At 39.2% G+C, this 72,089-nt stretch overlaps 1 protein-coding gene across 1 annotated transcript; it reads right to left on the bottom strand.

Annotated features, from left to right (window-relative positions):
- Positions 1-13,912: 13,912 nt before the first annotated feature.
- On the bottom strand, positions 13,913-57,677 carry LOC579218 (serine/threonine-protein kinase rio2). The gene is made up of 10 exons (XM_030976547.1): positions 57,550-57,677; positions 37,642-37,780; positions 34,484-34,597; positions 31,133-31,187; positions 30,689-30,809; positions 25,124-25,212; positions 22,990-23,181; positions 16,043-16,135; positions 15,563-15,635; positions 13,913-15,100 (listed from the first exon to the last, which is right to left on the bottom strand). The coding sequence occupies exons 1-10, from the start codon at positions 57,613-57,615 to the stop codon at positions 14,495-14,497; spliced, it is 1,548 nt and encodes a 515-aa protein (XP_030832407.1). The 5' UTR covers positions 57,616-57,677; the 3' UTR covers positions 13,913-14,494.
- Positions 57,678-72,089: the final 14,412 nt, after the last annotated feature.

Raw genomic sequence — 72,089 nt, forward strand, 5'->3', positions numbered from 1 at the left:
ACATGGTGTTATGCCACCTCGCCAACTGTTATACTGCCATCTGTTGTTGGATAATAAAGACTGTCTTCAATATGGCCGATATCAGAGTGTAGCTGCCTTGTCATTTCGTGTCTCAATACACCACATATTTTGGCGACGAGGATGGGATTCATTGGAGTCCGACGTCGGGATCGGAAGGACAGCTAATTGCGGTTCTCGTGGGTAGTAGAAACCTACATTTCATTCGATTACGACTCAACGATTGTGGTGAGACTAATTCCTGATCGAAAGTTGACATTTGTAATTTACTGCACGTGTTCTGTATGACTGAGTGAATGATCTGCAGTGCGGCATGGCGAGGCCGGGATTCATTGGCCAGATTGGGGAATATTTTCCCAAAAGAGAAGAGTATGGGAACTATGTAAGAAGATTCCAGATATGGAAAAAAGCCAATAAGATACCAGAAGGGGACGAAGTAATAGTCTTCTTAGCCATAGTTGGGCCTGAGGCGTTCGAAACGGTGTCCAACCACTTTTGTCCAGACGACCCTAGCACCAAAACTTTCAAAGAATTGAATGAGGTATTAGATACCTATTATGGTTCCAGTAAGAACCAGATTGCACTCCGTTTGGCGTTCCGACAATGTCGTCAAGGGGCAAAGGACTCAATAACAGAGTACATCCTTGAACTGAAAAAGCTGGCAAGGCATTGTGGGTATGGGGAACATCTAGATACCAACCTTCGAGACACTTTCGTAGCAGGTCTGCGAAGTAACAAGGTGCAGGCGAAGCTCCTGGCCAAAGGAAATGAGCTAACCTGGAAAGCTGCAGTTGACGCAGCAATTGCGATGGAGCTGGCAGATGCAGATAGTTTAAAACTACAGCAAGGGTCAAGCAGCAGTCAGCGTTCAGCAGAAGTGCATCGTCTAGAAAGATCTCAACCTAGGGCCCCCCAGCAGGAGAGCAAATGTTACCGATGTTTAGGTTTCCATCAACCAGCTACTTGTCCCCACCGGCAGACGACCTGTTATAGTTGCGGGAAAGTAGGGCATCTGAAGAGGGCATGCAGAAATGCAACATCAAGCTCCAGTTACAGCAAAGGACGCGGGAAACCATGGAACGCAAGTCGCGGACAGTCCAACGAACCATCGCAAGGACGCGGTAGAGGTCCAGGTCCAGGCCGTGGTCGTGGGTATAGTCAGCAAAGTACAAGTCAAGGAAAAAAGGACAGTAGATCGAACACACATCTGATCGACACAGAAGTCCAGGATGACAATCCTAAATTGTTCGCAGTTGATGAACAAGATACTAGTATGGACTCAGACTCAGTTCCTATTGTTGAATTTGATATTTCTGATCATGTTGTGCCATTTGTTGTAGATACAGCAGCAGCTGTTTCAGTAATTTCAGAGAAAGAGTACAACAATTCTCTAGGTCACATTCCACTGCAAAGGTCAAGTATGAAACTAACTTGCTATGGTAGAATACAAATACCAGTTTTAGGTAGGATACAAGTGAGAGTACAGTACAGAAATTCTGCATATTACTTACCATTGGTAGTTGTATCAGGTGACAATGTCGCCCTGATGGGTAGGAATTGGTTGAGAAGAATCAGGATAGATTGGGGAGAGTTGTTTGAGATAGGGCTTACTTCAAAAACCCCAGATCTTCAAGAAGTGTTGAAACATCATGAAGATGTGTTCAGACCAAGTGGTCCAGGTGATAAGATTAGGGATTTCAAGGCAGAGGTAAAAGTGAAAGAGGAGGTGCAACCTACCTTTTGTAAAGCTAGACCAGTTCCTTATGCCCAGTTAGAAGTAGTCGAGAAGGAGTTGGATAGGCTAGGAAAAGCAGGGGTGATAAAGAAAGTGAAGAACAGTAGATGGGCGGCCCCAATAGTTACTGTTCCAAAGTCTGATGGGTCAGTCAGATTATGTGGTGACTATAAGCAAACAATTAACAAGGTATTAGAGGAAGATGTTTACCCATTACCTACCTGTGAAGATCTGTTTGCTAATCTAGCTGGTGGCAAGGTATTCAGTAAGATTGATTTGTCAAATGCTTACTTGCAGTTAGAATTGACCGACAAGAGTAAGGAGTTACTTACAATTCATACACACAAAGGGCTGTATCAGTATGAAAGATTGCCATTTGGGGTATCGACTGCTCCGGCAGTGTTTCAAAGTGTTATGGATCGAATCTTAGGTGGTATGAAGGGAGTGTGCTGCTACCTAGATGACATATTGATTAGTAGCGAAAATGAGGAAGATCATATCAAAACACTGAATGAGGTGTTAGGGAGGCTCCAAGAGTATGGTGTCAAGGCGAAGAAGGAAAAGTGTTCCTTTATGGTTTCTAGAGTAATATACCTAGGGCATGAAATTGATGGTAAGGGTGTTCATCCTACAAAGGAGAAGGTAGAAGGGATCTGTGATGCAAAGAGACCAGAGAACAAAGATGAGTTGAGAACTTTCATAGGCATTGTGGTGTATTATGCTAAGTTTGTGCCAAATTTAGCTAGTACATTTGCATCATTGTACCAATTGCTCAGAGATGATGTCGAGTGGAATTGGACCACTGAGTGTCAAACTGCTTTTGAGAAGGTAAAAGAAGTGTTGTCAAGTGATGTAGTATTGACGCATTATGATCCGAAGAAACCGTTGGTTTTGGCTTGTGATGCATCCCCGTATGGGTTAGGAGTAGTGTTGTCTCATCTCATGGAAGATGGAGAAGAAAGACCGGTAGCTTATGCATCACGTACCCTTACCAAATCAGAGCAAAACTATTCACAGATTGAAAAGGAGTCTTTGGCTATCATCTATGGGGTTACCAAGTTTCACAAGTATTTGTACGGTAGGAAGTTTACGTTGTTAACTGATCACCAAGCCCTGACTATCATCTTTGGATCTAAGAAAGGGATTCCATCCCTGGCAGCTGCAAGGCTGCAGAGGTGGGCATTGATTTTGATGGCTCACCAGTATGAAATCAAGTATCGGAAGTCCACAGAACATGCAAACGCAGATGTTTTGTCTAGATTTCCTGTCAAAAAGGAGTCACGTTTGGCTAGTGAATTACCAGTGAACTACTTCACATACACGAATGCTATGCCTTTATCGGCAAAGGATATCAGTGAAGAAACTAGGAAGGACTTGGTGCTCAGTAAGGTGTTGTATCATGTGATGAATGGGTGGCTAAGTCATTGTGGTGAGGACAAGTTACAAGAGTATTTCAATAGGAGAAATGAACTATCAGTAGACCAAGGTTGCTTACTATGGGGAATGAGAGTGATAATACCCCCAAAGTTCCGGGAACGATTGTTAGAAGAATTACATCAGGAACACACAGGTATAGTGAGAATGAAAGCTGTTGCAAGGAGTTACTTTTGGTATCCTAAGTTAGATGCAGACATAGAGAAACTATCACAAAGTTGTGAAGCATGTCTCAGGATGAGAAATGACCCCCCAAAAGTACCATTTGTGCCGTGGTCAAATGCACGTAAACCATGGGAACGTGTACATGTAGATTTCTTTGAATTGGAAGGAAAGGACTATTTGGTGCTAGTAGACACATATAGTAAATGGGTAAATGTAGAGTTGATGACGAGCACTACTAGTGCAAAGACGATAGAGACTTTGAGAAGTTGGTTCGCCGTTTTTGGCTTACCTGAAACCCTAGTGTCCGATAATGGTCCTCAATTTACTTCAGAAGAAATGGAAGTTTTCTTGAGTAAAAATGGGGTAAAACATGTGTTGGTTCCACCGTATCACCCAGCCTCGAATGGGGCAGCAGAGAGAACTGTTCAAATAGTGAAAAGAACATTGCAGAAGTATTTTCTGAGTGATAAGTTGGGAAGAAACCCCCATGTGTCAATTCGACACAGGTTAGATAATTTCTTGTTCTCATATAGAACAACCCCTCAAACTGTTACGGGAGTTTCTCCGTACGAATTAGTGTTCAAATTCGCTCCAAGGACAAGGTTTAGTTTGCTTAAGCCAGATTTGAATACCAGGGTGACACAAAAACAAGAAAAAACGAGACAGTATCATGATACTCCAGGCATGAAACTGAGACAATTTGAATCAGGTGAACAAGTCATGGTAAAAAACCATAGAGGTGGGAAGGAACGTTATGTTCTTGGAGTGATTGTGAAAAGGCTAGGTTTTTATTCATACCTTGTTAGGATTGGAGGAAGACTACGTCAGTGCCACGTTGATCATTTGTTGGAAAGAGGTCCAGAAAGGTTAGAGAAGGAGGAAAGGGTCTCTGTTAACCAAGACCACTTAAATTCGGGCACAAAATTGTCTGGATTGCCAAGGTCTGTTGTACCAAATGAGTCTGTGTCTGGAAGTGAGACTAGCAAGTCACCAGTAGAGCCTAGTACATTGAGTGGTACTAGTGGTGGTCAAGGTCAGAGTCGAGGTCAAGATGACCTTCAGGAAGAGAGGGTAGAGGTAAACGAACGACATGATGAAGAAAGCAATGTTAGAAGGTACCCAGACAGAAAGAGAAAGAAACCAGATCGTTTGGTAGAAAATATGTAAGAAGGAATGTAAGTCCATTCCATATATTATGTTTATATTTTATGTACCAGTTTGGTATATTATGGTTCTGCCACATTCTCCAAAGTTTTGAGAAAGGTGAACAGTGAACATTAATTGTTTCTTGTATTAAGATACTGTATGCGGTATGCATATAACATTTGCATGATGATTGTAGAAGTTAAAACAAACAACACAATTGAATAAGGGTAACTCAGTTTATTGCTGGTCTTACATGTCAGCCTAAAACCATTAGTTTTGTTACATGAATGTTCAGTAATGAAGAAGGATTAGAATCATAGAAAACGGTTTGCAAATGCACTTGTTACTAGAATAGGGTCACACTCACAGCAAAGTGTTTTGTTTCTACTTTATGGAACATCAAATTCTTTTTGGAAATTACTCAACATATATTTTGATAGCAAAATTTAACGTCGTCAGTTATTTGGCATAAGGTGGGCTGATTTGCTGATTTTGTTATTTTATGGAAATTTTGTGATATTAAAAAAGAGGTTGCTTCACATATGTATGTTTTAATGGAAGTACAGTTAACCTCTTATTTTTTTTTTAGTGGGGGAGGAGTGTAGTGTACATGGTGTTATGCCACCTCGCCAACTGTTATACTGCCATCTGTTGTTGGATAATAAAGACTGTCTTCAATATGGCCGATATCAGAGTGTAGCTGCTTTGTCATTTCGTGTCTCAATACACCACAGTTGGCAAGAAATGTTATCATGATGCATGGACAAGAGCGTACTATAAGCCATGAACATTTCTTTCCAAAAAAGGTTCTTTGTTTTACCTGCCAGTTCCCGAAAATAATTGTTTCCCATATATAATTTTAAATCTTGCCGTTCAGGCAAGAAAGATTGCAAAAGACGGAGGATATTGCTATCTATTGAGCCAATTACTAATCTCTTAATCCAGGAAATTTTTAATGATTGCCAATGTGTGTATATATCTATCATTTTAACCCCTCCGTCTGAGTAACTTTGTGACATTTGATTTCTACTTATTTTATCAGGTTTCTCCCCCCATATAAATCTATAAAAGTGAGCATTTATATCTTTCAAAAGATTTTCACCAGGATTAGGGAGGGACAAAAAAAGGTAGTTTAATTTGGATACCAACAATGACTTGACGACAGTGATTCTTCCAAGAACAGTTAAGTATCGTCTCAACCACGATGTCATTTGACTTTTTTTTTTTTTTTAATTTTTCATTATAATTGTGAATTATCAATTTGGGCAAATCCGTACAAAAGTCTATACCTAAATATCTGAAATAATCATCAAACACCCAATTTAGATTTCTATTCAAAAGAACACCATCTTTCTTGTTTTTAAATCCTCCAATCCAAATCGCATGTGTCTTCTGTATATTAACTTTTAAACCAGACATTGCATTATATTTATCTAAAATGTTTAATGCACTGTTTAATTCCATTACTGACCCGTTCAATGTTAGAAGAGTATCATCTGCAATTCTGCATATTGAATTATTTTAAGTTGTCTACCAGGTAAGCTCAAACCAACAATGGAATCAGAATTTCTAAACAAGAGACCTAATATTTCGGCGCATAATAGAAAGATAAGAGCTGACATTTGGGTAATGACCGGTCATTAGCAATCATGTTTTGCGATCGCAATCATTGAGATTTATCGTTTTACTTTTACTTACGAAAATGGCTGCCGCGCAATTTAAAACGCATAATATCTAAGTTAGACCTAGGCATAGATCAGTCATAGATGTAGACCTAGAATTAGTAATGTACAGACTTTGACTGAGATGAGGGTGATTTATCAAATAACAAGGTCCCACGTCATAATTTTGTTCGAGCATTAGTAAAATTTAAAATTTTAGACTGAAGCTATCAGTCTAAAATTATGCAAGCTTCTGCAAGCATGCATGTGCGTAATACCATAAAGCATACGCTAAGTTTGCATAATTTTAGACTGATAGCTTCAGTTTGAGGTGCAGAGCTATAGCGCGGAGACGGTACTGAGCGACGACGTCGACATCGAAGCCCTAAACGGAGGCTTCCCGATACCTTGGAAATATACCTTGGAAGTAGGCATTTAAAGTTAAAAACTTATTTGCCTCTCGTTGACATTCAGATGAAGAATCCATATTTTGGCACATGTTTAGTGGCGCTATACAGCAATTGACGAACATGGACAAGCAAAGGACTCCTCTGGGTCAAATTGATCTTTTCTTGTTGACCAAAACTTCAACAAATTGGATTTAAATCTGTTTAGTGACTTGCTCTCCACAACTACAGAGGAGAGGTTGTTCCATTCATTGATACTTCTCTGTGAAAATGATCCATGTCTAAGCTTCGAGTAGACTTTCTTCTTAACGATCTTGTATCGATGGCCACGGGTTCTATTATCAGTTGGATGGTCAAAGAAGTGTGCTAGATCTAGTTCATCTAGGCCATGCATTATTTTGTATATCTGTATCATGTCTGCTCTATGGCGTCTGTAGGCAAGAGATGGTAAGTTGAGATGTTTTAGTCTCTTCTCGTAGCTCAAGTGTCGTAGCATGTGTATTTGGCGTGTTGCTCTACGCTGTACCTTTTCTATTTTCGTGCTGTCTTTTTTCAATACAGGATGCCACACCGTTGAGCAATACTCGAGTCTTGGTCTAATAATTGATTTGTATAGATGTATAAAGCCTGTTTTGTCCAAATTAGAAAATGTCCTCTTGATAATCCCTAGCTTGCGATTTGCAGCAGCACATACTCCATCCACATGACGTGAAAACCTCAATTGCTGGTCAAAGGTTACCCCAAGGTCTGTTTCTACTTCAACGGCAGGAATAGGTATATCTTCGTCTGACATGAAATAATCATAACAAGGATTTCTTCGACCATAGTGGATTACCTTGCACTTCTCTTGATTAAATGGTAGTTGCCACTGATGGGACCATTTTGTGAGCTTTGTTAGATCTGCTTGTAGATTTTTGCCATCCAATGAAGAGTGAATTGGTGAGAAGATTTTGGTGTCATCTGCAAATAGTTTGACTTCTGATTCAGTGTTACATATAATATCTGGAATGTCATTAACATACAACAAGAACAGTGTCGGCCCCAGCACGCTTCCTTGAGCTACGCCGCTGACAACTTTTGATGCACTCGATGGGGTACCGTTTATAACTACCCGCTGAGTTCTTCCAGTCAGGAAAGACTTGATCCATCTATGCAGATTACCTGTTATACCGTAGGCCTCTACTTTTTTCAGAAGTCTAGCGTGTGGGACACTGTCAAAGGCCTTGCTGTAATCCAAGTAGATACAGTCGATACTTCCCTTGTTGTCTAATTCCTTTGTCCAGGTTTCAGAAACATTTAGCAACTGTGTAGCACAAGATCTACTTCTTCTAAATCCGTACTGTTCCTCCGTGAACAGAGAGTTCTCATTCATATATTTGACAATTTCATCACGTACAATGGTCTCCATTAGTTTGGAAAGAGAACTGGTTAGACTGACTGGACGATAATTTCCTGTTTTCTTTTTATCTCCTTTCTTAAAAATAGGAGTCACATTGGCTTCTTTCCATGAGTCACATACCACGCCACTCGACATAGATTTGTTAAAAAGATGGGCAAGTGGCCGGGAAATGTCGTCCGCTAATTCCTTCAGGATGCGATTGTGAATGTTATCTGGTCCAGGAGATTTTGATTGGTCCAATCTCATGATAGCTTTTTTGACATTTTCATAATTAAAACAGACCGTATCCAGTTGCTTGTCACGAATTCTCAGATCAAGGGCTGGTACAAGAGATAAATCCTCCTTAGTAAAGACTGATGCAAAGAATAAGTTCAGTGTTTCTGCTTTATCTGCATCATCGCTTGCAATGGTTCCATCAGGCTTTTCCAAGTCACCAATACCCTGTTTAAATTTGTTTTTACTTTGAACATATCTCCAAAAACTTTTAGGATTGGATTTTATTTCTAAGGTCAGCTTACGTTCAAATGACTTCTTTGCTATGTTTACTTTATCGGTTGCCTCATTTCTTGCTATATTGTAGGATACTCTGTCGGACTCACTTCTAGATTTTTGGAAACGGTTCCAAGCTTTATGTTTACATTTGATTGCTTGACGTACATCGTTGTTCATCCATAGTGGCTGCTGATTATTCCTGGCTTTGACCTTTGGTATAAACTTGGCTGTTAACTCTTCCAAGCAATGTACAAGAATGTCATTATCCGTATTAACATCGCTGTCCTGCACCATTGCTGAAACAAACATATCTTTTACTTTCCCATGCTTCCTCATACTCTCATAATCTCCTTTGAAGAATGCAAAGCGTTCTGTTACAGGTACACTTGTAACCCCACCAGGCAGAAAAAGTCTGAAATCTAGCACCATGTGGTCACTTTTACCAATCGGTGGTGATATCCCTAAACAGTCGACCATGTCTACTTGGTTTGTAATGACGAGGTCTAGAACGTTGGACTTCTGCCCGTCTCTCATCCTAGTGGGCTCTTCCACAAGTTGTGAAAGATACAGATTTTGTAGAACTTCCACAAAGTCTCTGGCAAATTTATTTCCAGTTCCCGATACAGACAGAATATCCCAATCTATCTTTGGTAAGTTAAAGTCTCCAACAATGAATATATTTGTGTGAGGAGAATTTTCTATCTCATAAAAGAGTTTCAAGAGAGCCTCATTATTTGGGTCCGAACTATTTGGGCTTCTGTAGACACATCCAAAGAGAAAATACTCTGATCCTGATGAAATTGCACACCATACACTTTCCATGAAGTCACTGTCTTTGAAAACTACTTGCTTTGATTGTAAGTTCTTTTTGCAGTAAATTATAACTCCTCTCTGACTTTCTGCTGGCAAAAACATATTGTATCCACCAATCTGAAGTTCACAATCATCAACTGGATGAAAACAGTTCTTTGGAAATATTTCCACTAAGGCTATGATGTCTGGGTTCCTCACAGAGATTCTTGCTTCTAGTTCTGATTTCTTGTTGAGTAAAGAATCTACATTGCTGTACATACAAGTTAAATGTCTATTATTAATAATACTATTTACATCTGAAAAGTTACCTGGGTTGACTGCTGTGTTAGGCATCCTGAAAAGGCTGTGGGCCTTTTTGTTTACCTTTGTTGATTGGCTGAGATGAGGGATCCTTTCTCTTCACAAGTTTTTCACCCCGAATCATCCAGTTGTTGTCACCCTCACTCTTCCTCCTTTTCATTTCCTTGACGAGTTCGTTCCTTGCTGCACGTTCTGTTTTTGTGAGATCTGCTTGGATATATAACTCTTTAAAGTCTTTTGGTCCAAAGCGAAGCTTACTAGCTTTCCTCTTTGCTTCCGCACTGGAGTCTGCATTTGAGAATTCCACAAGCACCGGTCTTGGTCTCGAGCTAGTTTCGCTTGCATCCAGTTGCCTTCTTCCCAATCTAATCACACGTTTCACCTCTCCTTCGATTTCCAGGTAATCGAGCATCCCTCGGGTAGAGGCTGTATCATAGTACTGCCTCTCTTTGCTGTCCTCAGAATCATTTTCTGCCAGTCCATAGACAACTATGTTATGTTTTCTTTTATCTTTTTCACTTTCTTCCTTAACACAATCTTGGAAGATTGACTGGACAGATGATGCCAGGACATCTTGAGCTATGTCACTTGGTTCCATTCTCTGCTTATCTGTAAGGGAGCTCTTGATTTCTTTGACGTCAGATTCAAGCCGCTTGCATAACTCTTCCACCTTAGACCAACCGTTGCTCATTTGTTCAAGTTTTTCAAGTCTTTTCTGTGTTTCTCCGAGAAATTTCTTGCACCGTTCCTCAACAATCTGGTCCATTTTGACAGCTTCCAAGGCCTTAAATTCACATGGAGGACAGAACCAGTGAGCTGCATTCACCTTGGTGAATAATCCAAACTCTTCCGACGACAAGGCACTGCATTTCAAGCAGAACCATTTTTCACATCGCTCACATTCGATGCTGTCCTTTCCACTAATGAGTTGTGATTTACAGGCTCCACCACACATTCGGCCGGGACTTCCGCCTGTTCTAGGCTTATCATTCTCTGTGTGAGATCCCTGACCCCTAGACCTAGTAGTAGCCGACGTCTCCTTTAAGTTAGCAGGTTTTTCCAGGATTTTAGGTTGGGTCTCTGTATTAACGGCGCTACTTGATGAGGATCTAGTGTGAGGTTTACTTCGCAGATCATCCATAGCTGATGATGTATTTAAACAACCAATATAGATCTATAACTCAAACTTGAATTTGAAAAAACTTGATTTGGATTTCCTTGATCAAGTACAAATAAGGCTAAGTCAATCTTCCAAACATCCACTCAAAAACCCCAAAATAGATATGCATTTATAATGATGTGCATAAGTATTGTTAAGGTTCTGGCAATAACAAGGTTGGTCACAATGTTAAGTCATCCCCAAGACATATCATTCTAGGCAGATGAAGCCTGATCCTTCTCACACCAAAATGAATGAATGGGATAGTGCTAAGAGCAGCATAGCCAAGTATACATACAGATTGCTGAATAATATCCATTAAAATCAAGCTGAAGAACTGGCCATCCTGCTTCAATCTTCCTAAATCCTGATTGTCCAGATACTCAGAACCCTTGAATATCCACTATTATGTTCCAGTCTTCCCACAAATGGTGAAATTTTGACCCTAAAAACATCTCAGTCTAGAGCCCTAATATTAAACATGTTCCTTGCTGCATAGCGCCCTCAGATGTCGGATGTAATCCAAATTCAGGTGGAAAATGCAATATATGATTATGATTAAAATTAGTAAAAAATTGGGCTAAAATTCCTTTGCTAAGAATAGATATTAAACTGTTTAAAAAAAATGCTAAAAAAAATGGATACGGAACTACACTAGCGCCAGATTTTTTAATGACTCTTTTGTTTGGATATCAGTACAGATAATTGAACTACATCAGGATTTAAAACGGGAAGATATAAACTGGGAAAAATAACTTTGCCTGTGAGACAAAGGAGGCACTTGATCATATATGGACAAGCCCAAGCCATTTTGTCCCATATGTTTAATAGCTACCTCACATAAGATCTGATGATTGTCTTTACAGTCATGACATTGCTGTAGTGATAGCTACATGTAGTTTAACAGAGTCTGCAAATACAGACTAGCATGTATAACTAAATATAGAATGACCAGCAACCCATGACTCATGCCAGGTCATGTTATGAAACAATGAGTACTTGTACAAGAGATACTACAAAGATGTCTGACTGACATAGAGCCTCAATAAAGCTATACAACTTATTAGTTCAATCAAAGCTCTCCAACTGGTCTTTTATAAGAACATAATAATTGCTACCACTGCTGTAATGCATTTTCAATTCTCGCGTTTCACAATCCTTGCGCCCTCATTCGGTTCAGTTGCGACAGTCACTCTAGCGCGGTAATTTTGATCTAGTTGACATTGTCATCATGGTCTTCTATTGTGAAGCTGCAGAATGTTATTCTCATACTAATATGGACAATTTTGTCGACCCGCGGGTGCCTCTTATGGTACGAACGTTGGTGGAGCATGTATTGTGAAACGCGAGAATTGCATCAACTTTTGGTGAAGGCGTACATAGAGCGATTTCCAGTTCCTGTACTTGAGCATCATCATTGCACGTCATCAGTTGGTGATGCATTGTGGGACATGGATGCCAACACATTGGACCATTGAAAGCAGCAGATGGCAGTATACGTCAATCTGAAGTAGTCTCAGTAGAATATCCTGCCTTCAATATGCAAAAGGATACCATTGATGTCACATTCTCATTCCAAACAAACAAGAACGCAATTACACAATACATGTACACGTATATGGTAACATATGACCGCAGAGATGTCAACCTCTTTACACAAAAGAACAGACTGAATATCCTACAAAATAAGATTTTCACAAAAACTCGACTTTACCACTGGGCCAGTAAAATGTCAGAAAAATGTTCTGTGTATTTCCCACCCAACGTTTTTGTCAGGGTTTCTATTCGATTCAGCGGTTTATATCTTTATTTTTTTAGAAAGATGAAAAATCGTATTATCGTATTTCACTTGTTTTTTTCGTACTGGTTCGCATCTCTGAAATGGGGCACTCAATGCCCAAATGCCTTGGACTTGTCTTTTATACCAACAGATAACAAACAAACTGATGTGAAATTAATAATATACAGCATGTACAAAACAACATGTTCTCACCAATTTCATACAATGACTGCTGTATACATATTACAATTATTATTATTTGGACCGAGTATATCAAGTTGAAATTTTATTCTGAACTTCACACTGAGCTTTGTGTTCCCCCAAAACAGCATATACAGAAGGTTCAATTTTTATTTGTAATTTGTTTGTGTTTCTAGCATTTAGAGTAAATTACTCTGCCTGACCTTTGCTCCACCAAATCTTGCTCAAGCCTTTATTTTGTTCCAAACGTATGGGTAGCATAGAGTTGCATTTGGGTTTTAAGGTTAAGTTTAGGGTTAGGTATACAGAGTGAGTCAAAAAAAAGTTAACACCTAGAAAATTGCTAATTATTCAAAAAATCATAGATGAACATTAAACTGTTATATGTCTTATGAAAGAGTGTTTTATCCCAAATCATTTGGTACCATTTTTGTGTGGTATGTCTTCACACTTGGATGAACAGGAGACATTGTTTGCGAGAGTGCAAAAATCGAATTGCGCCAAAGTTGCCTATGTGATGTTTGAATAAAACAATTGGGATTTGGGTATTAATTCGGTCTTTTCATATCCAAATAATACCCCAAACAAAATTAATCATGTCACACATTTCAAATATCGAATATCAAATATCAACGAAAATTTGTGCGCGTGTGTGTGGGTGTGTGTGCCTTTGCCCTTTGCAAAAAACGTATGCAATGCATTTCATTTGATACATTCAATCCATTCTCTCACTCCGCTAATCCCAACATAATTCATACTGAAGGCATCACTTTGGCGCAAGTTGATTTTTGCACTCTCGCAAACAATACCACCTGTTCATCCAAGCGTGAACACATACCACACAATAATGGTACCAAATGAGTTGGGATAAAACACTCATAAAATGTATAATAATTTACTGTTCATAGATGATTTTTAAAATAATTAGCCATTTTCTAGGTGTAAACTTTTTTTTGACTCACACGGTAGTGTTGGCTCCATGGTTTAAGTTAGGAATTTGGTTTGTGTTGGGAAATATTGTGGAGCAATTGTCACATGGGCAAGGGTCATAGAACCAAATTATTTAATGATAAGTATAAGAATATCTTTCACAAAGCAAAGATTTGTATCAATTTTACAGAGATGCTGGAATGGATTTTCCAAAATAAAAAAATTGAAGAAAAACAGAAAAATCTCAGTCTTTTCCTCTCTCTCTTTCTCCATGTGCATACATGCAGGGCCCTGTGTATTACTGTACAGATCAGTGCTGTGTATGTGCTATATTATGATGGCAATGGTCCTGCCTGCACTATAAAAATCCTTTTTTTTGTGCACATTCTGTTGGTATGGTGTGACAAGTAGAGCTGCAGAGCTGTGCTTTGAAACTCCCTCGGAATGCCGGGGAAGCTCTGCTATGAAGTTTCATAACTCTCAGCGGCATCTCTGAATAAAGATACACTGTATTGTTTTGTTATGATAATTTTTCATCACAGATTACTGAATATACATTTACTACATTTAAGTGATAATGATAATAATTTTTTTCGCTATAAATAAGGCTCATTGGTAACAAATTCACTAAACACTTTTCAGATATAACGGTACATCAGTCATTGAATCATGATGTTTCTACTCTCGTGTGAGGTGTTTTATTCCTAAATATTTTCACCATGAAGGTCTATGTATCAACAATTCAATCAAAATTTTTAAGGATTCTTCCTAGGTTCTCTTATGTTTATAACCTACAAGTATTATTTTGTTTCTCCATCAAACATATCTGTATCTATGACTATAAACATCTTTCTTTATGACCAGATTGAACCAAGACTCTGATTAACAGTGTCTCTATTTTCCCTCCTCTTTGCAGTTGTTTGTGATGCTTCCCCTTTCCTTGCTAACCTGTGCCTTACAGCTGCCTTCTGCTTCTTCTTCAAGTTGCCCCTGACCTTTGACCTTACAAGGGCAGGGTTCATTGTCGAGGAAGTAGATGTGTAGGAGCTGATGCTATCGCTATTTCTTGACCGGGCATTCAGTGAGTGAGCATTGGCCTTTGACATGCTAGCCTCACTCCTATGCGGTCTGTACTGCTTGTTAGATGCACCAATGTCTTCAAGATCGTCGTCATCATCGCTGTGATTTTCTTTTTCTTTTCCACTCTGTTCTTGCTCATTCCCATCCATTACCATAATGCAATGCTCTTGATCATCATTGTCTTGTCCTACACCTGACATACCACCTGTATCATCTTCCCTGATAGATTGAACTTCTTCACTATTTTTGTCTTCACTACCACTGTCTTGGAGTCCATCATGAGGGTTCTTCATCTCTTCTACAACTCCCTCCTCTTCCTCATCCTCTTCATCTGTTTCATCATCTTCACAATCCCCATCCATCTTCAATGCATCAGTGCCCTTTGCAGGAGAAAAAAAAAACCATTCATCACAATATTCATACAATTTGCTCATATGTTATGTATCATGAATACAAAACTAATCAGCAAATAAAGACCATCGCTTTTTGATATGTACCTAAAAACATATGTACAAAATTTGTATAGAAAAAAAATATTAGAAAAATGAATACAGATTGGGTAAAAGAATTAACTTTACAGCAGATATTGGAAAAGTTTCCACAACAGTAACTTAAGATATTAAAAAGTACAACCTTATGATGAGAAAGCATAACAAAGTATCCCAAAGCATATTCTTTTTCTTCCAACTGCATGAAACAGCACAAACCATTACCCTAAACTTTGTTGTAAATATTATTGGTATGCATCAATAGACATACATGTATCAACTCTATAAATTCCATTTCAGGATTTACAACAGGTTCACATCTTTTCACAACAAATTTGTTACAATTTTTCTCACCTCTTCTAGTGATTGTTCCATCTCTTTTGAGAAACCACTTGCAGCTACATCCACATCTAAAGTTTTTTCACATCTGAGCAAAAATAAATCAATGCATTAAAATCATTAATAAGAATGGTTAGCTCTCTAATCCTATACTTTGTCATTCTGTATTCCAGGGTTGTAAAATTTACTACGACAATGGGAACAAGAGCCTTAGGGTAAACAGGTAATGGTTTAAAACATATCTCATATAACTATACTCTCTCATTATTTTACATTGAGACTATTAGAGCAATATTGGTAGACAAGAATGTATATGTTGTCACTTATATTGTGACAACAGCCATAAAAATATAAATATCTTCACACTGTTATACTTGTATTGGTATAATATGCAAATAAATGCATGGCATATAGCAAAGCCGTTAAGTTGGTAGTTCTCCACTTAAGTTTCAACTGTTACGTTCAATAAAACTAACCTTTCCCTAATACACTTACGTAATATCTGAAAACTTTGGATAGAGTTCACTCTTGTAATTGAACCTTCTGTTGAAGAAATCCACGACACACTGAACATCACGATTGAAATACCTGAAAAGATATACAAAATAAAATTATAAGTAAAATTAATGTGAACTAACCACAATATCAATATACTATGATCAAAATGTGAGCTTCAAACAATACATAAACAAACAGGTACATGTAAGTCAACATAAAACTCTCAATTAACAAAAAAAAACTTGTGAGTAGATTACTCAACGCACCGACACTTTAATGTCTTCAACATCTTGCCAGAGGCATTCAAGGAGGCAAAGAGTTTTTACGGAGTGATGACTGCCATGGAGTAATGAAATAATGACTGTCATGGAGTCGTAGAGAAAAGATGACAGACTAGATGGAACTTCGACTGCGTGCAGTCACAAAAATGATGCCTCCGCCATAAAGCGATTTCACAAACCAAAGCAGAAATAATTTTTCAAATTCAAGTTTAATTGTAATCCATTAACAGATTCTCAGAATACTGTGATTACAAGCTATTTTATGACCCTTTTATCTTTGACCTCATGACCCTAAAATCTGATCAGTTCATTGGCTTTGTAATACATACATATCTTGAGGTTAATGGTAATCTGTCCAATGGTTCTAATGATGTGATCACAAGCTATTTATGCATACATAATGAGCCCTGTGACCTTTGACCTCATGAACCCAAAATCTAAGTAATTCAATAGCTTTGCAAGATACATACATGACCTAAGTTTGGCAGTAATCCAGCAATCGGTTCTTGAGATAATGCGATCACAAGATATTTTTGCATATATAATGAGCCCCATGACCTTTGACCTCATGACCCCAAAATCTAATCAGTTCATTGGCTCAGCAAGATACATACATGTCCTGCGTTTGATGGTAATCTGTCCATCCGTTTTAATGATGTGATCACAAGCTATTTATGCATACATAATGAGCCTTTGACCTTGTGACCCCAAAATCTAATCAATTGATTGGCTCTGCAAGATACACACATGTCCTGCATACGATGGTAATCTGTCCATCGGTTCTAATGATGTGACTATTATGTTCTTATAAAAGACGAGTTGGAGAGCTTTGATTGAACTAATAAGTTGTATAGCTTTATTAAGGCTCTATGTCAGTCAGACATCTTTGTAGCATCTCATGTACAAGTACTCATTGTTTCATAACATGACCTGGCATGAGTCATGGGTTGCAGGTCATTCTATATTTAGTTATACATGCTAGTCTGTATTTGCAGACTCTGTTAAACTACATGTAGCTATCACTACACCTCCCTTCTTTAAAAGAGGTTTACATATACATATATAAAACTTCTTAAACTGTACAGAGTGACAGGGTGGACTATCTGTACACTCTCGACTGTACTAGGGCATTATTCTGTCCCTTAAAGCTGGAGTACTGTCGCTTTCAAATATATAACTTATTACGCGACAGTCCATATCTTTCAAGGTTGCGATTCGCGAAACTGGAATTCTCCATTGAGGTTGAGTGATATCTGTTGATTTTTGTAATCAAAGTGACTGATTAAATCCGGTTATATTTTTAAACCATAACATGCAAATATATGTGTCATGCTCATGCAATCCTGCAGTTATGTTTTAAAGTCCAAGTTGAACTCTGTAACTATAAACTATTTACAAAACGCGAAAGTCTTTCTCTGTAGTTCGCTTTCATTTTATTTACAAGTTCAAGCGATCTGGCGGTTTAATAACTCGTCCGCTTCTGGTTCTGGTTGATGACGTAGTTGAGCTTTCTTCAGATGCTGGTTGCTCTGTAGCTTCTGCACTTTCATCTAGCTCGAAGTCATCCTGTGTTGGTAGTGGAATAGACTCGGCTTGTTGTTGATGTGGGACTGGCCTGAGGTGACGTCTGTTTCTGCGACGTATCTCTCCTGTTTCTGTCTTGATCTGGTATGATCTGTTTCGATCCTGGACAGACCTGACAATACCACGTTTCGACCAGGTGTTGGTTTTCATGTCTTGGAGTATCACATGATCTCCAGGCTTTAGCTTTGACAAGTCTCGAGCATGTTTGGCGAATCGCTCTTTTTGCTTCACCTTATGATCCTCCTTTCTTCCTTTCACCGATCAAGTATTGACCTGCTGGTTGTCGAGTAAACTGTCAAGCATGGGGAGATTTGATCAAAGTCGACGATTGTAGAGGAGTTCTGCCGGAGACTTTCCGCATGCTAGTGGTGAACTGCGATAGACTTGGAGAGCTCTGTGGATATCCTGTCCACTGTGCTGTGACTTCAATATAAGTTTTTTTACGGATAATATGGACTCGATGTAGTATGGTGAAAATCCCATTCTTTTGCAAAGCTCTTGAACTCTTGGCTTGCAAATTGAGGACCATTATCCGACATCAGCTCACATGGCGTTCCATGGCGAGCAAATACTGCTTTCATGTGGTTGATCACGCCTTGCTACTAGTTGAAGTCATAGTACATACTTCAATGAACTGTGAATAGTAGTCGACGATGACCATGTACTCTCTATTGTTCAGCGTGAACAAATCAACAGCAACTTTTTCCCACGGGCGGTTCGGCACGTCATGAGGATGTAGACTTCCAGCTTGCTGTTTTGGTCTGTACATTAGGCATGAAGTACAACTTTGGACCATTTCAGTGATGTCTGTGTTGATTCTGGGCCAATAGATGACTTCTCTAGCACGTTTCTTACACTTCTCGATGCCTAAGTGTCCTTCATGGATTTTGTTTAGCATGAACCTTCTCATAGTAGTGGGAATCACTATTTTGCTGCCTTTGAAGATGATTCCATCTGCTTCAGAGAGTTCACTCCTGATGTTCCAGTATTCCCTGACTCTAACTGGACATTGCTGCTTCGTTTCCGGCCAACCATCTCCGATGATGCCTAGCAGCTCTTGCAGTTGATCATCTTTCTTTGTCTCTTCGACAATCTGATTTTGTTTGTTCGATGTAACTGGCATGCTCTTGACAATAGCATCTACGTAGACTCTGATATCTTCCTCAGTTTCAGCATTCAACTCAGCCTTTGGATCTACTGCTCTGGACAATGTATCAGCAGTATACATGTACTTTCCAGGCGTGTACAAGACCTTGAGATCATATCTCTGTACCCTGATGAGTAACCTTTGAATGCGTAGGGGACAGTCACCCAGTGACTTTACAAACAGTGGAATAAGTGGCTTGTGATCAGTCTCCACTTCTACTTGTTGTCCATAGATGTATTGATGGAATCTTTCACATGCGTATGTGATTGCCAGCAATTCTTTCTCGATCTGTGCACATCTAGTCTCTGCATCAGTCATTGATCTAGATGCATATGCGATCGGAACCCAATCTTGATCATATTGCTGTAGTAGCACTGCACCAATACCATCCTTTGATGCGTCTGCTGACAGCTTGGTTGGTTTCTTGCTGTCATAGAAATGTAGGACTGGCTCTTGTATCAGAGCTTGTTTCAGCTGATTCCATGCATCCTCTCGTGCATGATCCCATGTCCATACATTCTTTTTGTCTAGTAGATGTCTCAGCGCTGCTGACTGGGTCGACAGATCTGGAATGAACTTCCCTTGGTAATTGATCATACCCAAGAACCGTTGGACATCTTTCCGACATTTCGGTCTCTCAATGTTCAAGATAGCAGACACTTTCTTTGGATCAGGTTGAACTCCTTGATCACTGATCAAGTCACCAATGAATGTGAGCTTCTTGACATTGAACTCGCATTTGTCTTTGTTCAACTTGAGATTCATTTTTCTCACAATGCTGAGAACCTCTCTCAACCTGTCATCATGCTCCTGTTGGGTAGTTCCCCATACAATCACATCATCCATCATTGTGTTAACTCCCGGAATGTGTGCAAACAGTTGGTGCACTATCTTGTGATAGACTTCCGGAGCACTACAAATACCAAAAGGTAGTCTCAAGAACTTGTACCTTCCGTATGGCGTGATAAACGTACAAAGCTTGGAGCTTTCATCATCTAGTTGGATCTGCCAAAAACCACTAGACGCATCTAACTTGCTGAAGTATTTGGCTCCTGCAAAATGTGCAGGTATTTCAGCTCTTGATGGCAATTGATAGTGTTCTCTTTTGATTGCTCGGTTCAGGTCTCTTGGATCTAGACAGACCCTGAGCTGACCGTTCTTTTTCATCACCACCACGAGAGAAGAAACCCAATCAGTTGGCTCATCAACTTGTGTGATTACGTCCATTCGTTCCATCTTATCTAACTCGTCTTTGAGTTTATCTTGAAGTGGAAATGGAACTTTGCGACATGCATGCTGAACAGGATGTGCGTCCTCTCTCAATGTGATGTGGTGTTTACCAGGAAGACAACCTAGACCTACAAACACATCTTGATAGTCTTGAACTACACTTTTACCCGTTACGTGTTCAGTTTGTTTCTCAACATGTTACACCCGTTTCACCATAATCCTAACAAAGGCTGACGATTTCCAGGAATGACTAGACACGGCACATTGCGTTTGATCCCTTTGTACTCAACTTGTACACAACAACGACCTTTGACCGGGATATCTGTCTCATAATAACCTGTCAACATCACTTTGGCTTTTTGTAGCTTTGGTTTTGGTTTCAATTTGTGAAATACTGTCTCAGGAAGAAGATTCGCCTGAGCACCAGTATCAACCTTGAAGTCAACCGGCTGGTTATTGACTAGTAGATTAACTATCCATTCATCCTTGGATTCTTTTGATTCAACAGAGCAAATCATGAAACCTTCTGAATCTACCTCCCAAGTGCTGCAGTTCATTGACCTTGGCTACTGGGGTTTTACAACATTTAGCAAAATGATTCTGCTTACCGCACTTCTTGCATGTTTGACCTTGTGCGGGACATTTGTCTTTGCTATGTCGGTTTCCGCACCTGCTACATGCATCACGTTTAGTACGACCTTGAGGTTCTGACCATTTTGACTTTGAACCAGGAAATTTCTTCTTAGTCTTGCTGAAAGAATCTACCGGAATTGAGGCGTTTTCCCCTGCGGAACTCAACGCTTGAGCCTGCGTTCGAGTTTGTTCAGCCGCACGACATACTTGCAACGTTTTAACCAATGTAAGATCATCTTGCCTCAACAAACGTTCTCTTAGACCATCGTCTAAAATACCACAGATAATTCTGTCCTGGATAAGACTCTCTTTCAACATGGAAAACTCACATGACTGAGCACGACTCCGCAATTCTGTTGCGTACTGATCAACACTCTCATGCACTAACTGAGATCTTGTGAAAAATCTATGTCTCTCATACTTTAGATTACGTTTCGGCATGCAATATTCCTCATATTTGTTCAACACTTTCTCAAGCTTCATGCTCTCACCCTCAGCAAATACAAACGTATTATACAATTCCAAGGCAGCATCGCCAATCACGTGTAGAAGCATTGATGTTTGTAACTTTTCATCTTTTTCAGACATTCCTGAGGCAACATTGTATAGAGTGAATTTCTGTTTAAATCTTCTCCAGTTCTCGGAAATATTTCCCTTTAAGTCGAGTGGAGGAGGTTGACTGAGATTTGCCATTTTGTTTCTTGTTGTTTTTGTTTTTTTTGCCTAGTGTAGTCACTCACATAAACAGCATAACAATTAGCTTTTTCTTTTTGTATCTTTGCAACAATTACTATTAACTTTCACTGAGTTATTCTGTATGTTCATGTCCCATATATGTCACGCTTACTGCCCGTTATACTGGAACTGGCCCGGCACCGAACTATGCACTCCAATCCATACAACGACAGCGCTAACTATTATGGACATAACTACATTCACTGGACATACACTTAGACTCTAAGCCCTATCATCATCTCTCACATCACAAAGAATTGGATTGAACTGGCCTGATTTCAATGATTCTTCCATATATATACTGTAGGCTGGGTCGCTCAGCACAAACACTGGCTGCTAAGTTCTGACACCATATTATGTTCTTATAAAAGACCAGTTAGAGAGCTTTGATTGAACTAATAAGTTGTATAGCTTTATTGAGGCTCTATGTCAGTCAGACATCTTTGTAGCATCTCATGTACAAGTACTCATTGTTTCATAACATGACCTGGCATGAGTCATGGGTTGCAGGTCATTCTATATTTAGTTATACATGCTAGTCTGTATTTGCAGACTCTGTTAAACTACATGTAGCTATCACTACAGTGACCACAAGCCATTTATGCATACATAATGAGCCCTGTGACCTTTGTCCTCGTGACCCCAAAATCGAATTAATTCAATGGCTTTGCAAGATACATACATGACCTAAGTTTGGCAGGAATCCATCAATCGGTTCTTGAGATAACGCGATCACAAGATACTTTTGCATACACAATGAGCACTTTGACCTCGTGACCCAAAAATCTAATCAATTCATTAGCTCTCCAAGATACATACATGACCTAAGTTTGGCAAGAATCCATCAATTGGTTCTTGAGATAACGCGATCATGAGAACGGGACGGACGGACGGACAACCCGAAAAACAAAATCAAAAGAAAAGAAGTCCAAGAATAAACTCCTACAAGATACTCCTGTAAACACCTTTGTCTGCAGCCTTGTTGTCTTGTCCCATAATGATAACAAACATCTACAATTATTGTTTTAAAAAATTCAATTAGGATACACAGTTGAGGAGAAAAATAATCCAACAATCGCTTTGCAGCTACACAAAACTCTCAAAATCTAATAATCTGATACAACTATTTTCTTTAATGCAATCTTTCATCTGGCAGTTTCTTAAATATTTGGAGATTAAAAGCAAACGGATTATAATTACATAATTACATTTGTAATTTGTTCACTCTACTTGTATAAAAGAGAACTATTGCTGAGCTAGCGCCATGAGCGTCCCTAGACGGTGTGTGCGTTTTATAAGTTTACACTATTATTATTATTATTATATCTACTTACCATTCTGCATTTTCATGAGATGTAGAGACCATCTGTGGGAAGTCAATGAGGGTGATTTGATCCTGATCATCGAGCATGAGATTGAACTCATTGAAATCGCCATGAATGAGACCGTGATTAGCTAACCTAACAATGAGGTTCATGAGGTCATCGTAGACTGAGGCAGGGTCATCTAATGTGTGAACTTGATTTCTATAAAATCATATCAAAAGACCAGTACAAAAATTACATGAATAATCATACATGTTACTCTAAATTGCTGGTTGAACATCTGATCTGTGCACTGCTCTTTGTCTTTGGAGCATATTTTGATTACAAAGTAATTGCACTGTTTAAGTGTAATACCGGTAATATGAAATAAAATATGACATACTAATATCAAAGATTTATTCTTAAAACATATCTTAATACATTGTATATTATTTGCTTATTCATAAGCTCACTTCAAGGTAGCAATGGTTTTTAAATTGTGCTTGTCTTCAGATTTGGGTTCAGAAGTCCAGTCATACTATTCGATTTGATTTCCAAATATTTATTTTACTACAAAATTAATTATTTTTCATAAAGTATAAAAGCAAAATTAAGCAATTACAACTTGAAAAGATTTATATCATGTTTAATGTAAGATCAAGTTATTCATAGGATTAACAGAAGATCAAAATATGATAAAAAAAGAATTTGAACATATGTACACAATATTTCAAAGAACAATAAATAAACACGAAGAAACCATTCAGTTAATTTTCAATATCTAAAAATGGCCATCGTACTCCCTATGTTAACTGGGGGGGGGGGGGGGGGGAGGGTCAATTTGACCCCCTCCCCCCTGTAGTAATTTTGTGACTACTCCGAAACCGCAGCAGTTGTAAAGTTTTCCTTTCATGACTTTTTTCTTTCAAGTCTTACGCATCTTTTAAAATAATATTTTCGAAAATCAGACTTATAGTTACAAAGTCACGTGACCTTTTGTCTTTGCATGTCAGCCCAAAAATTGATTGTTTTTTTTATTTGTGTACAAAACATGGAAATATCATTTTCCTAAAAAGAGATAAAACAATGATTATTTAGTCTTGTTTAAAATTTAGGAGTTTGTTTTGGGGTCAAAATAGTTAAATTGTAGTTAGAAATGAAATAAAACAACAAAAACAAGTCAACGCAAAGCGTAGCATCCCCTCGCAGGGTACAAATGGCCTATATACCCCAGAACAAGTTACCTCCATTGGACTATACTATTATATAAATAGGCAAGGAAGTTAACCACATTTTCACATGTATATAATTAGGTGTTTTTGCATATTTAATGAGCTATGACCTTTCACCTTTGACCTACATACTCAGAAATCGAACTTAGGCTGTACATTTTTTTTTATACCATGTACCTTCATATCGAATTTCCATAAAATCTGTCAAACATTACTCAAGTTATTGAATGGAAACCAGATTCGCATATTTAATGAGCTATGAACCTTAACGTACATACTCAAAATCAAACTTAGGTTCTGTTTTGATACCAAAAACCTCCATATAAAATTTCATTAAAATCTGTCAAACAATACTTAAGTTATGGATCGGAAACCAGATTTGCATATTTAATGAGCTATGACCTTTGACCTACATACTCAAAAATTGAAGTTAGGCTGTGTTTTGATACCATGTACCTTCATATAAAATTTCATTAAAATCCGTCAAACATTAAGTTATCGATCGGAAACCAAATTTGTTACGGACGGACGCACGGACGGACGGCGAGGGGATAATAATAAAAGACATACGGGTTAGTTAAAAAAATAACAAAATACATAAGAAATTATCAAAACAAGAGATAACGTAAGGAATAACCTGGCTCTTCCAATTTTTTTTTAAAAAGAATGCTTAAATATGAAAGTGTGAATTTTATTACCTTATTTGCATAAATTACCATAAATATGCAAATGAGTGAATTTTTCAAAAAATTGAAATAACCATAGTGTTCTATACGCTTCACTTGACATGCATGCAAATTTGTGCGGCGATCAGCTGTGAAACGGCCAAGATCTTAAATGGGGTTAAATTGACCCCCCCCCCCCCAGTAAAAACCCGCTCTGAAATAGCCCAGTTAAAATAGGGTTAAACTGGCAATGGAACATGTACTTACAATGGATATGCATTCATTAGTTCCATGACCACACAGTGTCTGCTGAAGTCTATTGGTGTTGGCACAGGAAAGCCATGGTCATACAAAGCCTGGAGGAAAATTCAATGAAAAATTATTTATAGTCAATGAAACATTATGATACACTTTTGTGAAAAAATAAGAAAGTGAACTTGCTGAACCTTGGCATCTAATCAAAATTAAAATGATAGCAAGGCTTTAAACTTGTCATTTGAAGTTAAAATAATAACAAGTGCTGGGAGATAGAGAGAAAAGGCTGGACTGGAACCTACCGGAAAATTTGCTAATTTTTTTCCCATACCCAGAATCGGAAAACAGGAATATCTGATAAGCTTTGACAGTTGACCTACAAGTTACGATACTATTATGAGCGCTGTCAAGACTGATCTCACTGTGATGTTAGGATCAACAACGCTATGTCCCACCATGGACCTATTACGGATGGACATTCAACGTGACTCTTTCTTTGATCCAATGATAGTCACCGCCTTCTGATTATGTGCATCTTAATGAGAACATTCAGCTGTTTTAACAATAACGACTGCGTAAGAATTTTTGGTCATTGACAAAGGAGCAGTTTCCCTCTCTTGGGTTTTGTTTGGATGGTGTGCTCTGTATGAGTGTGTCTTAAATGAAAGCATCTCCAATGGGGAGCAGCAAAGTTGAAAAGCAGACGATTTTGGTGATATGAAATGTATTATTACTGATTCGCACACACCCATGACTAGTGCTGTAACATCACGGATATCTCCAATTCCGTTTAACCGCCAGTCAAAACCGGACGGTTTTCGGTTAAACGATTTTTAAAAAAATTTAAAAAAAAAAAAAAAAAAAAAAAAAAAAAAAAAAAAAAAAAAAAAAATCGTTTTTTTTTTTTTTTAAGTTTTTTTTTTACCAACTCTGTCGGCAACTTTCATTTAACTGCGAGGTGCATTTAAAGGGGCCGATTTGTGCTTGTGAACTTGTCACAAATAATAGTAACAATGTTGTTTTTAGAAGAATGTGTAAGATCATTAATGTAAATTAAAAACAGTAGAGGACCTAGGACAGAACCTTGTGTAAAAGTTGGATGAATTATTATTGTAAACTACATAAATGATGAGATCTATTACAAAGATTACTTTCAAACCAAGATGACAGACAAATTGGAGTGTTGTTCTAGTTTTGGTGTGGTGAGTCAACACACAGATTACTGAGCTGGGAGACATTGCCAGGCATAGCGCCAGGTGGAGGGGCATAAATCGAAACTTTAAAAAAAAAAAAAAAAAAAAAATATATAAAAAAAAAAAAAAAAAAAAAAAAAATTAAATTTTTTTTTTTTTAAAAATCGGGAAAACGAAACCGTCCAATTGAAAACGGAATCCGCCATGGGCGGTCGGATACCGGACGGTTAAACGTTTGATTACAGCACTACCCATGACCTTATAAAACAGTTAGAAGGCCATGATCTTTATAAGCCCTGTGCTTTGTAACTCTGGAATATTATGAGGAAATAGGGGGAAACGGGATTTTAAATCACAACCCAAAGATAAAAAAAATAACCTCTATGTGGTAATATCAACATGTTTTCCAAATAAAATACATGTACAGTACACGGAACAACAATTTACGATTATAAGCCAGAACTGCACATCGATTTTCCATGATTTAGGCGAGTTATTATCTTCTGCGCATGTACATGTAGATTAACATATGTAAAATCACTATCTTGATTCGGTCCCGGCTTTTTGGCGGCGACCATGATGAGATCAAAGTGATGAAACATGTAGGGAATGTTATTGAGACGACGTTGACGGAGACAATCACAATGAATTCATTAAGAAAACGATGAATGTCCATTCGTAATAGGTCCATGGTCCCACCAAGCTGCCTGATCTACAGCACATGGTAAGTAACTGTGATTTAGCGCTGGAAATGCTGCAAAGACAAATTTCTCTTGAATGTACAAGCAATGTTTGAAAACAAGGGAAACGCTCTCGGCGGTCTCGCCTGCATAACGCAATTCAATATGATAAACCAGAACGTCAATAAAGTAGCGCTCATCCGCATCTTGCAACAACAAATATCTTAAATTTTATGTGGTACACTTTTGAACTGGTCAAAAAATAAAAATTTGAAGCCCTGGAAGGGACATAATTTCATTTCATTTGCATAAAGTACCATACATAATCAATGGAGCAAAATCTCACAATTCTGTGTAGAAGTTTAGTGTTCCAAATTTAATTCTACCAGATAAGGCAAACCAAATCAAAATCGGTCAAGAAATGAGGGAAAAGAAGCAATTTTTGTTATTTTTGGAATAAATTTGCATAAATTACCATAATTAATTAATGGAGAACAATTTCAAAATTCTGTGTAGAAGTTTAGTGTACCAAAGTTAGCTCTACGATATAAAGTAAACCAAATCAAAATCGGTCGACAAATGAAGGAGAGGAAGCCTTTTTTGTGATTTCGAATAAATTTGCATAAATTAGCATAGATAATGAATTTCACGATTCAGTGTAGAAATTTTAAATCTCCCTCCTAGCCCTATCATATGAAACAATTAGAATCAAAATCGGTTGAAAAATAATGAAAAAGAAGCATTTTGAAAATCTTGATGTTGATGCCACAACAAAGTCTAAGTTTGTTGACCTTAAATAACCTTTGACCTTAACTTGGTGACCTGAAATTCTACTCACATGATTGGGGAGACTTGATAACCCTATAGTCCAAGTTTCATTGACTGAGACCTTATACTTTCAAAATAATATCAAAAATTCAAAAACTTAACCTTAGGTTAAGTTTTCGATGATGATGCTACAACATAGTCCAAGTCTGTTGACCTGAAATGACCTTTGACCTTGACTTTGTGATCTGAAATTCTACTCACATGATTGGGGATACTTGATTACCCTATAGTCAAAGTTTCATTGACTAAGAACCAATACTTTAAAAATTATATCAAAAATTCAAAAACTTAACCTTAGGTTAAGTTTTTGATGTTGACGCGGCCGCCACCGCCGCCGCCGTCGCCGTCACCGGAAAAGCGGGGCCTATGTCTCGCTTTTTGCTACGCAGGCGAGACAAAAACTTGATTTTTAATGTAAATCAACTCACCTCCGTTTATTGGAGGAAATGTCTGAAGAGGACATGGAATATACTGGCCTTGTACAGACTTATTAGGGAACAAAATAAATAGAAGAATAAAAGCTTTTTAAAGCTCAGATTCCCGCTGATCATGTAATACATGATAACATAACTTTTTACAGGTTTTTTGCCAGTCTTCTTCACAAATTCAACTTCCGAACAGAGCTGGACCAAAAAACCCAAACTGGAAGGTTTCTGGTACCCACAACGGAAACCATAACTATAGCTTTTCTATTGGCAGCAGGCGCGGATCCTGGAGGGGGCTGAGCGGGCCTTGGCCCCCCCCCCCCCCCCCCCCCAAAAAAAAAAAAAAAAAAGGAGAGAGAGAGAAGGAAAAGAAGGGAAAGGGAAAGAGGAGGGAAAGGGAAAAAAGGGAAAGAGGAGAGAAAGGGAAAGAAGAAAAAAGAGAATGAAGAAAGGTAAAGGATATCAGTTGCAATTTTCCTGCCAACAAGGTGTAGATCGGGGGTGGGGGGGCTTTGGGGAAATAAAATTCAAACGTGGTTTATTTTTAATTCCATAACGGTGGTTTACATATAATGCTGAAATGACATAATTTTCCGAGATTTTTCCTCACTTTTAAGTAAATTATACTATTTATGTATTTGTTGAAAAATGACAAATTCCTAAATTTACAGCCAGGCAAGAAAATACTTCTTGAGATGCCTACATGTCAGGGCCCACAGAACGGCGGGGATCGGAATCCTGGAGGCCCCCCCTCCCACTCTTTTTGAAAAATATATTAAAGAGAAATAGAAAGAAAGAGAGCAAGAAAGAAAAAATAGTTACATGTAACTGCCAGTGTCACATTAACATGAGGTATCAAAATATGCTCATCTGACAATGATTAAATGCCAAAAACTCGAGGGCCCTGCCCCCTGGATCCCACCTATAGGGCCCTAAGGCGGGCCCTTAGATGCTCATCTGTCGGTAATTTAATGCCTAAAACCCCTGATTTCTGGGGGCTCTGCCCCCTGGACCCCACGCCAAATATTGTCCTGCCAGTGTCACAAAATAATAAGGTATCAAAAAATGCTCATGTGACCGTAATTAAACGCCTAAAACCCCTGAGCTTCCGGGGGCTCTGCCCCCTGGACCCAACCAAGAGCCCTAAGGCAGGCCCCTTGATACTCGTCTGACCGTAATTGAGTGCCTAAAACCCTTGAGCTTCCAGGGGCTCTGCCCCCTGAACCCCACGCCAATTAGTGACCTGCCAGTGTCACAGTTAGGTATCAAAATTATGGTCATCTGACCGTAATTAAATGCCTAAAACCCCTGAACTTCCGGGGCTCTGCCCCCTGGACCCCACCAATGGCCCTAAGGCGGACCCCTGAATGCTAATCTGACCGTAAATTATTGCCTTAAACCCCTGAGCTTCCAGTGGCGCACGAGGTATCAACATATGTTCATCTGACCGCAGGTGCATAGCCAGGGGGGGGGGGGGGGAGGGTGGTCCCCCAAAAAAGAGAGGAGTGAAAAGAAAGAGGATGTAGGAAGAAAAGGGAGTAGACAAAGAACATTTTTGAAATTCAGACAGAATCAAGAGTCGAGAACGGTACAACGAATCGTTTTCTTTCTCTGATGATTTAATGAAACGTAAAAGCTTCACACGAGAGGGGGAAACTGAATTTAGAAGAGGATTAAAAGTCATAACGGTACAACGAATCGTCTTCTTTTGCTAATGTTTTAATAAAACGTAAAAGCTTGCAGGAGGGGGAAAATAAATTCAGACGAGGATTATTTTCGTGAGCGGTACAACGAATTGTCTTCTTTCTCTAATAATTTAATGGAACGTCAAAGCTTCCGCGCTTTGCGCGGGAGGGGGGAAACTGAAGTTAGACGAAGATGAAGAGTCGATAATGACACAACGAATCGTCTTCTTTCTCTAATGATTTAATGAAACGTAAAAGCTTGCGGGAGGGGGGGAAAACATAATTCAGATGAGGATTATTTTTGGGAACGGTACAACGAATCGCCTTCTTTCTTTAATAATTTATTGAAATGTCGAAGCTTCCGCGCTTCGCGTAGGAGGTAGGGGAAAAACTCGCCTCTCCCTGCACCCACCCCCCCCCATTACGTCACTGCTGGTCACCATTACGTACCAATATTTGGCTCGCATAATTTCAAATTTGGGCCTCCCCCCCTAAGAAATCCTGGATCCGCGCCTGATTGGCTGTGCCCCAATTTGTTTGGTATAAATCAGGATCCAAAAAAATGTTTTCAGCTGTCCATCCAATCACTGATGTAATCATTCATAATTGAATGAATGAATACATAAATATGCAATAAATGAATACTAAAATAACTATATTCTACATTTCAGTACATTAGAAAAATATCACACAATAATTTCCTCAACAGATACAAGAGTCGTTGAAACTCATAAAGCAGAATAATTTGAATATTTTGAATTCTAACCTTCATGAATGCAAACTCTTTCATAGCAGCCAGACGAGACAAGTAAAGCCAAGATGCGCTCTTTCTCTTCCCAAGATAGTCACGCTTCTCTTTCAGCTTGCGAAATGATGTCCTCCCAAGTCTGCATAACAAAAAACAAATACAGTACAATTAAGATCACAATGATAGTGTTACATAAGAGTAACATCAAACAGAATATGTAGTTTACACGGAGGAAATTTTATGAGCCTTTAAATTGTAACCCCCCCCCCAAAAAAAAAAAAAATATTAAGAACATTTCTTTGGTTTCCTAATGTCAACCATAAATATTTCGATACACAAGTATTAAATTATGTGAGTGGAATTTTCTTTTCCATCAACAAAGGAATTATCCTTTTTTTTTCCCCAACAGGAATGCAATCATAAAGTGAAAGAAAGCACATAAATTAAAGTCATTCATCTTACCTATGTAACTTGAGTGCCAACTGTTCATCATTGTCATTGGCAACAATGTAAATATCTAAAATGCAAATGTGATAATTTTTGTTTATTATTAAAACACAATAAATGTTTAACTTTATAAAAATCAAGCAGTATTTTAACGACATTGAAATAAATTCATTTATTAGTGGGAGTGCATGAGAAGTCTGCAAGCACAAAGCACAGGCTCTAATTTGACACTTTCAACAATTCCTATATATATATATATATATATATATATTTTTTTTTTTTTTTAAAGTACATGATTTTTTTTCTCGACCCCTAGGGGAAGCGTCTTATACACAGAGATTTACAGTATGTGTGTTGTGAATGGGATTATGCACCACGTATGACAACTGAGTGAAGGAGCTGCTGAGTGCTTTACCTGCACCTGCTCTAGCCCAGTGAGCGATTGCTATGAGTGTGAGTTGAGCTTCTCTGTCCGTCTCTGAGTCTTTGCATTTCTTTCCCCTTCAGTCCATTTTTCGTCATTCCAAAACTTTTTACACTGGTCGTTGTTAGTTGATTGTGTATGTTGAATTTGTAAATCTAGATATATATAGTAACTAGCAGGACCCGTGGAAAATCCACGGGATTCTAGGGGAGGGGGCCAAATAGATAGATAGATAGAGGCCTATGTGCTAACCAAAAAAAAATTAAGATTATCTTTATATAGAGAATTTTTATAATATATGCTGTTTGACCATGAATGGCGCATCGTAAAACAAACTATGTCAGATAGGATCTCGATAATTACGATTTATTCCCATTATTATTGTTGTGATTTCAATGTAGTTTCATGAAAAGACTACATATGCAGAGGCTTGGATTATGATTATGTTGGCATTGTTCACAAAATGTGTATAATTATTTTCAAAGTAAAGATTTTACGCGAAAAATCGGACGGTTCGTGCACAAATTGACTCGACTGTGTGTGGGACTGTGAGCGTAGAATCCAGTGAAAGATTTTTTTTTCGGGGACTCGATCTATATCAAATTTTGGGAAAATTTTTGGGGGCTACTTTTTTTTATCTTTCGGGGGCTCATTTTTCTTGGGCTAATTTTTCATTAATTCATTTAAAGATGCAGTTTGTTTAGTTTAGTAGCGTAGTGTTACGTAAAAAAAGGCCGTGAATTTTGTTAAACATATTAAATTGTTTGCGTCTATCTTGCGTACTTTTTTGCGTCCCTCAGGGTATAGTAACGTAGGCCAGCGTACTCTCAGCTCAGCGTAGTTGGTACGCAACTCTACTATGGACCCCACGCCAATTAGTGATCGACCTGCCAGTGTCACGAATAAGGCATTAAAAATATGCTTATCTGACCGTAATTAAATGCCTAAAACCCCTGAGCTTTCGGGGGTTCAGCCCTTTGTACCCGTGGACACCACGCCTGCACTCAAATCGCTTTGAGTTACCTGACCCCCCCCCCCCCCCATACTTTAAAATTGATTTGATGCAAGAACTGTATCATACTAAAAGTATTATGTTTTTAAACGACCATGACGACCGTCTGATTTTCTTGTGAAAAATGATTATCGAAATTCAGTATACAACTATACATGGCCAGAATAATCACAATCCAAGCCCAGGTTTCATACATCTATTCACGAAACTATATTGAAATCGGGGCAATAATAGCAATTTCAAAGTGTTGTTTAGACTCTCCTCACACCCACGGACAGACCTGGCTACGTACTCCGGTCACCGCTACTCCATGCTCACACACTCAGCTCCGACAGCACCGCCGACAGCGGCGCTCAGCTGCCGTGGCAATACACTGTGGACTCAAGGCAGTTTGCAACTGAACTGTCACGTGAAGGCGTACTATCACAGATCTATTTGCGCTATTCTTGTAGTGATTTCGATGTAGTTTTCATGAAAAGACCAATAAAACAGAAGCTTGGACTATGATTATGTTGGCATAGATCACAGAATTTGTATAATTATTTTCAGAGTAAAGATTTTACGTGAAAATAGGTCCATGGTTTGCGCCAGTTGTCGCAATCGCCTCGACTCGAATCGACTGTGGTGTGTGCATGTGTGTGACCTGAGAGCGTGTAATACACGTACTACAAAGCATATCCTATAGAAAGACGCATAGCACGGGTAAGCTCAACCCGTTGAGGATACATATTGGCTACATCCCCTCACCCGGGTGAGTCGTCTGTTGATGTGTATTTCTCTTACACGCTACAAAGCGAACCCTATAGCAAGAGGTCTTACTCGGGATATGCCGCAGCTTTTTCAATGAGACTTGCTACACCCGTTGACGCGAGTGGATTCTCGTCCATCGTGTGTCTCTTCGTCTCTCTTTGATAATTAGACAGAGGGCGGGTGCACGCCTTGCCGACTCGCTCTCGCGGGTTCGTCGCCTCCTCGCAATCCGCGACGCCCGCCGTGCTCTCGTCCGCCCGTCCTCCCCGGCCGCCCCGAAACCGTGTTTAACGGCATGGACGTCGATCGCGGGGTCGAGGTGGCACGCGGGTTACGGGAGACAGACCTCGTGGAATTGTGCCGCCCTCCCCGCGCCACGGCGGAGGCGGGCGGGGTCGGGGAAAGACGTTTTTGAGGAACCGTTTTGTACCCGTTTGGACCCCCCGCGGCGATTTTGCGTATTAGTAATATAGATGTATTGTTGAGTGAAGAAACAATAAAGAAAACCTGCTGTGCAGGTGTTCCTTTCTCTTCTTTCCCTCCTTTCTGTCTTTCTAACAGAATATCTACCTTTTTGGCCTGATGATGATGCCATGTAAAGAAAGAAGATAAATTCATCTACTAACCTTACATTGATGACAAGGTACTAACAAATTTATTTTTTACCTCATGAGTTTGCCATTATGGTATGTATTATGTGTGTATTCAATGCATGCATTCATATTTGCGATCATATTCATAATTCTTGAAGGTGCATTCGTAATTTCGTACAGAGGGTCTGATTTCCTATACAATGACAATTTTTTTTTAAATAGTTGGCAGCTATGGCAATGTTGTTCTTATTCTTAGTCCTTTAAAACATACATTCATTGATGGCTCAATGGTCTTGGGTTCGAACACCATTTGATGCCCTAGTGCCCTTTGGTAAGGCATTAATCCTCAATTCCCAGCCCCTTGGAGAGAACTTGAAGCCCTCATCCCCTGGATGCTTACTTACACGCAAACACATGCTTTCTTAACAGTCAGGTAAAACAAACCAACCAATCAACCAACCTTTTTATTGTATGCATGAATTCTACTGCTTGTACTTGTTAGTAACATTCATACAGTTATGTTTTGTGCAATAAAATATGAATTATGAATTCATCATGCAGATAACAACAGGTCATATGGCACATACCTGATTCCTTGCCAACTCCTATTTGATTTCCAACTGATGCCACTGCATCTCGTGCAACAAGAGCTTTCAATGCAAGATAGTCATACCCTGGATAGGTTAGCCGATATCCAGATACTGCAAAAGAGGTTTGATAGTATAGTAATAATGACTGCTTTGAGAGACATAGTTGGTTTTATACGCTCAAGGGGAGGTTACAATTGTGCTATTACCCGAGGCATGCCGAGGGCAATGGCACAATCGTAACCTTCCCGAGAGCGTATAAAAACAGCTATGTCTCAAATATTAAAGCAGTCATTATTACTTTTATATACTGAAAAAAGAGTCCAACTTATGACACCACCTTGGCTTTTCTCTGGTTTATCTGCACATGTATCAACACAAAATTATGGTATCTGCCATAGACTTTTGTCTCAGAAAGTGAATGCGTAACAACATTCAAGAACAAAAGGCAGTGGGGTTACAAGTTCCCCAAAAATGATTTCTACTGCACAAAATAGCATATATTCTGTGCTTTCAAATGCGTTACGCCCCAATTCATAACGTTAATGGTAATTTAAGATATGCAACAATGTCATAATTCGTAGTAGAAGTTTACGTGTTGTAGCTGTAGCGACTTAAACGTATACGCACACAAGAACAAGAACAAATGTCTAACAGTTTTTATCGTGAATTTCACGTACCCTTTTGGTGTTCTTGTCAGCAGAATTAATCAAGTCTTGCAATTGATCATCATCGAGAAGTTGAAATCAAGGAAGAGTTTCTTCTGCAATTTTTGCCTTGTTTGGAAACTATAAGTAGAATCTAGGCCGGATTTAGTAGTGCGATCGACATAAAAAAAACAACTAAGCTAGCGACCAATTCGCACACACACAATGTGTGGTATCCGCGCTCGCTCAGACCAGATTTTAAAACGTGTACCATATAACATGAGTTATATACCTCACTTAAGAAATCCAGCCATCTGATTGGTCGAAATTGCAGTCGTGGTTTTAGCCATTCCCGTAAATAAACAAAAAATGCCAAACCTATGAAATAGTTCTAGAGTAAATCAGTAAAATCCCGACAAAATTCCAGTTTCCGGGAAAATAGTTCAATCTTGATGAAATACCCATTGGTTCACGTGTTAAAATTTGGTTTGAGCGAGCGCAGAGACTATACATTGTGCTTGATTTTTAGATTTTTTAATAAGACGACCGTACCGGCGATGTCGATCGCACTTCTAAATCTGGCCTAGATTCTACTTATAGTTTCCAAATAAGGCAAAAATGGCTGAAGAAACTCTTCCTAGATTTCAACTTCTCAATGATGATCAATTGCAAGACTTGATTAATTCTGCTGACAGCAAGAACACCAAAAGGGTACGTGAAATTCTCCATAAAAATATTCAAAGATTAGGTCTAGATCTAGGCTACCTACAAGTTATCAACACAGACCTGGATAGCGTAAACAAACTTCCAAATTCGGAGCTGGACAACGTAGATCTAAGCCTAGATCTAGGCCTACTCCAAAAGTTTTATGCTGGTGCTATAGGCCTAGACCTTCTAGGCCTGAAGAAGTCAATGTTAACTATTAGATTCAGACTTCAGCATCATTTCCTCTATTCTAACCATGTCGACATCATAAATTAAGCATGAAGATTTTTTCCATTTCAACAAGAGTTTTTAAGTGTTTTTTAGCAATGCTTAAACAAGAAGGAAAGGGAGTTGTGACTCACAAACCAGCTATCTCAGCAGAAGACATGGAAAAAATCCAAGGTTCGCTTGATTTGGATGATCCTTTAGGTCTTCAGTACAAGGTATTTATTGATGTTATGACATTCAACAGCTTCAAAACTTATAAGGAATTAGGCCTAGGAGGAAAATGCTACATAGATTCCTAGAGGCTAGATCTAGACTAGTCTAACTCTCAAAGGGCGTGTTCACACTGCAGTAAGATAGCGCGGTCTATCGTAGCACCCCCTTTTTGAGAGGTCCTGTTGCCATGACGCATGACGTCATGAGGTCCGAGCGGTCAACACTCCTAGTTCGTAATAGCGCGCAAAGTCTTTGACCGCTCTGACCTCATGAAGTCGCGCGTCATGGCAACAGGACCTCTCAAAAAAGGGGGTGCTACGATAGACCGCGCTATCTCACTGCAGTGTGAACACGCCCATAGATACACTCATAAAAAACAACTGTGCAGATAAACTAGAGAAAAGCCAAGGTGGTGTCATAAGCTGACTCTTTTTTTTGGTATATAAAGGTAATAATTACTGCTTTAATATTTGAGACATAGTTGTTTTTAAACGTTCTGTGCTATTACCCTCGGCACGCCTCGGGCAATAGCACAATTGTAACCTCCCCTTGAGCGTATAAAGACAACTACCGGTATATCTCTCAAAGTAGTCATTATTACTATAATATAATGTATACAATAAAAAAGGCAAATGCTCATTCGTTACATTTAAAGATCTATGAATAAGGTAAGGGTTGTATATGACAACAGGATGCATCAATACACAGTAAGTCTACTTCATGACAAGGTATTGTCAAACAAAATTCAGAATTGATGCAGTTTGATTTGCATAATTACAACAAAAACAAATTTGTAACTCATGACTTCCTCTACAACCCTTATGCTACATGTATTTGAATACAAGACCCTTCAACGTTTTAAGAATATCATGTTTCTGATATCACATCTGCAGTAAAACAAAATCTTTCAAACAAAATATTGACTGGGAATTAGATAGACATGACTCACACTTTCTTTCTTTTTCTCTTACATGTACAGAGTGAAATATTTTGGTTTTTGCAAACCAGGCCCTTGTTCACATTTTATTTTTATTATCTTATTTTTATTATTTTATTATTATATGCATATTTTTTGGGGGGGGGGGGGGGGGGGGGGGGGGGGAGGGATAGGCAGGTATGGATTCGGATTGATAGTTATAGGGGTCAGTACATACCAAACACCTGTTAGTTCAGAGTTGTAAAATAAAAGACAAAAGTGGAAAATGAGAAAAATAAAAATAAAGCCGAAAGGTTGGGAGGTCTGTTATGTGAAGCATCTTACGTCATAATTTAAAAAAATTGCTGAGGTTTTGCCACGTCATGTCTAAGCGAGCCTTAACAAGTGCATTATGAACCTGTTCACCTCAGCACATTCCCCTTAATTACCTTTTCCATGCTCCCAAGCAATGAGTTTATTCCTGACAAGTTCCTTTAGGACTTTATGACATCCTCCGTGACGGAGATTGGCAATTGATGCAACCAAGTTTGATGGGACTATCTCATGGTTTTTCATGCCCATTTCAAGCTGTAAAGCAAACAGAGAATAATACAACAAACCAATTACCACACTAAAAATGTATCAGTCACCTCAAAAAATAATTGGTGTATTGCCAGAATATATAAAACCAACCTAAACTAGATGGAACTTCGACTGCACGCAGGCGAAAATGATGCTTCCCCCATAGAGTGATTTCACTAACCAAAACAGAAGCAATTTTTCAAAATCAAGTTTAATTGTAATCTATTAAAGGTACTACAGTATGTCCCATTTGCAGGCCCCAAAAATGTAAAAGTTAAATTCCAACTGCATTTGAAAGATAATACTTATTTAGAACTTCCCTAAAAAAGTTGGGGGCTTGAAAATGTCTTCAAGTGGGAAAATAATGACTATTAGTTGTCAAATCGACTTTAGGGCTATAGAGCCCAAAAGTAATAGTCTTGATTTTCAGACAATTGTACCGAATGGTCATACGTTTTATGCTGCGCAAAGATTCAATCAGTTTAATCTTGGCCATCACAAGAAGTGGGTTATTGATGTAGACAAATGCTCATGTACCCTTTACAACTCTTTTCATGTATGTTATTACCAAAGAAGAAAAAAAGCCAGTCAGTCACTCAATAGTGTCTGACAGTGAAGTCTAGCAAGTAAACAGGTTTCCTTGCATAATTTGAATATGAGGACACTGCTAACGTTTAAATTTCACAGATAGAACATACATGACATATTTATAATTCCTGCAAAGTTCTACAGAATTTGAGGTTGGCTGCAAAAGGGACATAGTACTCTCAAGACCCCAAAATCTACTAAGTTCATTGGCTCTGCAAGATAAATACATGTTTTGAGTTTGATGGTAATCCGTCTATTGGTTCTAATGATAATGCGATCACAAGCTATTTTTGCATTCATAATGAGCCCAATGACCTTTGACCTCATGTCCTCAATATCTAATCAGTTCATTGGCTCAGCAAGATACATCGATGACCTAAGTTTGGCAGTAATCCATCCATCGGTTCTAGAGATAACGTGATCACTAGCTATTTAGAAATAATATTCATAGGGGGAAAATGGGAAATTTTTATTATCCATATAAAGAAAACAATTAGTGGATAGCGAGGCAATGACGTCACAGACTCATGAGTGAGTTGCCGATTTGTCTCGTGATTTTCAAAGTTTTTCATGTCATTACAAATTCATAACTTTTTTTAAAATTAGTTTCCCATTTTGCTCAAACTTTCTTTGATCGGTTTGTCTGATTTTTCTGCTTCTATTCTATTCTGTTTCTATTTTGATTATTTGAATTTAAACGACTTAAAGATGAAGTTGAGTTCTGGTCATGCGATTACATTGTGAAAGAAACGGTGTGGAATTGATCAGAAAAGGTTGATCATCTAGCATATAAGTATTTGTGCGTATTGCAAGGTTCTGGAATCATCAAAATGATAAGAAATTTGGCTAAGTCTTGGTAAAGTTACAAACACTGTACACAGAAAGATTTATAAGGGACTACACGAACATGTGGCGTAAAAATCCTACCCCAGATTTTTACGATGTTACATGACATATTTTCAGGAACACGTTTGATCTGATGTTCTTCCACACTTGCGTAATAACAATGATAACGCTCATAGTCCTGTAGAAGTTTTTCAGACCTGGAAAAGTTGATAAGTACAAGATTCTTTTGTTGATTTGTGTTCTAGATGGGTATTTAAGTAAATTCAGCTTGGTTGCCAGCTTGGCAACCTTGGGCAACTTTTTTAATAGACATATTTGCGTAATCATCTAATTAGCATATGTGCAATATGAAATAATGTTGCTAATCTCAATCCAGGAAGCTTGAAACAATAATACAAATTTTCAAGGGTTTTCTATGACGAGGAATTCATTTATGGCACCAGTTTTTGATTCCAAGTAATGCAATTGTCTTTAATAGCATAATTAGCATATGTACAATGTATGGACTTCATTGTCATTGTTTATCTATATACATGTAAAGCCTGAAAATGGTGCAATGCAACATTGCAAATCAATTTTGAACGACTAATCATTAATTCATGAGAAGATATTCCATTTATATGTAGTATAATTAGCATAATTAGCATAATAATCTAATTAGCATATATGTGCAGTATGTAATAATGTTGCTAATCTTAATCCAGGAAGCCTGAAAACATGGATAATATGACTTTTTCCGGAATTATGCCACAAGCTTGAGCAATGTCGGGCTTGTACTCTCAATGGTTCTGGCTTTGGTATAGCATATGGTGTTATAGGATCTGACTTCAGTGATATGATGCATGCACTGAGATACTTTTGAGCTTGCGATACTTAACAAATCTGAATCCGAATTCTATTCGGCGCGACCGAATGCTGGGCAGAAAAATGCTCCGCCTTCTTTTGGAAGTATTTTGCTTATCATCTTTCTAGAATTTTAAGTGACTATAAAATCCTGTTAGAGGAATAAACTTCTTTTCTTTTGATGGGTAGATTGCCAAATAAAAGAGGTAAGAATTCAAAATATTAGCGATTTCCCCTTTAGTGACCGAATACCGGGCGCTCTACCCTAAAGAGTCCAACAAATAGGATTTTGTCTTTAAATGGCCGAAAAACCCCTCATGTGTGTATTGACTACCATGTTTGCAATTGCTGTCTAGAGTACTTATTAGCACCTAGTTCAGCGCTAGGGGTCAATCAGTACGCATTACCATTGACTCTCTATGCTTTGCTGGAGTGCCCAAAGTTGACAGCCCTGATTAATTAAAGATAAAGACCAGTTATGGTCGTGCGATTGCATTGTGAAAGAAACGTTGTGGAATCGATCAGAAAAGGTTGATCATCTAGCATAACTATTGGTGTGTACTGCAAGGTTCTGGAATCATCAAAATGATAAGAAATTTGGCCCAGTTTAGGTAAAGTTACAAGCACTGTAGACAGAAAGATGTTTATGGGACTACGCACACGTGCGTTTATCTCTCACACACCAATAAATAAATGTAGGGTGTCTGGACGATTTTTCAATCTTCAATTTGGGATTGTTTTTCACCATTTTTTTTAAATATGTGAATAAAAAGTGCAATTATAATAATATATTTCAAATTTCAAGACTCACCAATGTTTCTATCAAAAGATACAGCCCTTTAAAAACTCTGCAATATTCATATCATTTTGATCGGACTCGACGAAAAAGACGTAAACGCAGAGTGATGTTGTTTTGCTAAATTTAGCCAAACGTATGCATGCGTATGCATCGCGTACACATGTTGCTAGCTGAATGCGAAAAACCTGACGTTGTTTCCGCAATACCGCCATTGACTTATAACGTGTACTCACTTCTGGGTTGGGAGCGCGATTCACTAGCCATACCATATAACGTGCATTGACTTCCGGGTTCGCTTCGTGCGCGGTCCGAATGCATATTTATGTGCGCCGCGATGTAACCATGGTTTGGACTGAGCGGAGATCACGTCTCCCTAATTAGCTGATTCCAAATATGTGGGAAGGGTATTTTCAAACTGTTGGGGCTAGCAAAAAAAAAAGCACCTGGGTATTATCCTTACGTCTAGCCCTACTTAAGCCGCAGGGGCTCGGCTCAGGAAAGTGAGTCATCTCCGAGCTAGGATGCAAGCAACATTTCAATCGCTGTTTTGACCAAGATATTTTTAGAATTTTGGGGGTGAGGCCCCTCACCTGAATGGCCTTGCTGCGGTGGGTTGGCAATAATCAGCCCAAAACTTGGATATGGGAGGTGGAAGGATAAATCTTTTTTATAATGTTATCCAGTCTTACCCCTAACCATCCTATGTTTAATCTAAGTAGAAATAACATGCGAGTACGAGAAGAGAAACATCGGGCCCATTACTGATGCAACTTTTTACATATTAGCCTAGAAATGACCACCAAAAGGAAACAAGGGAAACGCTCTCGGCGGTCTCGCCTGCATTACGCAATTCGATATGATGAAAAATTGAGGTTGGAACATTATTTATAGGCAGGGTGGACCATTAGCAGGCCCCCAAAATGAAATCCTCTGAATATAATCACATTTTGAAGTGAATATTGACTAAGAATCATCAGAAGAATTATTTACTATTACCGGTAATTGTACCACGATCGATAACTTGAATGAAATATGAACAAATTAATTTTAAAAAATTATTAATTATTATATACAGTTGTGAAAACATAATCGAGGTCTACTGACCTTTGACCTTGTGACCTGAAATTTGTGTCATATGATTTGTGATACTTGATAACCCTTGGGTGCAAGTTTCATGGAATTTGAACAAACAATTTTGAAAATATGCTAAAAATTCAAAATCTTGATGTTGATGCCACAACACAGTCTAAATTTGTTGACCTAAAATGACCTTTGACCTTGACTTAGTGACCTGAAATACTACTCACATGATTGGGGATACTTGATAACCCTATAGTCCAAATTTCATTGACTAAGAACTTATACTTTCAATATTATATCAAAAATTAAAAATCTCAACCTTAGGTTAAGTTTTCGATGATGATGCTACAACATGGTCCAAGTCTGTTGACCTGAAATAACCTTTGACCTTAATTTTGTGACCTGAAATTCTACTCACATGATTGGGGATACTTGATAACCCTATAGTCTAAGTTTCATTGACTAAGAACTTATACTTTCAAACCTATATAAAAAATTCAAAAACTTAACCTTAGGTTAAGTTTTCGATGATGATGCCACAACATAGTCCAAGTCTGTTGACCTGAAATAACCTTTGACCTTAATTTTGTGACCTGAAATTCTACTCACATGATTGGGGATACTTGATAACCCTATAGTCTAAGTTTCATTGACTAAGAACTTATACTTTCAAACCTATATAAAAAATTCAAAAACTTAACCTTAGGTTAAGTTTTCGATGATGATGCCACAACATAGTCCAAGTCTGTTGACCTGAAATGACCTTTGACCTCGACTTTGTGACCTGAAATTCTACTCACATATTTGGGGATAGTTGATAACCCTATAGTACAAGTTTCATTGACTAAGAACTTATACTTTCAAAATTATATCAAAAATTCAAAAACTTTACCTCAGGTTAAGTTTTTGATGTTGACGCCGCCGCCGTCGCTGTCACCGGAAAAGCGGCGCCTATGTCTCGCTTTTTGCTACGCAGGCGAGACAAAAATTGACATTTTTTTCCGACAAATCTTCATAAAATCTGAGTTATAAACAACTCACAACTAGGTTCGGTAATACAAATACGATTTTCTGAAAATACAGGTGTGATTTTCTGAAAATTCAGGTGTGATTTTTAAAGTTTCTTTCGAGTATATTTCTGCGCATCGCAGCGCAAATTTTCTTCACTGCTTCAAAATCACCCTTGAAAATGTTTTTTGCAACAAATTTGATACGAGGTCCGTGAGTGCTCCCTGTCCTTGTGTGTTGAAAGTTTGGTAATACATAGTTTGCATTGACTCACGCACGAAAAAATGGCTCGAAAACAAAATGTCAAATGAAGTAATAAACAAGCTTTTGTATTAGATGATGTTTGAAGGTTTGCATGGTGGTATGAATAATCACGGTAGAGGTTTACGGTACACCATGTGTAAAGTCCTAGAAGGACTAAGGAAAGTGGATAGAAGTGAAAATAGAAAGGCGAGAAAGTGGAGGTTGGAAGGAAGAGTATCTTTCAGAAGTGAGTATAGTCCTGAAAAGGACTGTAAACCAGAAAGTTGTAGATAGGATGAGAGGTTTGAGTAGAAGACTGGATTGAGTTGGAGAGTTGAGTAGAGTTGCAGAGCAGGAGCAGGAGAGTAGACTCGACGTTTCGGACAGGTTGACTGTCCGTCTTCAGGAGTGAGTGACGGACACTCACTCCTGAAGACGGACAGTCAACCTGTCCGAAACGTCGAGTCTACTCTCCTGCTCCTGCTCTGCAACTCTACTCAACTCTCCAACTCAATCCAGTCTTCTACTCAAACCTCTCATCCTATCTACAACTTTCTGGTTTACAGTCCTTTTCAGGACTATACTTACTTCTGAAAGATACTCTTCCTTCCAACCTCCACTTTCTCGCCTTTCTATTTTCACTTCTATTTTCTATCCACTTTCCTTAGTCCTTCTAGGACTTTACACATGGTGTACCGTAAACCTCTACCGTGAAGCTTTTGTATAGTTATAAGAGATCTACCGAGGTTTCTTGGTTGATTTAATTTATTATTATAGTCTCAATTAGAATTCAGAATTATCTCACTGAAAAGTTAAGGAAACCGACGATGTTCCCGATTAGGCTAGGCCTGAGTCGAAACGGGTCCCCGCCCGGGCCCCGACCGTCGAGCTGAAACCCGGTTTTGGGTTTTCAGGTTTTTCAAAATTAAATTTCACACTGATATTTTGAAATATAGAACTAAAAATATGCAATTCACAATCTTATATTTAAATATAATCAAATAAATATGCTTTAGAAATAAATGAATATTGTTTCAGTTGACGGTAGGTGTTTTTATCGCTTTAAAATTGAGGCTGCAAGAAAGGAATCACGCTTCGTGGTACCGATTGAGTGTGTTTAGAAACGGAAGTGGAAATAGATCTATGACCCACTGAAGACCATGAAGACAGAGAAAGAAAGTGCCACACACAAGACTAAAATGTTGATCAGACTATTGCAATTAAATCGTAATACTAATAGGCATTACTTTAATTGTCAAAATATATCCACAACATAATGGTTTACCCTTGATAGTTTGATGAAGGAAAAAAAATGAAAGCTCTTGAAAAAACATCGTTCTAAAAATGCGTGTATAACGGCAAGCAGAAGTTACGAGTCAAGCTTGATGTGCATGTTTACATCCCTACACCGTCACCCGACCTGATCGGAACAATAAGCATTAAACCGATCACGTGATATTTTCCTCTCTGCCGCCATCTATAGTCAACTGCGCTGCATGACTGACAATTACGTCTCATTTCAAAATGATGGCTAGCTGAACTCGATATCGAGTACGTAGTTCATGAAATATCATTATTTCTGTAAGATATTATGAATATCTATAGTATTATTACTCAAAGAAAATTATTAATTTACGGTAATTTTATTGAATTGAAGTCCCTTAAATACGTGATGTTTTTTAATCGGTTTAATGCTTATTGTTCCGATCAGGTCAGATGACTGTGTAGGGATGTAAACATGCATATCAAGCTTGACTCGTAACTTCTGCTTTAATTTATTTTCCTTCATAAAACTATCAAGGTTAAACCATTATGTTGTGAATATATTTTGACAATTAAACTAGAAATATCGCAATCTGTATTGCCGCGCAATGCGAATGTATCCCCCGGCAGTATGTGTGTAGATTAGAGTATAATGCATCTCTGTAGAAAATTTGAAAGAAATCTGTCGAGAAATGTGGCAGTTAGAGCGCACAAAAGACAGCCACCAAAATATGACCTTTGACCCTATAACAGACGGAACACAGGTGGCAGCATCACCAAACACTAAAAAAGTGTAGATGATTGTACTAAGACACACCTCCATACAACATTTGAAAGAAATCCGTCAAGAAATGTGGCAGTTAGAGCGCATTAAAGACATATTTGACCTTTGACCATATAAAAGACGGAACAATGAGGGCAGCTTCACCCAAAGTGTTGATTGGTAACAAGATACATTTCTAATTCTCTATACAAAATTTGAAAGAAATCCATCATGAAATATGATCTGCAGGGCGCAAACTAGAGACCCACCAAAATATGAACTCTTGACCCTATACAAGACGGAAAACTGGGGACAGCATCACCAAAAGTTGTAGGTCTGTAGATTATACCAAGATACACCTTCATACAAAATTTGAAAGAAATTCGTTAAGGAATGATGCAGTTAGACCGCAAACTAGAGTGCCACAAAGACATCTATCAAAATATGACCTTTGACCCTGCAGGGGTGATAGTGAGCACTAAAAAAAAAATATGTTTTTTGTTTTCCTCTCAACCACGTCCCCCTTGAGTAAGAAAAATAAAGAGGATTCGCGAGGAAAAAATGGCATTTAACAACATTCCCCCATTTCGAGTAAGAAAATTGGGACAAAATTGGGAAAAAAATAGGGAAACATAGGGAAGAATAGAGAATATAAGAGGGATATCGGGAAAATCAGAATAAAATAGGGAAGAAAAAAAAAATCAAAAAAAAATCTGGAAACCGATTTAAATCTGGTTTTTATCAGGCCTGCCCTGTAAAAGACGGAACACTAGAGGCAGCATCACCAAAATCTATATCCTTGTAGATTATACCAAGATACATCTTTGTTAAAAATTTGAACAAAATCCCTTGAAAAATGTGGCCTATAGAGCACACACAAACCATCCAAAAAAATATGGCCTTTTAACCTATAGAAGACGGAACACTGGGGGCAGCATCACCAAAAGTTATAGGTATGTAGGTTATACCAAGATACACCTCCATACAAAATTTGAAAGAAATCCGTCGAGGAATGATGCAGTTAGAGCGCACACAAGAATAAAATATGGCCTTTTACCCTATAAAAGACGGAACACTGGGGGCAGCATCACCAAAAGTTATAGGTGTGTAGATTATTATACAAATAATGAATGATTATGAGTTCAATAGTGCGAATATTTTCATGAGTTGAAAGATTGAAAGATTCAACGAGGCGTCAGCCGAGTTGAATAGAAACGTTAATCTTTCAACGAATTGTTTTATACAACATCGAAGAAGATCTAATAGAACGTTAATCAACAAATTATGCTTTACTCCTTATATTAAAGATAAATTAAAGTTGGAGTCAAGCCTAGCTTCTCGATAACATTCAGATTGCCTTCGCGTCAGAGACACGCAGGGATACGCGCGCGCACGGCTGAGAGGTACGCAGTCTGCATATAACCCAAAATGCACTGCGCATATAACCAAAAATGCACGACCGTGCAATATAACATCTATTGAAAATCATGTGACCAACAATCCTCCAATCAAATGACAAGGATCCACGTAGGTGTTGTATAAACCAAGATACACCTCCATACAAAATTTGAAAGAAATCCGTCAAGGAATGATGCAGTTAGAGCGCACACAAGAATAAAATATGGCCTTTTACCCTATAAAAGACGGAACACTGTGGGCAGCATCACCAAAAGTTATAGATGTTGAGATTATACCACGATACACCTCCATACAAAATTTTAAAGAAATCCGTCAAGGAATGTGGCAGTTAGAGCGCACACAAGAATAAAATAATATGACGACGCGGCGGCGTAACGCTGCTGAATCCAAAGTATGCCACCGGCATAATGCATAATTAATGCCTGTAGTAGTACGATTTAATTGTAATAGTCTGATCAACATTTTAGTCTTGTGTGTGGTCATAGGTGCCGGAAGTGGGGGGGGGGGGGGCAAAACGCATTTTTGCCCCCCCCCCCCCCTCTCGAAAAAAAAGAAAAAAAAAAAGTAAAGTAGTCAACATGGTTTGTATTTTTAATCCCCCCCCCCTCACTTTTTGAAAAAGTATGTTAAAGAGAAAAAGAAAGAAAGAACGGAGAGAAAAAATAAGTGACCTGCCAATGTCACAAATAAGGTATAAAAATGCTCATCTGACCGTAATTAAATACCTAAAAACCCTGGGCTTCCAGGAGTTATGCCCCCTGGACCCCACCAAGGGCCCTCAGGCGGGCCCCTGGATGCTCCTCTGACCGTAATTAAATACCTAAAAAACCTGAGCTTCCTGGGGTTATGCCCCTGGTACCCCAGCACGGGCCCTAAGACGGGTCCTGGATGCTCATCTGACCGTAATTAAATACCCAAAACCCCTGAGCTTCCGGGGGCTCTGCCCCCTGGAACCCACCAAGGGCCCTAAGGGGGCCCCTGGATGTTCATCTGACCGCAATCAAATACCCCAAACCCCTGAGCTTCTGGAGGCTCTTCCCCCTGGACCCTACCAAGGGCCCTTAGGCGCCCCTGGATGCTCATCTTACCGTAATTAAATACCTATAACTCCAGAGCTTTCAAGGGCTCAGCCCCTTGACCCCCTGCCCAGGCTCATGCCCTTGACCCCAAGCCAATTTACGCTCTACCTGATCGTTAATACTCCACTTTGAAAAACGTTCCGCGGGACCTGCATGTAACGTGTAAGACTGGTGGTGATGCAGATTTTGCGTCTGCCCCCCCCCCCTTCCGAACGTTTTTTCTCATTACGTCAGTGCCCCTGGAAGGTGAGCCCCCTGGAATGTTTGCCCCCCCAATCCCAAACTGCTTCCTGTGTGTGGTACTTTCTTGCTCTGTCTTCAGTGGGTCATATTTCCACTTCCGTTTCTGAACGCACTCGATCGGTACCACAATTCCTTTCTTGCAGTTAATTTTAGAGCGATAAAAACACCTACAGTCAACTGAAACAATATCTTTTTATTTTTTAAAGCATCTTAATTTAATTGAATTGATTTATTTTATTGTTTTGAAGGCAGTAACTGTCTCTTTCGTCGCATTATAAAACAGCAACTAAATCTTAACCCCCGCCGCCACATGCACACGATTTTTAGTGTCAGTGGTGAAAATTTCGGGTACCTGGTCACCACCCGAAATTTTCAAGTCAAACCCGGGTTCAGCAAAACCCGTGATGACTCAGGCCTATTCTTGATTGTAGTTATTTTCGTTTTGCCAGCAGCCGATCTAGTGTTGTTTTGGCAAAAAGCTAGCCCGCCACCTTCCCACCACGAACCTTTCGAGTTCCGCTAATATTGCGCGCTGTGGAGCTCCGAAGGTGCAATGGTATCGTTAGCAAACTCCTAGCTCGCTAGCTTCCCACGACGGACCATTCGTGGTATGGTAACAATGTGTGTGCGAGGTACGATTTTGGTTTCGAGAATGCACGTAACGCAACCGTGCGCGTCATTTTCAGCTGTCGAATGTCTACAGACATTTTTACATGTACGATTAAGAGGACGAATACTTTTCTTCTTCTATCTTTGGTTGTACAACAATTAAAAATATAATTTCTTCAAATTTGCTCCTGACTCGGTTCAGACTAATTGTCTGATGTGGTTTCAAGTCCATTTTTTGAATATATTTTTTTGCATGAATTTGCCTACTTCAGGATCACAAGACCTAAAGGTTTGAATTTCAATTTTTTTCATAAAATCATTGACCAATTTTGCATGGTCGCGCAATGCACGTAGACCACATAGGGATGCGTGCAATCTCTATGGGGAGCATTTTTAGCACACAACATCGGGTGCGCGATCAGACACCCTATTACTAATTGACCAAATAGTAGGGAGGCCAATGCCAAAATCTAACTTTTTAATTAATAATTTGTTTATAATAAAACAACTTTTAAAAGAAAGCATTTTCTTTCACTAAGAAAACTCACCCATCTGCCGACACCTAAAGTTCCATAAAATAGGAGATATCCAGCTCTTTTCTAGGCCCTTACTTCTACGCCTGGCCGTACGTAAGAGCCTTGAAACAATCAATTTCATGTCCCCGAAAATTACGTCGCGAATTAGACAGGCCCGAGGGAATAGGCATGTCATTGCCTGAACAACAAGTTCAAATCTTCGCGCAAAAGTACATTCATTATCCGGCTAGCCTTGAATCGGTCGCACACACCGAACCCGGCAAGCCGCAATACAGGCTGAAGTCGAAATCGAACCATCAATGTATGTACGACTACTACATCTACGAGTAAAAAAAGAAGGAAAGAACTACCGTATTTCCCGGCAATAAGGCTGCAGCGCCGTATAGGCCGCACCCCCGATTTTGACATTTAAAAAAAAAAAAAAAAAAAAAAAAAAAAAAACTTTTGTCAAAGTCGGGATTTGATCTCTTGCGTACAAATGTTGATGTGACTAAAATCACCACCTTAGACCGCTCGGCCATCCCACACTGATGCTAGCCTATGTAGTTTTCTGTGATGTATACATTGCCCCTCTCTCTTGTGTATTGAAATGGATTGAAAATAGCGACTTCGCGTGCTGGATGCTTCGCGGCAGCTCCGTTAAACGGGCCCTTCTTTTACTTTTGCAATGCATGGGCAGGAACTTAGATCAAGATCTATCAGCAGATGTTTTTTTTAGAAGTTTATTTTCGTCTTCATGTCAACAATGCAAGATAAAATTGTCGGTAAGATGTGTGGAAATGTACCGTAGTGGTATAGTTATTGTACTGTTCATAGATCTAGTCCCATATGTGCAAATTCGTGCTGGTTTTGACTTACCGGTACTTTTTTTTTTTTTTTACTCTTTCGCCGCACTTTTTGATATTTTCTCTTCCAAAAATACTGCGGCCTTTACGCTGGCAAATACGGTAGATCTAATTTATTAATATTTACCTTAGATTGGTATTCCAATAACTTGATTTCCTCATGAGTATTCCTTATGATTTCAGTCGGAGTTCTACTGTACAATCAACAATTAGAACAACCTCCATAATCCAGCTCACACTCACAGGGCTACACATGATACTACATGCATATCGCACATGCGTACGTACTACATACATGTATACGTAGTACCTGGATCTCTCTTTCTCTCTCTCTCTCTCTAGCTGTAAACGACAACTATGTATCATGAACTCACAATCACATCATCCAATCATATCTTTCCGTCCTAACTTCTCAATTGGAGTATAGACTGCTCACGTAGACATTTTTTTACTGAAATATCTTTTTTAAACATTTTTCATATATGACTTACTGTACGAGCTCGACACACGAGTCTCGTGCTGTGAGAATAAGGTACTGTGTGTGAGACTAGCCAAATTTGTTCGGCGAGTGTTCTGACCGGAGCGCATACATATTCATATTATGATGTTGCGATACCTCCATACCGTATTTGCCGGCGTAAAGGCCGCAGTATTTTTGGAAGAGAAAATATCAAAAAGTCGGTGTGCGGCCTTTACGCCGAAAGAGTAAAAATCCCAAGTCAAAACTTCATACAATAAAATATATTAACAAAATTGACTTGAAAACACATCGGACAAGATCTAGTCTGAACCACGTCAGCAGCAAATTTGATACCTTATTTGATTTGGTACCTTACTCACACACCCTGTGGTGGGGAGCTACGGGGCTGGAGTTGCTAACAAATCCAACGCACCTTCAGAGATTCACAGCGTGCAATCATCGGTGTTCTTAACTTTTCAGTAAGATAATTTTGAATTATAATTGAGACTATCTAATTAATTAAAGCGACAAACTAACCTCGATAGATCTCTAATAACAATACAAAAGCTTGTTTATTTTCTCCATTTGACGGTACGATAGGGGTAAGACCGGATAACATTATAAAAAAGATCATTCCTTCCACCATGCTTCCACCCTGCGATAGGTTGGTCATTCAGGTTTCTGTATGGATGCGAAGCGCCCTCTAGTGTCCCATGAATGTGCTAATCTGCCTAAAAATCGATGAAGATTTGCTAAATTACGATCATTTTTTAGGTAAACTTCCTGTATATTTATAAAATGATTGATAATTTTGGTATTAGTTTGTAGGAAAAATAGAGTTCTACGGGAAAATTACAATTATTTTCTTTGGTCCGTTTTTTTTTTTTTCTCTACGAAATGTCAAAGTTGGGGGTGCGGCCTATGCGGCGGTGCGGCCTTTACGCCCGCAAATACGGTATTTAAAATCTATAACAAATACACAATTGTACACTCCACAACATACCTATAATCACGGATCTGTAATGGTCTTTCACCATTTGTTGACGATCTTGCAGATTTTGACGTATTTGAATCCAATAATTCTGTTAGCAGATGAACATTAACGTGCACACAAGTGAAACTAGAGGGGTCCTAGAGGGCGCGGAGGTTAGCTCACTAAAATCCTTCTCAATTGCAGAAGGTAGACCCTAAAAATGGAATCCATTTTAAATGAAATAACTTTTGATAGAGATTAACATATCAGATGTGCACAGATGTCACTTTTAACAACTAGAAGATATAACGAAATAAGATTATATCTTTTTAATTGCAGATTTTTAAAAACTGCACATTCGAAGGTAGATAGAGTACGATGTTTTTGTCAATCTTGCGTTGGTTTGAGGCCGATAGCTACAGCCATCTCAAAATGAGAAGAAAAACTGCGAACAGTAATGTCATTGTTCTAGCCAAATATGGAGGTACAGTGTATTGCAACATCATAATATGAATATGTATGAGCTCTGGTCAGAACGCCCACCGAACAAATTTGGCTAGTCTCACACACAGTACCTTATTCTCACAGCACGAGACTCGAGTGTTGAGCTCGTACAGTACATGTAAGTCATATATGAAAAATGTTTAAAACAGATATTTCAGTAAAAAAATGTCTACGTGAGCAGTAAGGCTGTGCACAACAGTGTAATGAGGTACCCGAGAACACTCCCAGACTCACAAGCGAATACTCGAATATTCGGGCGCCATGTTTTTTTAATAATTTTTTTTTAATTTAAAATTTTTTTTTTTACTTTTTAGATTGTTTGACTTTTTTTTCTTTTTTTTCTTTTTTTGCCACTACCATACCACTCAGCAGTTTCCCAGGTCCCTTGCCCAAAACGCATGCAATTTTACTTTGAGTTGCAGTTGAAGGTGCCGATTTAATAAGAATAATAACAGTAAACTATGCTGTTTTAAAAACCAAAGATGGCAGAATAATCCATTTTCCTCCAAGTCCAAACAGAAATCTGGACATTTGGTCCCAGTTTCTGAAAGGTGAGTTTGACAGTGCTTGAGTTGGGAAACATTTTTACCGACAGTACCATGCCAGCGGCTGCCGCTCTCCCTGGCACGGGTAAGCGTGGGCCTGGACATTTTTTTTTTTTTTTTTGGCAGCCGAATATTCGGGTACGAGAAATCGTACCCGAGTAGTTGTCAACCGTGCGGGTACTCGAGCATTCGACTACCCGTCGCAGCCTTAGTGAGCAGTCTATACTCCAATTGAGAAGTTAGGACGGAAAGATATGATTGGATGATGTGATTGTGTTGTCGCGGACAGCTTAGAGAGAGAGAGAGAGAGAGAGAGAAAGAGAGATCCAGGTACTACATATACGTAGTACGTACGTATGTGCGATATGCATGTACATTGTATATGTAGTAGTATCATGTGTAGCGCTGGGAGTGAGCTGCATGGATAATTATGGAGGTCGTTCTTGTTGATTGTACAGTGTATCTCCGACTGAAATCATAAGGAATACTCATTAGGAAATCAAGTTATTGGAATACCAATCTAAGGTAAATATTAATGAATTAAATCTAGTTCTTTCCTTCTTTTTTTACTCGTAGATGTAGTAGTCGTACGTACATTGATGGTTCGATTTCAACTTCTTCTTCTTCTTCTTCTTCCAGTATAGTACAGTCCACCGTTGGCGTATTATCGTACCTTGTGTTTGTCAAGTGCCGAGTGTACAGTGCAAGTAAAAAGGCTCTACAAGAATTCTATGTGCAGCTAAAAAACAGTCTGAAGCTCAACGGAGCTTGATGTGTTGCACCTTCTGCTTGAAAAGTTCCAAAGAGGTGCAATCGACGACAGCAGATGGTAAGGAGTTCCACAGTCGGATAGTATCTGGGTAGAATGTGGTTTGGAATAGCAGAGTTCGGGCAAAGGGGACATGGAACTTCTGTGGACTTCAGTCTGTATTGCGGCTTGCCTGGTTAAAGTGGTTCGGTGTGTGCGACCGATTCATGATTTTGAACTTGTTGTTCGGTCAATGACACGCCTTTCCCTCGGGCCTGTCTAATTCTCGACGTAATTTTCAGGGACATGAAATTGATTGTTTCAAGGCTCTTACGTACGCCCAGGCGTAGAAGGAAGGTTCTAGAAAATAGCTGGATATCTCCTATTTTATGAAACTTCTGGAGTCGGCAGATGGGTGAGTTTTCTTAGTGAAAGAAAATGCTATCTTTTAATGTTTGTTTTATTATAAACAAATTAGTAATTAAAACGTTAGATTTGGGCATTGGCCTCCCTAGAGTAAAAGAGGGGGTAATTGACCAGCTTCAGTTTTTCGGCCGATTGGTTGGATGCATGGTAAAATCCCTTTAAAATACATCGCATCACAGCATATCACATATCCCACACATACCATACCATGCCAGAGTCACAGAAGAACCACATTTGCAATGGCAAATATATCTTAAAATATCACATTTTAGCGATGTAATTGACAGTCCTGCTACCCGAATCTGAAAAATCAAGTATCTTACGCGTGTCTGTAAGAAATATGGGTACCATAAAATGAGCTTTATTTCAAGTATTTTTCAGATTTAGAGCCCATTTTGTGTTAGTCGCAAGCTCAAAAGTATCTCACCGCATGTATTAAATCAATGCAGCCGGACACCCCAACGCACACACGATATCTCTGTCTAATTCAGATTCCAATTTCCGATCACCGCGGTACTAGTTTTCAGCCTGGCGAGCTCCGGCGTGGGATACCTGCTCTGCCTGCTAGTGCAATAGATCAGCGCGGAAACGCACAGCGCGCGCGTGCTTCCTATTGACTTTGTACATGCGGCCGAAAACTGGTTCGCTTTGCCGATAACTGCCTCCGAAACAATGAAAATTGAAATTAATATTGTCATGGCAATTCATGATTTTTTTTCTGGGATTCTTTTTTTGTTTAAATAATATTAATATTTGCTTCATGATTTGATCAAGAAATGATAATAAATGGGAAGTAAAGGGTCCAAAAAATAGGATTTTGTCTTAAGTGGCCGAAAAACCCCTCCGTTACTCTAGACTACTATTAGAGTAAAGGAGGGGGTAAACGACCAGCTTCAGTTTTCGGCCGATCCGTTGGATGCATGGTAAAATCCCTTTAAAATACATTGCATAATAGCATATCACATACCCCCACACATACCATACCATGCCAGAGTCACTGAAGAACCACATTTGCAATGGAAAATATATCCTAAAATATAACATTTTAGCAATGTAATCGGCGGTCCCGCTACCAAAATCTGAAAAATCGAGTATCTTACGTGTGTATGTAAGAAATATGTGTACCATAAAATGAGCTTTATTTCAAGTATTTATCAGATTTAGAGCCCGATTTTGTGTTAGTCGCAACCTCAAAAGTATTTCATCGCATGTATTAAATCAATGCAGCCGGACCCCGCAATGCACACACGATATGTCTGTCTAATTCAGATTCCAACTTCCGATCACCGCAGTGCTAGTCTTCGACCAGGCGAGCACCCGGGAGCTCCGGCGTGGGATACCTGCTCTGCCCGCTTGTGCCATAGATCAGCGCGGAAACGCACGGCACGCTTCCTATTGACTTTGTACATGCGGTCGTAAACTGAATTGCTAGGTCGATAAGTGGCTCCAAAACAGTAAAAATTGAAATGAATATTGTCATGGCAATTCGTGATTTTTTTCTGGGATTCTTTTTTTGTTTAAATAATAATAATATTTGCTTCATGAACTGAACAAGAAATGATTATAAATAGGAAGTAGGGCCTAGATCTAAAGAGTCCAAAAAATAGGATTTTGTCTTACGTGGCCGAAAACCCCCTCCTTTACCATGTTTACTCTAGAGTAAAGGAGGGGGTTTTTGGCCACTTAAGACAAAATCCTATTATAAATAGGAAGTAAAGAGTCCAAAAAATAGGATTTTGTCTTAAGTGGCCGAAAACCGGCTCCTGACCTTAGTAGTCTAGAGTAAAGGAGCCCGTTTTCGGCCACTTAAGACAAATTCCTATTTTTTGGACTCTTTACTTCCTATTTATTATCATTTCTTGTTCAAATCATGAAGCAAATATTATTATTATTTAAACAAAAAAAGAATCCCAGAAAAAAATTACGAATTGCCATGACAATATTCATTTCAATTTTCACTGTTTTGGAGCCAGTTATCGGCCGAGCGTTTCAGTTTACGGCCGCATGTACAAAGTCAATAGGAAGCACTCGCGCGCGCCGTGCGTTTCCGCGCTGATGTACAGCACAAGCGGGCGGAGCAGGTATCCCACGCCGGAGCTCCCTGGTGCTCGCCTGGCCGAAGACAGGCACAGCGGTGATCGGAAGTTGGAATCTGAATTAGACAGACATATCGTGTGTGCGTTGCGGTGTGCGGCTGCATTGATTTAATACATGCGATGAGATACTTTTGAGCTTGCGACTAGCACAAAATCGGGCTCTAAATCTGAAAAATACTTGAAATAAAGCTCATTTTATTAGGGTGTCTGAACGATTTTTCAATTTTCAATTTGGGATCGTTTTTCACCATTTTTGATTGATATTTGAATAAAAAATGTTATCAGAATAATACATTTCAAATTTCAAGTCTCACCGATGTTTCTATCAAAAGTTACAGCCCCTCCAACACGCTGGTATATTCATATCATTTTGGTCAAAATCGACGAAAAAGACGTCCACGCAGAGTGATGTTGTTTTGCTAAATTTAGCCAAACAGCTGTATCGCGCGATATGCAAGCGTATGCATATCGTACGCATGCTGCTAAGCCAATCCGCGACTTGCAGCTTGAGCTACGCTGTCTCCGCGACATGTGCGATTGACTAGTATGGTTGGCGTTCGTCGCACAATAAACCCGGAAGTGAATGCACGTTATAGTCAATGGCAATATCGCGGAGACAACGCGATATTGCCGCGATATTGCCATTGACTATAACGTGTATTCACTTCCGGGTTTATCGAGGGAATTGCCAACCATAATTTCAGTCACTATAATGTGTAATTGAATTTGGGGTTTCGTTCGTGCGCGGAGATGTTACGCGATGTAACCATGGTTTGGACTGAGCGGAGCGCACGCCTCCTAATTAGCTGATCCACCAAATAGCGAGAAGGGTATTTTTAAACTGTTATCAGTTGTGATCCCTGGGGGCTAGCGAAAATATAATCACATAGAATTGTTCCTTAGGACTGGGACTACTTATCGATCGGGGCGTCATATCTCAAAAGTGACAAACCTCAGAGTTAGCCAGGACACAATGTTTAAATTGCTGTTTTGACCAAGATATTTTTAGAATTTCGGGGGCTACGCCCCTTTGGAAATATTGGAATTCACCTGCTCTTTCATATGACACCTCATTCATTGATTATCACCTTCAGGATCACAACTGATAAAGGTTTGAATCTCTATTTGAAAAAAAAAAAATTGACTTTTTTTGCATGGTCGCGCAATGCACGTAGGCTGCATAGGGATGCGTGTAATCTCTATGGGAAGAATTTTAGCACACAACATCGGGTGCGCGATCAGACACCCTAATTTTATGGTACCCATATTTCTTACAGACACGCGTAAGATACTCGATTTTTCAGATTCGGGTAGCGGGACCGCCGATTACATCGCTAAAATGTGATATTTTAGGATATATTTTTCATTGCAAATGTGGTTCTTCAGTGACACTGGTATGGTATGTGTGGGATATGTGTTATGCTATTATGCTATGTATTTTAGAGTGATTTTACCTTGCATCCAACCAATCGGCCGAAAACAGGAGCTGGCCGATTACCGGCTCCTTTACTCTAGAATCTACTCTAACGTTAGACCTCCAGACCGGTTTCCCGGCAAAATTTTCATCATCATGTAGATCTATTAGTCAAAACATATTCTTTCACATGATTGGTAATAAGAGCTTCCATTTCATTTTTTGAGATTGGGGCGTTTCCAATACTGGTCTTTACCTTTAGACTAATTAACATGTCATTAATCCTAGATTCTAGATCTAATACTAATACTACTACTACTAGCACACACAGAATTATGCATATAGGACCACACATTAAAACATGTAGATTCCGAACTATGATATTCTGGATGCGTAAACCTAATCCATGTATTTTACACTACAACGTCAACGCGCGGGTACTTACTGCTGTAAGAACACGAAAGTCCTCTTTTGATAGGTAACGAAGCATCGATACATTTAGTTTCCCCATTTTTCCTAGTTCCTACTCTTACAACAGCTTGCTCCGCATGTGAATGAATGTGCTGTGTGACGTGCGTTGCACCACGCGCATGCGCACATATTTCTGTTTTCCTCGAGAGCTTCCCTATACTAGCCCCTGCCAATCAAATATAACGTCCCAGTTGAATGTGGATGGTTTTTATACACTTCTTTGTGATTCTTTTGTAAATGCTGCCCTATATTAGTTGGGGTCTGTGAGAAGAAAGTTCGGAGAACATCTCAGGCAAAAATTGGTGTACATGCAAGTAAATAAACCATGGTTCGATAACACTGGCGTACCTGAGGGGGGGGGGGGGGCAAGGGGGCAGAGTGCCCCCCCCCCTGACGGGCTGCAGGGAAAAAAGAAAAAGGGGGAAGGGGAAAGGAAAAAAGGGGGAAAAAGTAAAAAAAAAGGGGAAAGAAAAGAAAGGAAAGGAAAGGGAAAAAAAGGAAAAGGGGAAAGAAAAAAAAGAAAAGAAAGGAAAGAAAGAGAAAAAAGGAAAAAGAAGAGAAGAGGAAGAAAAAGGGAAAAGAAAGGCCGAGATAAAAAAAATGGGGAAATAAAAAAAAAAGACCATGACCATACGCACGGGGGGGGGGGGGCAGTTGACCCCAGATATTTTGAAAACGTGCAGTTTTTTTCCTGAAAATATTTAACAAAGTTTACAAGTAGTGAAGGCCTATACCAAATCCTTCAATTCTATGTTTGAAAATGCAAAAGTACCCTCATGACCAGTTCGGTCGCTCGAACTCCCTTCACTCCTTTCGCTTTTGAGTTTCTTCGAAAACTTTTTACGCATCTTTCCCCCTCCCCCACCAGAAAAATATTCCGCATACGGCCCTGAAAAAGACAAATGAAAATAGGAAAATATAAGTGATATAACAAATTCGACACTCTTCGCTGGCGCGAGCTGCTTGCTAGCCTATTTTGTATTAATTGTTTTCACTTGCTCGTCTCCCTGAAGAAAAAAAAGGATTAGCATTGCCTAGAATACAATAATATTGTGCCTGCCCCGACTGGCCCCGACCTGCAACCATGGCAACAATAACACCCAATTTATGTACCAAATGCTACTAAAAGAGACTAATTCATTGTTTTTCTCTCGCTACGCTCGCTCGCGAATAAATGGAATAGACATTGCCTTCAAAATAATTGTACCCACCCTAGACCTGCAACAATATCATTAAAAATGGAAGTGTTTTTTCGCCTCTCGCCAAAAAGGAATTGATATCGCGTTAAACGCAATTGCGCCCATCCCGACCTGCACCAATAACAGTGGCGGATCCAGGGGGGGGGGCACAGGGGGCACGTGCCCCCCCCCCCCCGGCCCAAAAAAAAGAAAAGGAGAAAAAGGAGGGGGAAAGAAAAAGGAGAGGAAAAAGAAAAAAAGGGAAGAGAGAAAGAAGAAGAAAAGAGGGAGGAAAGAAAAGGGGAGAGGAGAAAAAGGAGGGGAAAGGGAAAGAGAGAGGAGAGAAAAGGCGGAAAAAGAAGAAAAGGCGGAAAGACGGAGGAGAGAAAAGGGGGAAAAGGAGAATAATGAGAAGGGAAAAGAAAGAAAGTGGGATGATATTATAAGAAGGTGTTTTTTTTTTACCGGGTATGGGGCGGGGGGGCATGCGATTTTAAGTCGAACGTGACTAGTACCAAAGATTTTATCTCCTTTATATCTTATAACTTCTAACTTCTAACTTAGTCTTGAATTAATTTTCCATTATACCTATTCTAAGTGCTCTTTCAGCATGCAGATTGTCCCCGCCATTAATCCTGCCACAGTTGCTGGTTTCATTGTCATATTATTTTCTGTCATCCCTGTGGCCGCGAAGTTTCTATCCGTTTCGCAAGCACTTCTTTTCCATCGCCTACATGTAATGCTTATTGCTTCCAGTTTGCAAAAGATCCCAGTGGCGGATCTGTGGGGGGGGGGGGGATGGGGGAGGGGTTAGGGGGTTTAACCCCCCCCCCCTTGGGCTGCCAAGTGAAAATGTAATGTGAATAGAAAAACGCCATCATGTGTCCAGACCCACACAGTATCCGCATCGCCATCGGGTCGAACCCCCCTCAAACTGTTACTTGATTTAAAAAGACGTTATCATAAACTGCTGTTTATGGTCTCCATTGTGTTAGTATATAGATCACTGACGGGGGGTTCAAAATAGCCCCCCCCCCCCAAAAAAAAAAGTTCGCGGCTCGTGGACGATGCTCCGCATCGTCATGGGTCGAACCCCCCTTAAACTGTTACTTGATTTAAAAAGACGTGCACTGCTTTTTATGGTCTCCATTGTGTTAGTATATAGATGCCAGGAAAACATCACTTACGGGGGTTCAAAATAGCACCCCAAAAATCGCCTCGCCGCGGCTCGTGGACAATGCTCTGCATCGTCTTATGGGTCGACCCCCCTTAAACTGTTACTTGATTTAAATAGACGTAATTATCATGCACTGCTTTTTATGGTCTCCATTATGTCAGTAGATGCCAGGCAAACATCAGTTACGGGGGTTCAAAATAGCCCCCCCCCCCCAAATCGCCTCGCCGCTACCCGGCTCGGACTTCTCGGCTCGTGGACGATGCTCTGCATCGATATGGGTCGAACCCCCCTTAAACCGTTACTTGATTTAAAAAGACGTTATCATGCACTGCTTTTTATGGTCTACATTGTGTTAGTATATAGATGCCAGGAAAACATCCCTTACGGGGGTTCAAAATAGCACCCCAAAAAATCGCCAGGAAAACATCACTTACGGGGGTTCAAAATAGCACCCCAAAAAATCGCCTCGCCGCTACGCGGCTCGTGAACAATGCTCTGCATCGTCTTTGGGTCGACCCCCCCTTAAACTGTTACTTGATTTAAAAAGACGTTATTATCATGCACTGCTTTTTATGGTCTCCATAATTGTGTCAGTAGATGCCAGGAAAACATCACTTACGGGGGTTCAAAATGGCAACAACAAAAAAAATCGCCTCGCCGCTTCGCGGCTCGTGGACGATGCTCCGTGTCGTCATTGGGTCAACCCCCCTCCCCTTAGCAAAAAGCCAGATCCCATCATCCGCCCCTGGATCCCTACTCTTTGTGAGGGGGTAGGAAAAGCAATAATATTTTACGTCATATTACTCCAAGAAGTGCCTGAAAATGCACCTAATGTGGTTCTAAAATTGCAAATGCTTCCTGGATCCGCCACTGAATAAAAACAAGTTTATGTATTCATTTCTATTAAAAGAGAATTTTTTTTTTGCTTGCTCGCTATGCTCGCTCGCCAAAATGGAATTGACATTTCTAACAAAATATGTGCGCCCCCTTGCCTGCAACAATAAACCCAGTAAATAAGTATCAAACGTTATTTTAAGAGATATTGTTTCCTTGCTCGCCATAATTGATTAATTGATTGGTTTTAGTGATTGATATATGAGTTGATTTTTTAACCCTCTCTTGCTACGCTGTCTTTACAATTAAAATCGCTAACAAACATGCTCGCCCCAACCTACAACAAATTACCAGTTAATAATTATGTACCAAACGTTATTCAAAGAAAATTTGGTTTCGCTCTCTAGCTACGCTCCCTCGCCAAAATGGAATTAACATCACCTTAAACATGATTGTGTAAGCCCCGACCTGCAACAAAAAACCTGAAAATTATGTACCAATCATCATTAAATTTGTTTTTCTCGCTCGCTACGCTCGCTCGCCAAAATAGAAGTAACATCGCCTTCACTATAAATCACGCTTGTGCCCGGCCCCGACATTGAACAATGAAACCAAGTTTATGTACCACGTTCTCATTAAAAGAGAAGTGATTTTAGAGAAGTGACTTTTTTTCCCTCGCTCGCCGAAGTGGAATTATGCTTACATTACTAACAAATGTGCCCGCTACTGACCTGCTACAATATCATTAAAAGGAGAAATGGGGGGGGGGGGGGGTTGCCTGCTCGCCAAAATGGGATTGACAACACGATTGTACCTATTCCCGACCTGCAACAATGAAACAAAGTTTATGTACCAATTCACTGAGGACAATTGAACCAAGTTTAATTGGCAATTATTAAAAAAAGAAGCGATTTTTATTTTCTTGCCCGCTACGCTCGCTCGCTCGCCAAAATGAAATTAACATCGCCCCAACCTGCAACAACCAGTTAATAATTATGTATCAAACGTTATTCAAAGAAGTTTTGGTGTGCTCTCTCGCCAAAACGGAATTTACATCACCTTAGACATGATTGTGTAAGCCCCGACCTGCAACAACAAAAAAAACTGAAATTTATGAACCAATTATCATTACACAAATTTTGCTATCTCGCTACGCTCGCTCGCCAAAATAGAAATAACATCGCTTTTAATAATCACGTCCCTGACATGGAACAATGAAACCAAGTTCATGTACCATGTTCGCTCGCTCACTACCTCGTGGAATTATGTGCCCACCACTGACCTGCTACAAGATCATTAAAAAGAGAAATGTAGGGGGGTTGCCTGCCCGCCAAAATGAGATTGACATTGCCTGAAACATGATTGTGCCCGCCCCCGACCTGGAACAATGAAACAAATTTGATAGCAATTCATTAAGAGAAATTGTATTTTCGCTCGCTAGCTAAAATGGGTATAAAATCACCCTAAACACAATATTGTTCCCGCACCCGGCATGGGACAATTGAACCAAGTTTAAGTGGCAATTATTAAAAAAGAAGGGATTTTTTGTCTTGCTCGCTACGCTCGCTTGCAAAAATGAAATTAACGCCGCTAACAAATAAATGTGCCCACCCCCGACTTGCAACAATACCGGTTTATATACCAAACGTTACTTTAAGATATTTTTGGCCGCTCGCTCACCAGAAGTGAAAATTATCATCGCCCTTTTTTCCTTCTCGATCGCTTGCCCCTCCTCACGGAGTACCTCAGGTACACCACTGGGACAGAGCCCCCGGAAGCTCAGGGGTTTTAGGTATTTAATAACGGTCAGATGAGCATCCAAGGGCCCGCCTTAGAGCCCTTGGTGGGGTCCAGGGGGCAGGGCCCCCGGAAGCTCAGTGGTTTTTAGTATTTAATTATGGTCAGATGAGCATCCAGGGGCCCGCTTTAGAGCCCTTGGTGGGGTCCAGGGGGCAGAGCCCCCGGAAGCTCAGTGGTTTTTGGTATTTAATTATGGTCAGATGAGCATCCAGGGGCCCACCTTATAGGGCCCTTGGTGGGGTCCAGGGGCCAGAGCCCCCGGAAGCTTAGAGGTTTTAGGTATTTAATTATGGTCAGATGAGCATCCAGGGGCCCGCCTTATAGGGCCCTTGGTGGGGTCCAGGAGGCAGAGCCCCCGGAAGCTCAGGGGTTTTAGGTATTTAATTACGGTCAGATGAGCATCCAGGGGCCCGCCTTAGGGCCCTTGGTGGGTCCAGGGGGCATAACTCCTGGAAGCTCAGTGGTTTTTGGTATTTAATTATGGCCAGATGAGCATCCAGGGGCCCGCCTTATAGGGCCCTTGGTGGGGTCCAGGAGGCAGAGCCCCCGGAAGCTCAGGGGTTTTAGGTATTTAATTACGGTCAGATGAGCATCCAAGGGCCCGACTTAGAGCCCTTGGTGGGGTCCAGGGGACAGAGCCCTCGGAAGCTCAGTGGTTTTTGGTATTTAATTATGGTCAGATGAGCATCTAGGGGCCCGCCTTATAGGGCCCTTGGTGGGGTCCAGGGGCCAGAGCCCCCGGAAGCTTAGAGGTTTTAGGTATTTAATTACGGTCAGATGAGCATCCAGGGGCCCGCCTTAGGGCCCTTGGTGGGGTCCAGGGGGCATAACTCCTGGAAGCCCAGGGTTTTTAGGTATTTAATTACGGTCAGATGAGCATTTTTATACCTTATTTGTGACATTGGCAGGTCACTTATTTTTTCTCTCCGTCTTTCTTTCTTTTTCTCTTTAACATACTTTTTCAAAAAGTGAGGGGGGTGGCTCGAGCCCAGCCACTTTGCAGACCATGACATAAAGGCTTCTAAATAAGCGTATTTTTCGTTCGACTGTAGTTTGGGAATTTCTTATTTTCCGACAAACGCAAAAAAGGTACGACTTACAAAAAAATGGAGAAAAAATACCGGAAAATCATGTCATAACAGCAACATTAATTGTAAATCACTGGTATCGTATAGATATCCCCCCCCCCTCCCCATTAGTACGCCAGCGTTCAGGGGCTCATGTCTTCTCACCCCTATAACAAAACAAAAAACAGACACGCTTTCCCATTCTCGCACAATATGTCCACGATATGCGCGTATCGCTATTATAAACCGTATAGGTAGCATGTGCAATGTTTATGAAATTTAATTCCTGTGAACTTTTCTTTTCTTTGAATGGAATGGTATATGTGATTTAATTAAGGTTGTTATCATAGTTATGTTCTTTTGGATTAAAAATACAAACCATGTTTATTCCTTTACTTTACTTTTTTTTTTTTGAGGGGAGGGGGGGGGGCGTTTTTTTTTTTGGAGGGGGGGGGGGGGGCAAAAATGCGTTTTGCCCCCACCCCCACTTTTTTGACTGGGGGGGGGCAACTGCCCCTCTGCCCCCCCACTTCCGGCTCCTATGTTTGAACCCCCTCCCCCCAAAAAATAAAATAAACACCTTAACTATAAACCTATAAACAAGACTTTTGGAGAAAAAAATGAGATTTCCATGTTTTGTACATAAATTATGAAAATGAGTGATTTTCAAGCTGATATGCAAAGACAAAAGGTCACGTGCTTTTGCATAGGCTTAGGCCAAACAAAAAAAATCGTTTGTTGTCCTCGATTGCTTTTCTGGAGTAGGGGCGGGCGGGCGGATTTTTTCTTCTTTTTTTTTCTTTTTTTTCCCCCCATTTAAAAAAAAAAAAAAAAAAATTTCCATAAAAAAAATAAATAATTGTGATTGTCAAGCATTTAAACAAACAAAGTCTATAAAACACTTTAATAAGGTAAAAGACTAGTTTCATGCAAAATGAATATCAAGACCAACACAGAAAGTATTTTGGGCTTTGAAATACAGCACCTTTTAAATCTCCATTGTACTACTTATAGCTACTTGCGCCCTCTATGTAGCAAAAAATGCCTAATCGGTGACCATTGGTCCCCCATGATCCTCTTTATCTTATATTAACTGAGAGCTGATTTGATGAGATAAACACATGTCTAGTGACCTTGCAGGGTGGTCTAATCCCTCCTGTAAACTAGTACAGATGGGCTTTAAAATGAGTTTAAGAATGCTCAGAACCTGATTTGAATGAACGGCATTTTGAAATAGAAAAATAAAAATGGCAAGTTTAATAAAATACCTAATTGCGTACTGAAAAGACAAAACTGGCAACGGGACGCATTTTGATCCTTCCAAATGCATAAAATGGTATGTTTGGCAGTTTAGATTGCTCCCCAAAAAAAAAATAAAAAAAAAAAAAAAAAAAAAAAAACATACGAGCGGCCCGAAAAAGACGAGCGGGCGGTCGAGGACAACCAAATGATTTTTTTTTTTTGGCCTTAGGAAGATTTTCAGGATTGGGGGGGGGGGGGCTCCATCATTTGTTTTTGACCCGCCGTTTGAAGATTTTTTTTCCCCCGACTGCCCCCCCCCCCCGTTGTCGCCATTTTAGACAATCCAAAATTGTTAAGCCTTCCTTTTTTTATGGAGGGGGGGGGGGGGGTAGAGTGATTACCTGGAAACACAGTATATTTTTTGCCTTTTGGGTCTAAATTATATACCCAATAGGCAATAAAATCATGCGAGCGCATAGCGCGAGCTGATTTTTTTTCTTTTCTCTCTCGATAAAGTGACCTGAAATCGCTGCATTCTAAACCCTTATTTTAAATGAATCCCCTGAAATAATCATTCTAACATAGGTTAAATAGATTAAACAAATATGGCGTCGGAGGTTCTCGGATGCTAATCACGTTCGGAATTCCATATGCAGTTAAACCATGCGAGCGCAAAGCGCGAGCCGAATTTTTTGGATATAATGACTTGATAATGTAGAGTGGCCTGAGCGGGAAGGGCGTGGTTCTAAACTTACAGACAGGGGCGTCGCTAGACCTTTTTCAGTGGGGGAGGGGGGAGGGGTGTAGAGGCCAACGATTACCGACAAAACTAGCCACCAAATACCGACAAAATTAAATGTCCCAATATCTACAAATTTAACCCTATAAACCCGGAGCCGAAGACTATATTGTATTTCCTATGAACTATCTATAATACTTGCATATGCGCAAATGGTCATTTTCTTCGACGACATAAATATACGATTTATTTCGCCAACTAGTCAAAGTCAGCATCATATAGCTAGATATTTTAATGCAGGCGTGTAGCTAGGATCTTATTTTAGGGAGGGACGGTAGTGAGCAAGCGAATCACTTAAAGGGGGTGGGTGAAAGGCCTCACGCGAAGCACGAAAGCTTAGACGTTCCTTAAATTATTAGAGTAAGAAGACGATTCGTTGAATATACCGTTCTCGACTCTTAATAAGCCCTAATTTATTGTCTGAATTCTGTTTCCCCCTACCGAGCGAAGCGCGGAAGCTTTGACGTTTCTTTAGAATATTAGATTAAGAAAACGATTCGTTGTGACGTTCTTGACTCTTAATCCTTGTCTGAATTCAGTCCCCTCCCACGCGAAAGCTTAGACGTTCCTTTAATAATTATTAGACAAATTAGAGTAAGAAAACGATTCGTTGTACCGTTTTAGACTCTTAACCCTTGTCTCAAAGAAATTTCCAGCTTTTAATACACAGCCAGGATTTAGTAATGCACCTAGACTAGATCTATGTGTGACCAAAACCAAAACCAAAGTCAAAAAGACAAAAGGGAAAATTGAAAAATCGTTCAGAATCAGACACCCCCCCCCCCTAAAAAGTGCCTACCTGATTAATAATTGTATACACCTAAAAGTTAAATAGCATTAATTATGTTTCCAATAGTATGCCGGGAACGGGTAAACAACCCCTGGTTTTGAATTCTTGCATTAGATTAAAGTGTTCATTTCGATAAGAACGTTGGAAATGAATTCCTGCATCAAGATGTACAGGTGTTCATTTCCAATAACACGTTAGACAATAGACTGTTTTTTCCGGGGACGCGACATTCTCGCCAAGAGACAGACTCCTCCCATTTTTGTCGGTGACTAGTATTCAGACCACTCTAAGAGTTATGCTTTGTCATTGGTTATAATGAATTAAAGGTATTACTCCTCTCTTAATTGGTCGGATGACCTAATGGTGTCTTCGTAAGGGTCCTCCTGGTTGTGGCTGGTGATAATTAAATGCCATGTGCATGTGCGGGGATTTGTGGTCATATTATTTGAGAGTTTATTTCATTCCGTTTAGGATGTGCTGCTAGTTTACTGCCGATATGGCCGTCCAGCCTCTGAGAGAAGCAGCTTTATAATTAATAAAGTGGACTTCAACTGTATATCCGAGCTTCTTTTTGTTTTCATTTATATTTGAACTTGTCGTCTCGACCCAACTCATTAACTAGCCCACCACATTTGGTAGTACGGATGGGGTCAACTTTCTTTCGTTGCAGTTGGCATGCTAGCGATTACCACTGGTTCGTCGTGCCGACCCACCACTCGAACTCGATATCATTTGCTCGGAGCCATGGACTTCTAAAAGGTATATATACTGTCATTTTGCGCTATAAAAGGGCCATTTGAAGCATGTTTTACATTTGCAAATATCTATCTTAAAAAGGAAGCCATGGACTTCTAAGAGGTATCATTATGTTGCGCTTGAGCTTCTCTATCTGTTCTTGACATCGGTTTATCTCTCTCATCTTTATTTCTTGCGCAATCAAAAGAAAACGATTAAATCGCGTATATACTGTCATTTTGCGCTATAAAAGGGCCATTTTGAAGCATGTTTTACATTTGCAAATATCTTTCTTAAAAAGGAAGCCATGGACTTCTAAGAGGTATCATTATGTTGCGCTTGAGCTTCTCTATCTGTTCTTGACATCGGTTTATCTCTCTCATCTTTATTTCTTGCGCAATCAAAAGAAAACGATTAAATCGCGTATATACTGTCATTTTGCGATATAAAAGGGCCATTTTGAAGCATGTTTTACCTTTGCAAATATCTATCTTAAAAAGAAAGCCATGGACTTCTAAGAGGTATCATTATGTTGCGCTTGAGCTTCTCTATCTGTTCTTGACATCGGTTTATCTCTTTCATCTTTATTTCTTGCGCAATCAAAAGAAAACGATTAAATCGCGTATATACTGTCATTTTGCGCTATAAAAGGGCCATTTTGAAGCATGTTTTACATTTGCAAATATCTTTCTTAAAAAGGAAGCCATGGACTTCTAAGAGGTATCATTATGTTGCGCTTGAGCTTCTCTATCTGTTCTTGACATCGGTTTATCTCTCTCATCTTTATTTCTTGCGCAATCAAAAGAAAACGATTAAATCGCGTATATACTGTCATTTTGCGCTATAAAAGGGCCATTTTGAAGCATGTTTTACATTTGCAAATATCTTTCTTAAAAAGGAAGCCATGGACTTCTAAGAGGTATCATTATGTTGCGCTTGAGCTTCTCTATCTGTTCTTGACATCGGTTTATCTCTCTCATCTTTATTTCTTGCGCAATCAAAAGAAAACGATTAAATCGCGTATATACTGTCATTTTGCGCTATAAAAGGGCCATTTTGAAGCATGTTTTACATTTGCAAATATCTTTCTTAAAAAGGAAGCCATGGACTTCTAAGAGGTATCATTATGTTGCGCTTGAGCTTCTCTATCTGTTCTTGACATCGGTTTATCTCTCTCATCTTTATTTCTTGCGCAATCAAAAGAAAACGATTAAATCGCGTATATACTGTCATTTTGCGCTATAAAAGGGCCATTTTGAAGCATGTTTTACATTTGCAAATATCTTTCTTAAAAAGGAAGCCATGGACTTCTAAGAGGTATCATTATGTTGCGCTTGAGCTTCTCTATCTGTTCTTGACATCGGTTTATCTCTCTCATCTTTATTTCTTGCGCAATCAAAAGAAAACGATTAAATCGCGTATATACTGTCATTTTGCGCTATAAAAGGGCCATTTTGAAGCATGTTTTACATTTGCAAATATCTTTCTTAAAAAGGAAGCCATGGACTTCTAAGAGGTATCATTATGTTGCGCTTGAGCTTCTCTATCTGTTCTTGACATCGGTTTATCTCTCTCATCTTTATTTCTTGCGCAATCAAAAGAAAACGATTAAATCGCGTATATACTGTCATTTTGCGCTATAAAAGGGCCATTTTGAAGCATGTTTTACATTTGCAAATATCTTTCTTAAAAAGGAAGCCATGGACTTCTAAGAGGTATCATTATGTTGCGCTTGAGCTTCTCTATCTGTTCTTGACATCGGTTTATCTCTCTCATCTTTATTTCTTGCGCAATCAAAAGAAAACGATTAAATCGCGTATATACTGTCATTTTGCGCTATAAAAGGGCCATTTTGAAGCATGTTTTACATTTGCAAATATCTTTCTTAAAAAGGAAGCCATGGACTTCTAAGAGGTATCATTATGTTGCGCTTGAGCTTCTCTATCTGTTCTTGACATCGGTTTATCTCTCTCATCTTTATTTCTTGCGCAATCAAAAGAAAACGATTAAATCGCGTATATACTGTCATTTTGCGCTATAAAAGGGCCATTTTGAAGCATGTTTTACATTTGCAAATATCTTTCTTAAAAAGGAAGCCATGGACTTCTAAGAGGTATCATTATGTTGCGCTTGAGCTTCTCTATCTGTTCTTGACATCGGTTTATCTCTCTCATCTTTATTTCTTGCGCAATCAAAAGAAAACGATTAAATCGCGTATATACTGTCATTTTGCGCTATAAAAGGGCCATTTTGAAGCATGTTTTACATTTGCAAATATCTTTCTTAAAAAGGAAGCCATGGACTTCTAAGAGGTATCATTATGTTGCGCTTGAGCTTCTCTATCTGTTCTTGACATCGGTTTATCTCTTTCATCTTTATTTCTTGCGCAATCAAAAGAAAACGATTAAATCGCGTATATACTGTCATTTTGCGCTATAAAAGGGCCATTTTGAAGCATGTTTTACATTTGCAAATATCTTTCTTAAAAAGGAAGCCATGGACTTCTAAGAGGTATCATTATGTTGCGCTTGAGCTTCTCTATCTGTTCTTGACATCGGTTTATCTCTCTCATCTTTATTTCTTGCGCAATCAAAAGAAAACGATTAAATCGCGTATATACTGTCATTTTGCGCTATAAAAGGGCCATTTTGAAGCATGTTTTACATTTGCAAATATCTTTCTTAAAAAGGAAGCCATGGACTTCTAAGAGGTATCATTATGTTGCGCTTGAGCTTCTCTATCTGTTCTTGACATCGGTTTATCTCTCTCATCTTTATTTCTTGCGCAATCAAAAGAAAACGATTAAATCGCGTATATACTGTCATTTTGCGCTATAAAAGGGCCATTTTGAAGCATGTTTTACATTTGCAAATATCTTTCTTAAAAAGGAAGCCATGGACTTCTAAGAGGTATCATTATGTTGCGCTTGAGCTTCTCTATCTGTTCTTGACATCGGTTTATCTCTCTCATCTTTATTTCTTGCGCAATCAAAAGAAAACGATTAAATCGCGTATATACTGTCATTTTGCGCTATAAAAGGGCCATTTTGAAGCATGTTTTACATTTGCAAATATCTTTCTTAAAAAGGAAGCCATGGACTTCTAAGAGGTATCATTATGTTGCGCTTGAGCTTCTCTATCTGTTCTTGACATCGGTTTATCTCTTTCATCTTTATTTCTTGCGCAATCAAAAGAAAACGATTAAATCGCGTATATACTGTCATTTTGCGCTATAAAAGGGCCATTTTGAAGCATGTTTTACATTTGCAAATATCTTTCTTAAAAAGGAAGCCATGGACTTCTAAGAGGTATCATTATGTTGCGCTTGAGCTTCTCTATCTGTTCTTGACATCGGTTTATCTCTCTCATCTTTATTTCTTGCGCAATCAAAAGAAAACGATTAAATCGCGTATATACTGTCATTTTGCGCTATAAAAGGGCCATTTTGAAGCATGTTTTACATTTGCAAATATCTTTCTTAAAAAGGAAGCCATGGACTTCTAAGAGGTATCATTATGTTGCGCTTGAGCTTCTCTATCTGTTCTTGACATCGGTTTATCTCTCTCATCTTTATTTCTTGCGCAATCAAAAGAAAACGATTAAATCGCGTATATACTGTCATTTTGCGCTATAAAAGGGCCATTTTGAAGCATGTTTTACATTTGCAAATATCTTTCTTAAAAAGGAAGCCATGGACTTCTAAGAGGTATCATTATGTTGCGCTTGAGCTTCTCTATCTGTTCTTGACATCGGTTTATCTCTCTCATCTTTATTTCTTGCGCAATCAAAAGAAAACGATTAAATCGCGTATATACTGTCATTTTGCGCTATAAAAGGGCCATTTTGAAGCATGTTTTACATTTGCAAATATCTTTCTTAAAAAGGAAGCCATGGACTTCTAAGAGGTATCATTATGTTGCGCTTGAGCTTCTCTATCTGTTCTTGACATCGGTTTATCTCTTCATCTTTATTTCTTGCGCAATCAAAAGAAAACGATTAAATCGCGTATATACTGTCATTTTGCGCTATAAAAGGGCCATTTTGAAGCATGTTTTACATTTGCAAATATCTTTCTTAAAAAGGAAGCCATGGACTTCTAAGAGGTATCATTATGTTGCGCTTGAGCTTCTCTATCTGTTCTTGACATCGGTTTATCTCTCTCATCTTTATTTCTTGCGCAATCAAAAGAAAACGATTAAATCGCGTATATACTGTCATTTTGCGCTATAAAAGGGCCATTTTGAAGCATGTTTTACATTTGCAAATATCTTTCTTAAAAAGGAAGCCATGGACTTCTAAGAGGTATCATTATGTTGCGCTTGAGCTTCTCTATCTGTTCTTGACATCGGTTTATCTCTCTCATCTTTATTTCTTGCGCAATCAAAAGAAAACGATTAAATCGCGTATATACTGTCATTTTGCGCTATAAAAGGGCCATTTTGAAGCATGTTTTACATTTGCAAATATCTTTCTTAAAAAGGAAGCCATGGACTTCTAAGAGGTATCATTATGTTGCGCTTGAGCTTCTCTATCTGTTCTTGACATCGGTTTATCTCTCTCATCTTTATTTCTTGCGCAATCAAAAGAAAACGATTAAATCGCGTATATACTGTCATTTTGCGCTATAAAAGGGCCATTTTGAAGCATGTTTTACATTTGCAAATATCTTTCTTAAAAAGGAAGCCATGGACTTCTAAGAGGTATCATTATGTTGCGCTTGAGCTTCTCTATCTGTTCTTGACATCGGTTTATCTCTTTCATCTTTATTTCTTGCGCAATCAAAAGAAAACGATTAAATCGCGTATATACTGTCATTTTGCGCTATAAAAGGGCCATTTTGAAGCATGTTTTACATTTGCAAATATCTTTCTTAAAAAGGAAGCCATGGACTTC

The sequence above is a fragment of the Strongylocentrotus purpuratus genome, unplaced genomic scaffold (genome assembly GCF_000002235.5).
Source record: "Strongylocentrotus purpuratus isolate Spur 01 unplaced genomic scaffold, Spur_5.0 spur5_scaffold_9, whole genome shotgun sequence".
In the NCBI taxonomy this organism is placed as follows: Eukaryota; Metazoa; Echinodermata; class Echinoidea; order Camarodonta; family Strongylocentrotidae; genus Strongylocentrotus; species Strongylocentrotus purpuratus.

Excerpts from the sequence above, each read along its gene's own strand:
- LOC579218 (XM_030976547.1), bottom strand. The coding sequence starts at position 57,615 with ATGGGGAAACTAAATGTATCGATGCTTCGTTACCTATCAAAAGAGGAC. Across the intron at positions 31,188-34,483 it reads AGGAGTTGGCAAGGAATCAG|ATATTTACATTGTTGCCAAT; the intron begins GTATGTGCCATA and ends TTTGCATTTTAG. Across the intron at positions 16,136-22,989 it reads TCTCATGAAAATGCAGAATG|GTATTTCAATCGTGATGTTC; the intron begins GTAAGTAGATAT and ends ATATCTTTTCAG.